This window comes from Candoia aspera, chromosome 6 (assembly GCF_035149785.1).
Source record: "Candoia aspera isolate rCanAsp1 chromosome 6, rCanAsp1.hap2, whole genome shotgun sequence".
NCBI lineage: Eukaryota > Metazoa > Chordata > Lepidosauria > Squamata > Boidae > Candoia > Candoia aspera.
The window spans coordinates 39,417,836-39,489,924 of NC_086158.1; the positions used below are offsets into that span (position 1 = coordinate 39,417,836).

The window sequence follows — 72,089 nt, forward strand, 5'->3', positions numbered from 1 at the left end:
AGCCCTCCCAAGCATAAAGAATTACATGCTTAGATATAGTAAGTTCAAAGTAAAGTAAAAAAGAGTATTACTGACTTTATTCAGTCCAGTTACATTCAACTTTGGTGGTAAAATGAAGTTTCTTCTGTTCTTTACCTATACTTGGTGATCTCTCAGCCCTACAGCTGCTAAGTGCTGCATGTAGAAAGGGGAATTCCAGGCCCACCACGTGGCGCCCAGAGATGGAGGAGAGCAGCACACAACCATGTGCTTCACTCCAGGTGAAGAAGGAGGAAGAGAGAGAAAGGAAGTGGGAGTGGCAACAAACAGCTTCCTCAGAAGCACAGAGAGTTTGCAACCTATAGCAACCATCCATATGCTAATGAGGCATGCTGGATTTGCCAGGATCTCCAACACAAAGGGCTATTCAATAAACAATTAAATTTGCTGATGAACTCACAATAGTGAAACTTGCTCTGTTGACATTTGCAAGTTCTAATCTCTAAAAAACAATGATGTAAAGAAACCAAAAGTGACTAAAGGAGACATTCCTAGGCCTTGATTTGGTTTTTCTTTCAATTGGTTGGATATGTTTTCATTTTTATTCACCACTCAGAGTTCTAGTGGTTGGATAAATTTCAGAAATAAATAAGTCTGATAAAGATGGTGAGGAGAAAATTACGGACAAAGAAAGCACTTCTTGATACAGTGCAGAAGTCAAATGCAGTCATTGGTTTAGTTAGCTTTGAAATGGGATGACCAAGCTCAAGAAAATTTAAAAAACACACAGAAAAGGTGCTATGCAGCAAATTATTTTAATATAAATCCCAGCATGTTATAGTAAAGGTCCTTTTGCTGGGTTATATGAATATGAACATACATAGCAAAATACAGTAAAATAAAATGCAAATAACAAATATCTATCATGAATATTTAAACTTGAAATTCCCTTGTCTTGTATCTTTACCTAAAAATCTCGTGTCCAGAGAAGTAATGCCTTTATTAGGCCAGCTGTCAAGTGTCAAGACTGTTGGAAACAGGTCAGGGACCAATCATCATGGAGAAAATCTATCATTGTGGTCACTAAGAGCTGACACTGTCTTAATGGCACACAATCAATCAAATGAAGTGTCAAGAAGTCCTCATTACGGAAGTTAATGGGGGAGGGAGGAGAAAAGAAGGGATGAAGATAAAAATGTTGCTATCTTAAAATCATCTTTGTACCAGCATATTAAGTTCAATGAGGTAAAGGTGGCCTTCAAGCATGCAAACTAGGTCTTATCAGGCATGCAAACTAGGTCTTACCACATTGAATACTGTTGGGGTGCAGTGAGTGTTCTGGGAATAAATAAGTGAATAGTTGTAACTTGTCTGTTTTTGATAATACAATTCCACCCGTTAGTCAAAAGTATTTCCATTCTATTGAGATTCACTGATATAGAAGTCTAAAAATGTTTTTCTTTGTAAGTTTATACTATAAAGTGCAGTTTGAATTATAGTGCATGCATGATTTATTATTATTAGTTATATTTTCTTGGTTAGATTTTTGCTGCTTTTCTCTGCGTATGATGGTTTCTTTTACTTCCTAAATGTTTCTTGTTGGCTTTTCCCTTTTATATCTTGATTTTATTTGAAGCCTCATAATTATAGTAGCAAAGAATGTTTGCATACATAAGTATGCACTGTATTATTTTAGAAGCAGTGCCTAGATGTATGGCATATTCAGCTATTGGATTTGTTGGCATTTGAATTTTATGTATTTAAAAGTATATGCAAATGAATAGCCAATTTCAATTTTCATGGGAAAACATGGAAACTGGATGAATCAATGACCTGGCCACCACATTTCATCAGACTTTAATAATATATTGACATATCATATAGACTCTGACTAAGATGCTGAACTCTGTGATTCTCTCGACCTCAAGCCATTCATCTCATGGTCACTCAAGGCTGACTATTCTGGAGGCTTTCACTCACAGATAAACAGCATCACACCACCATCCTGTCAACTCTCCTTGGTGAGTTATAGTGTGAACTACACTTTAGACTAACCTTCCTCCTGAGTCTGACAGTGAAGCAGCAGCTACTGATGCTGCTTCTGACTGTGAAATCCTGACCACTATCACTACTGTTTTGCTGTTGCTTTTCAGCCTATCTATATTATGCCAAAAGTAATTAGTTAGGGTTAGCAATTCTGCTTTTGACCATTCAAGACTAGTGTGCAACTTGGGGTCCTTCTGGACTTGCAGCTACCTCTCAAAGAGCAGATGGCAGCTGTGGCCAGGAGGACCTTTGCATGGGCTCACCTGGTGCACTAGTTGTGCCCTTTCCTTGATTGGGAGGCTTTTTCAGACAGTTACTCATGCCCTGGACACCTCACAACAGGATTATTGCAATGCACTCTACATAGGGCTGCCCTTGAAGACCACCTGGAAGCTACAGCTGGTTCAAAATGCAGTGGGGCGAGTGGTAATGGGGGCCCATATGTCACCACTGCTACATGAGCTGCATTGTTTGCCAGTCAGCTTCCAAGTACAATTCAAGGTGCTGGTTATTACCTATAAAGCACTGCATGGCACAGGGCCTGGATATCTGAGGGACCACTTATCTCCAATAGTTTCTGTTTGCCTGGTATGTTCTGGCAGAATGGGTGTGCTCCAGGTCCCCTCTATTAAATGTCAACTTGTGGGACTGAGGAAGTGTGCCTTCTCTGTTGCAGCCCCCTCCCTCTGGAACAGCATCCCCCCAGAGATAAGTCTCCTGGATTCTAGTCTGGTGCCTTAACCACTAGACCAAACTGGCTCTTACCACTTTTTTGTTTCTTAATTAAAACATATCACTTTTATATGTTTGCCTTTAGAAAATAAAACATCTCCCTAACCCTTATAAGAGGATATGAAGAAGCCACCTGTCCAGGGTCCAGTGCTTTTGTGTCTCTCTTGAGTCTGGGTCAATCTAATTGGGTACAATTTTAAAAAGAACACTTGACTGTATGAATCCCACAAAGGAAAAGTATTATTCAAAGGAAGCCTGTCCTTTATCAACAGATGGAACATTAAAAGTAAGTGACTTATAAAGAAAACAGAGTAACTTGTAACTTAGGCTTTGATTCTTGCTAAAAGACGAGCCTGAGATAGTATCTAACCTCTTAAGACCCCATGTATGTCCCACTTATAAATGCACTTATATGAATATAAAATCAGAGCCTGGGTACGCATCCAAGGTCCACAAACACCACTCCACTATCAGGTCACTGCATATCTGATTAGCACAGCCTATATACATCGACAATGGCCAAAGCAAGTGTGATCGTTATGTCAGTTCCTCTCTAGCATGAAAAGTGTGTTTGATGCCAAGTTATCCATATCACATAATCCCTTTTAAAGCAAGTGTGTTTTGTTGCATGCCAATCTATATCTCTAATGGACCAATACATTGATGGGTGCAATAGATCTAAGAACAGTACTGCAGGGTTAAAGCAGGAGCCTGGAATTAATTTTGGCTAACTGAAAGCAACTGCTACTTGAAAAGTGTATCTTGGGCCAAGCCAAAAATGACTCATTGTTTTGTGGAATAGTTTCTGCAGTATTGAAACCATCTTGCTTTTTTTCTTTTTTGATGCCAGTAAAACTCAGCTTATTTGATCCTACCTACATTTCTATTTATTTGATTTGCCTTCATGACATCCAAATTGCTGCAGAACATAACATCTGTTTATTTAATGTGTAATTCAAAATAAATTGTTATATCTATGCATTTAATTTAGAAAATAAAGTTCAGTTCCAAGGAGATAGGATCAGGGCACAAAAGCAGCAACATGTAGGCATAACAGCACCATTCTGGTTGGAAAGATAATGAATATTCACATTAATTATTGTTCTGATGAGTGCTGGGATTACAGAAGTAAATAATGAACTCTGCTGGATCAGATCAACAGATCTTGTTTGCTCTAGAGATCAATCCTATTTATTAATTTGTTTGACACACAAAGACCAGAGAAATAGCTTGTCAACATTTGAACTTCAGGACCAACCTAGAAACCAAGGAAACGGTTGTAACAATCCATAACTATATATGGATAAGGCCTAACATTTTCTAAAGGGGATTGCCATGGCAAGACTGACTTCATATACAGAGCTTGATAGAAAAAGCGAAGGCAAAATGGACAAGTTTCATAACAGTAGGTACAAAATGTGAACAAGTCTTAACTCATTGTGGGATGTGCTCTGTGCTTTTAATGGTAATAGCAACAGGTAGGAGTTTTGTGACCATCCTGATTTCTATAGATTGATCTTACAAGAGCAGATCTATGATTGCTGACTGGAATTGGTCTGAGAATTTGCTGACAAGTGGTACAATGAGCTTGAGATGCCAACTGTAATATAAAGGGAAGGTTAGTAACAGATCAGTCACAGCTTCAGGTTCAGTGTCTGAACAAACACAAAGGTGGTCCTGGCAAGGGAAATTATTATATCTTCCAGGAAGTCCAAAAATAACCATTCTTCCATTGTTGCCTTCTGTAACTTGTCTAAAGTAGCACGCTGCTCCGAACATAAGGGTTCACTTAGCCATTGTAGCAAATAGGAATGGCTAGGTTTATTCTCCATCAATTTGTCTAAACTCCTATTGTACACATCTTAATAGCTATCCCAATGATGTGTGCTGCCGAATTCGGTAAATTGTGAATTGTGTGCAAAACGACTACCGAGTTTCTATTGTGTGAAACAGGATTCTGAACTAGATAACTGGTGTAACCAGTGACGTTCCACTCCGTTTTTCCATTTCCTTCACGGTAAAAATATTGTAAAATGTAATTCTCATTGTCCCAAATATAATTTTAGTTACCCATCTCTGTATTTTTTCCAGCTCTATAACGTGGTTTTATGGATGTGTTGTTTCAGAAATTGTAAGCTGCATAGAACTGAGTAGGCAGTAGACAAATAATTACAAACAGAATCCTCTTTGAAAAAGAGTGAAACTGGATATAGTATTCTAAATTTGTTAATATAGATTATACAAAAACATAAAACTGACTTTTCAAAGTATTCATTCCATAGCAAAGATTTTTATTGTTGACTGTTGCCATATATCAGAATTTTCACTGAACATCAGAATCCCGTTGGTTAGGCAACATCATTCTAGTAAATAAAAACATGGGATCCCAAAATGTATTATACTACTAAACTTAAGTTCAAGTCGATTTGCTATTCTGTTTCCTGTGCATGTACTGGAGATACTCGATTGATTTCTTCACAAGCCACTTCTTTCCAAATCCCAATAACCTGTTACTGTTTGCAAGCCTGATCGTATTATTTACTCCTCCCCAAACGTCAAATAATTTGTGAATAAGTTGAATAGTGCTGAACTGTGTAGATTTTGGAGTACTCTTCTTTTATTCCTTCCATTGTGAAAACTGTCTGCTTATCAGTACTTTAAATTTCCTTTAGCTTCAGATTAAAAAAGGATGAAATGTGCCATATTTCATATATTCTTCCTTTGTGCAACTAAGGGTCAGACAATTTCTAAATGGAAACAAAGACACAGAGCACTGACTCCTGAGACTGGACTATTCTTCGACTATTAACTTGCTTCCTCTAGTTGAATAGGTAAACATAATAGCCCTTTCTTTCCATCAGGCTCTTTACAGTAACTATTTCCTGTGTTAATGGTGTCTCAAAGTGGATTTATGGGGTACAGAAGTCTAATTTATCATTATGAAGGATGGTTTTCAGTTAATAGTTCTCCATATCAATCTTATGATAAAAAGTAGCTGGTTTTTTTTTAAAAGAACTTCTCTCCTGCTGAGAAGTAGGAAATAGGTTTCTGAACTAGAAAATCACACACACGCAAATCGTTGCAATGGCCTAGAAGCCACAATGATTCCGATTCTATTTCCATCACTAGTCCTCCAATTTCATCATGGAAGGCTAATCACCAGTGTGTTTAGGCTAGGATTTTGAGTACCAAGAATCAAAGATGATTCCCAGGTTAGACCTCACTGATGCAGCAACTCAATGGCAATTCCTGCTAAATTAAGGATAGTTAGGAAAACGTAGATACTCAGGAAGGTTGCAATGTAACCTTTTTGATCTATTTTTCTGGGTAAAGGTTTTTGTTTAGTTTTGTTACAGAAATTAAAAAAGCATTGCACAAAGAATCGGCAATTATAACCTCATATATGGATTTATCTCAAAACTATATAATGGTGGCGCTGCGGGTTAAACCGCTGAGCTGTCGATCGGAAGGTCGGCGGTTCGAAACCACGCAGCGGGGTGAGCTCCCGTTGTTAATCCCAGCTCCTGCTCACCTAGCAGTTCGAAAACATGCAAATGTGAGTAGATCAATAGGTACCGCTTCGGCGGGAAGGTAACGGTGTTCCGAGTCGTCATGCTGGCCGCATGACCCGGAAGTGTCTATGACAACGCCGGCTCCAAGGCTTAGAAACGGAGATGAGCACCGCCCCCTAGAGTCGGATTCGACTGGACTTTACGTCAAGGGAAACCTTTACCTTTATATAATGCTCATTTGAGTTCACTGAAAGCAGGGTGACCTTGGGCCAGTCATTCTCTCTCAGCCCAACTCACCTCACAGGGTTTTTGTTGTGGGGAAAATAGGAGGAAGGAGTATTAGGTATGTTTGCCACCTTGAGTTATTTATAAAATAATAAAGGGATAGAAAAGAAACAAAACAAAAAAATAAAATGCACATGTGACACCTTGCCCATAAAACATGGTATTCCAAAGCTTTAAGAGATTTTTCAGGATGCCCTGTTCTCTCCATGCCTGGTTGTCATTACTGGCAACATGGACTGTCCAGACTCAACGGCAAACTGAAAAGTGACAACAGGAGAGTTATTGCTATCTGGTCTTGGCTGGTTGTAGGTTTCCTAGATGAATCAGGCAAGTAGCAAAAACATTGATTTTTTTAAATCTAATACGTCTTTAGAAAAATCAGATTATCTACTGGCTCAAAATCCTAAAGTGGCTGCCCAGGAAGACTTGGATTGTTTTTATATTCCCTATTCTGATGTAAGCTGCTTTGTAAACTTGCTCTGCGGTTCTGACATTTTGAAGCCATTATTGCCAATAGTCCATACCATCTTTGATGATCCTAAGAATGCAATTGCCTTTTATTACTCCCCAAAATAGTAAGAGTTTATTCATGAAAAACGCTGAGAAAATGTAGCCAAGAAATAACTTGTTCATATTATTATGACAAATCAAACAATCCAAATTGTCCTATGTATGCACAACCAAACTTTCAAGACAGAGTGTGGGCTTCATTTCAAAATATACTAGAAACCTTGTGTGTTCTGAAATCAATGTTAAGCAAAATGGCAAGTACAATCAAAAGTTGGAAGAAGCCATTTAGACCATTGAGTTCAACCAGCTGCTTAGTGCAGGCAGGCAGATTAAAGCATCCCAGAAGATGAGATCAACTTCTGCTTGAACATGTCCAATAACAGGGGCCCATCACCTCTCTGAGCAACTGAATGCACTGTTAAACTGCTCTATTTCCCCCCCCCTTAACATTCAGTCAATATATGCACTCAGTCATTATTTTGCAAAACTAAACATACCTAGCTCCTTCAATCTCTCTTCATAGGATGCCCCTTTACTTTTTAACTATTTCTATCACACTGTTGCAGACACTGGTAGATCTTAGAAGAGCCATGACAATGCTAGCCCATTTCAGTAAAGAAAACTCATTATACATTAACTATGAGGAAGTTATTTTTTCTGTTATTCCTATTCTGCTGGTTTTTTATGTTCCAAAGGTTTAGTATTTCATTTTAACTTCTTTGCCTTCAGTATTTCTTCAAATTGTAAGTCATTTGGAATTGCTCTCATGAATTGGGTGGCCATAGAAATCTATTAAACAAAGAAAATCTATTAAGACAGGACTAGTCTGGGAAAAATCGTTCTTGATAAATTCATGCTGGCTTCTCATAATTACTACACGGTTTTCAACGTGCCTAAGATGAGTCTCTTTAGATACAGAAAAAGCAGGGATAATATAATGAAATTTGATTAAGCCAGCTTGCAGATATCGAAAAAGCAGCAGAGACGGCAGCAAGAGACAATGGAAACAAAAACAGAAGGGCCTTAGAAAAAGAACCAAAGGAAATTAAATATATTTATCTACCCACTCTACAGTAGCCTGCCGTTGTAATTCTTCCACATCCATCCCCACCATGCTCTGACCATTTTATCAATAATAACCAACTCAAGATCTCCCTTTACAATTAGGTACATCACCTTTTGCCACTGGTAGTATTTTAAAAATGAAACATATAATTTACACATGTGTGCACACACACATTCATGAAAGAACTGCAGCACTGTGGAGAATTGCCCTCCATGCCATTTATCTCACACCTGCTATCTTTTAGGATTAATAGGAAAAAATTATACAAGTACTATAATTAATGATCCCTGGACTACGTTTTCAACCAGGGACTACTCATGCCAATGATTCCCATTTCTGAATGCTAAAATGCAATGCCATAATGCATGTTGGATTCAGGTTTGCAAGAAATGGCAGTTCTTTGTGAAAACATTGTACAAAAGCACTATTATATTAATACGAAAGTCTTCTAAAGTATACCTTTTTGGACTGAAAACTGCTTTTTACAAAGATGTGGAAAATGTTGACATTATAATAATGTTAACACAGGAAAATTTTAACTTACTGAATTCTATGTAAACCTAAAAGTTAAGGAACTTTTAAAAACAGTATCAATGCAAATGGAGTGCTTGATTGAAGTACTCTGAATGTGGGCCTGTTTAAGAGTAAGAAAATTTCCCTTCAAGGCAGCCCAACTTCCACAGATATTAACCTACCAGTTTCATTTGCTTTTCTTGTAATTAGTTACCATGGACTTTTATACTGCCAAGTCCACAGAAGGGAAACCCACTGCCCTCCAGATAATTAGTGCTACTCCTATTGGTCAGGGTGTTTGGGAAAGTATCTGGAGAGGCACATGTTTTCCTTTCAAATCTCTCCACATAATTTAGAACATCTACAAATGAACACAAAATTAATCTAGAAGGGTTCCTGGAGGGAACACCATGGAAGGTATCCCAGAAGGCTACTGTCATCTTAGACATTTAATAAATTAGCTGTAGATTAGAAAGAACTAAGTTTCAAACAGCACATTTAAAAAAAAAAATCTAGGCAATGTTATAGGCATTTTTTTTCATTAAACAGGTAGGCACATAAAGCAATAAACTAGCTGTAGCTGACATTAAAACTAGCTTAGACAAGTAATTTAACAAAATTTCATTATAAAGACAAGTATCTCTCATAACAAAGTGGTTTACATTTGGGAACATGCCCAAAGTAATTCTATGGAAGCCTCCCAAGTACTCTGAAAAGATAGGTAGATCCAGTTTTGGAACCTCTTTTCAACAGCTTACATTATGATATATATAACATGGTGTTGCATAGCACCAGTTAAGTATTTTGGTAATTTGACTATTTACTATTGACAGAAGACTAGTCTCCATCAACTTACTTCCTTTTTCGCTCATTATTCAGGGTACACATTTTTATTTCACTGTTTCTGTGGATGTTTTATTAAAATGTAAGTACTTCTGTCACGTTGATCGTACCAGCCAATTTGCTCCAGGTATTAAAGCAAAGGCATAAATCAACTGAGAATTTACTTACTACAGATTGGACTTCACTTTAAAGCTTTTGAGATACCATTGTAACACTAATCATTGGTTGTGCAATTTTTGTGTAGATAATGAACTTGAAAGAAGCACTCTTCCCTGAAGCTAGAGCTAAGCATATAGGATGGAATTTTTCAGAAATGCTTAAATTCTGGCCTAGCTCCACTGCTGTTAAAATCATTAGAAAAATATGCAGTTTCAAATGAATACTCACTTTCAGATTGGTATCGGGTTCTAAAAGACAAAACACTCACTGCTGCTCCCAAATCTGGATCCTTGCTCATAACACATTAGGTACAACAGTGCCAAGTATTTTTTTTTTGTGACAAGGGACCTCAGAGTAATTTGTATGTTGTACACCATGTTGACTTGCTTTATATCCCCTTCGGTGTTCATGTACTTTTGTTTTAATGTTACTCTACAATAATTGTGCAACATTCAAGGAAGAATTCAAATGCTCCATCCATTATTGAAATTCCAATGGCAAACTACATGAAATAACCAAATAAGCTTTCATGCTGAACTTTCCTTCCTATACCATCAGTTTTGGATTTTGTATCTTGTCTTCTATATCATATTAATATATATTTATGTTCCCTAGCCAGATGTCTCCAGCTCTTTGGACAACTCATTCTGTCTAGGACCAAAGGAAGTTCCAATATATCTAGAGCACATGTTGGTAAAAGCTGGTATTTTATGTGGATTTGAACAATACATCTTTTCCATCAAAGACAGAAATCCTAACATATCTTACTTATATCTACAGAAACTAGAACTAAGAAAGATTTCTCCTGGATCAAAACATAAAGTGTCAAACTTAACACTTATTTTCACTTGTTCCATCATTTTGCTGCGGTATTCCCCAGACCTACCCAACTATACTTTTTTGACTGATCCCATGTGACACTGATAAGAAATGCAGAAAAAGGAGACGTAAGTAATACACCATGCACATGTTGTATATAGTACAATGGCAGGAGAACAGCAACCCACGCTGGGCAGAAACGATGTGCATCCTCAGTGTGTATGAGAAAATCTTTTGGACACACGTTTTAAAAAGCTTGATTTAAATTACGTTCAAGTTGTATGGTAGCAGGGATTTTTCTATAAACTCCGAAAACTATCTGCCAATTACATTTGAATCGTCTGAGATTAGCATTACAAACAAAATGGCAGAACTGTTATCCAAGTAATTTTTCAACATTTTTAAGCCAATTTTTATCATCCTCTAAAATCTGTATGAGATCTGAGAAGTAATCTGTCTTGTTGGTAGTAAACTTCGTTGTGAGAAATTTTGAATTAAATGTTGATTAATGCATTTAATGCAACACTACAGGATCAGATTTAAAGTTTCTCATTAAATCATAATAAAAATGTCTTCTACTCATCAATTGTGTCTTTAAAATATATATATATATTTTATTCCTTTTCAGGTCATAAAAAAATCCTACACACATAAACCAGTACCATTTTAAGAAGGAAAATTGCATTCTATAATCCAGGATGAAAGGCTTCTAATAAAAAGACAGCTTCAACACTTTTAGCACTTGGAATAGTATGTTAGATTTTTACCATTGAACATGAGGCTTAGTTTTATTCTTACTGAATAAGCAAGAATCTTTAAATAATTTCCTGCTGTCTTAGAAGGGGCACAGTGCACCTTGAAGGTATTTTTCCAAGAAGAACTGCTACTGAAGAATGGGATTAAAAATAAGAAAAGGCCACTGGTGGTTCCAACCATACTGTGCTATCATCTTAAAAGAAAAGCAATTGATACAAAGAATTCCAACTACAAACCTGAACACCAAAACCAGTCAAGTAATTTTAAATATTTTGATGCTGCAACACACGTAAGACTTTTGGGGATAAGGGAGGGAGGAAAAAAAGGGTGGGTGACTTTTGCCACTTGAATTTCATTTTTTTTTTAAGCAGACAGCTCGTTTTCCTCAGTTATTTCCTTGAGGTTTGCATCTACTTTAACAGTGCCAAAATTAACCTTACATTCTTGTCAACCATGTTACGTGAATTCTTTTTGGAAATCAGAAGGTTTTTTTTCTCCTCGAATAAGTGTCATTTTGAATCATCCCCAATCTTCCCCAGAGTGGGTTATTCCCACCTTCAGTTACTTTTAAGGCACAGTGATTTTGGAAAAAGATCGTCTACTGAAGCTACTGCTTAGTATGTTGACTCCCTGATGTTAATATTATGTGAAGACTCCACAAAAATTAATAGATTTTTCTTCCCGGTATCTCAAGATAGAGGTTACAGTTTGCATAAATAGATGGAAGTGTTTTCTTTGTGAATGCAGCACACACTGCCTTTTAAGTAGAACAGTGATTGTCAGACATAAGCTCCCAATGCTGCATGAAATTCAGTGAGACACTGCACCAGCTGCTGGAACTTCGGTCTCTCCTCAGGATCTAGTGCCCAGCAACAAGCCATTACAGCAAATCTAAAAAAGCAAAAGCAAGCAGAAGTCAAGTAAACTTGTCACACGTACTGTAGCACAATTTGTACAAAGCACCAATTAAGATATAAAGGTTATCTTTGTATTCATTTTAACATAAAGCACTTTGGGATTTTTGCTGGGATTGGAATTGTTCTCTCAACTCACTAACTGGTATTATGGCCCTATTTACTATGGCCTTGACTATGAAAAATTGTGAAATAAGCTTTCAATCTCCCGCAGTTGCCCACTTCTGTTACAGAAAAAGAATGCAGAATGTATAGTTATTTCAAACAGTTTAAAATTAGTTCTCACTGATTAATTATGTATATTATTTTCCAACTTTATTATTCTGAGAATCACCATGCAACTCCAACAGTCTCTACTCACAACTCATCAGGGCAGTTGATTGGTTGAGCTATTCTGTATCCATCCTTTAGATAGGCAGCCATTTCAAAGGGATCAATATCTACGTATGGGGTTTGTCCTAAAGTCATTAATTCCCATAAGGTCACTCCAAAAGACCACTAGAAAAAGCATTGAATAGAATAGCTTATTAGAATTTAAAACTACTGTATCAATATTTTTATACTTAAATAAGAGATTCAGAGCTCATTTTTCTATAAAATATTTAATGTAAATTTTAAAATTTAAAATTTAAATATGGGTGAGTTGCACTGTAACCTGTCCTATTAGCCCTAATAACAAGGTTACTCAGCTACTCTTTAAAAGTGTTTCATGTTACTTCAAAAATTTAGCAAATGTATTAAGCATGATAGAAAACACACCTGCAGGATTACCACACCTGAATGCACAAATATATTTAAAATATAGTCAATTTAAAAACAGTGTGTTTTATATTGTAGGATCATATTACTAAACTATCACTTTTATCATCATCATGCTGTAGAAGGATCTACAGTTTCAAAATAACCTGGTTAAAACTTTTGCTGTAAAATGTAAAATGTTAAAATCAATATAAAAATGTGAGAAACGAGTATTGTTTAGTATTGAGTTAAGTTTGCTAATTAGAGCAATCCTAAAACTGTCCCACAGACCAGTAAAAACAATTATCGCTACAGAGTACCATCAATGAAATTCTTTCTATATCAGAGGTCTTCCAATATGGCAGTAACCAAAGCCTCCTCATTCCACTGACATGCTAATAGATTGGATTGATAAATTATGATAATTTCTAAGTGGCTTATTTTCTCACTGTATCAGTGGAAGAGAAAACAGGAGGAAAATTTTGAAAGAAAATGATAAACTCACCCTGAATGCCCTGAGCTCGCCCAGCTTTAAGAAGCAGGAATTCCACTGTCATGGCCATTTCTGTTCAACTTTGGAACTGGTCTGACAGATGTATTTAACACACAGTTCTTGCAAACAAAACAAACTTATCTCAAAACTAACAAAATTCAGTGAACTGTTTTAATAAACAATGGAAGTGAAAAATGCGCTCCATATATTACAAATCCTATTCAACATAATTAGATAGATTTGGTTTTCTATGGAAACTATTCAACAATCAAGAATATGCAAGCTAGCAAATAAACTAAAGAGCTCTATGACAGGGTAGCACTGATTAACCACTATGTACCTGCAGTGTATTTTTCTGGATTGGGAAGAGGGAACAAAAGTTTAATTCTATAAACGCTTTCACAGAATGCATGTTGCAAAACTCAATATGACAGAGTCCCAAGAAAGTGGCTTGCAGCTTTAGCTGCTTTTCTAACAGCCTTTATGGTATCAGCAAATAATTCAGCTAAATGACTTAAGCTCAACAATTACCAGAATTTCCAAATCTAATAATATGGCAATTTTCCTGTTAGAAGAATGGAAATAAGATTTAAATCTGACTTAAGTTAGATAAAATTTTAAAACTACAGTCTTTATTCCTTTATTATTCTGGGGAGTCTGGTGGTTCAATGCTTTTTGCTGCAAAATATCACCCATGAAGGCACAGCAATTCACCAACATGTTTTGCTACAAGGATTTTTGAACAGAAGACCTAGGATCTAAAATAATAATAATAAAAAAACATATATAAACAGCTCATACATCACAATCAAGTAGCCTGCACGTAGACTTAGAAAAAAGAACAAAGTAAGGAAGGTTTCAGCCATTAAATTATTGTAGCCATGCAAGGTGCAAGATCAAATACCTTATGTAATAATAATTTTAAAAAATGATTAAAGCAACCCAAATAATGCACTCCAGTGCATTTGGAATGTATCTCCTGCTTGCTTGACTTATACATGTAATTTTAAGGGCTGGTTAGAAAGACTGGTAAAGGAGTAAGAAACATTAAAAGTAAGCAAACAAAAATGATAAGCCCAAACAAAAAGGAATTGTTCTGGATCTTATTAGATAAAATCTAGGGCTAATTTATAATATATCATCTCCCTTTAGAGTTCAAGAAAGGGTACTGTCATATGCTTTGAATTTTTTGAATAAAGAAATCTAAGCAGACACATTCTGTCTTCATTTTCTTATTGCAATGAATTAGTACAGCCTCTGCATATATTCTAATATAAAAGACGGAGGCAAAGTAGTACTGTGGCTATGGTGCTGATAATGAATATGGGTAACTCATTCAAACCCCTTCCAGGTATTAATATTGTATAGGAAGGTATTTCTCAAACTAATTTCACTTTCTTAAGATCATTAGCAAAAATAACCGTATTGATCACCTTAAGAAAGATGTCTGCAAATAGAAATTGTGATATATTGTGATTCAAAGAATTATTCACGTTGTTTAAAAGATTCTAATTTGATGTCAAATGATTTATGTTAACTCACCACATCACTAGCACCAGAAAATTCATTGTTAACCAAACTTTCAAGAGCCATCCAACGCACTGGTCTGTTTTCGTTGTCTCCAAGGCAATGATAATCCATTGGAAATAAGTCTCTGGATAGAGCATTATCTGTAATCTTTACCTGAAGTGCATCATCAATGCTGCATATTGAAATATATATATGGGCAACCATTTAGGCAGGCTGGTAAAGCTTTTATAGGCAAGTCTTAAGTCATCTTTAAACACCTTCCCATACAAAGCTCATAAAATGACAATGTATAGTACAGTCAAATATTAGTAGTGCAAAAAAAAATTCATTTTATTATTGCTAAGGATTTGACACTTCTTAAAACTTAAGTGCATCCCATCCCATTTTGCTGCTACTATGGTTCATCCCAACATATAAAAATTCTATGTGAAGGAATATAGCCTAAAGTGGGCTTTTAACTGTTATCAATTACATAAAGCTGGCTAAATAAGGAATTACAGAAAGGCAACCATGATTCTTAAAACTTTTCATTACATTCAATGCCAACCCATATTTAAAATTAACAGATCTTCCATTGTGATGGATGGAATGTGGGCAAGGAATAGCTTATATAATGCAGGAGCAAGGGATATAACCTTTTGGATTTTAATCTACTACCACCATTATGATGGAAGACAGGTTCTTCCATCAAAGCAATGTGTCATCAAACTCCACACTCAACTGTTATTTTAATTTAGAACAAAAGTATGACAACGTGCTTTCTAACCCTTGAGACCTAAACAAACTAGTACCCATTAGCATAATCTCAGCCTACGTTTTATTTCTTCAACGTGTAGTGTCTGAAGAATGTTGACAGCTGTTTTTTATACATCAGTAGTGGAAAACAAGGATGATACTGGAAGTTAATTACAGAGCCTGATGGAAACAGCTACAGTATATTCCATAAAAATACATGTTTAAAAAAATTATAAAATTTGTATGGCCCCCTATCTTATGCACAATAATCCTAGGAAGCTCACCACCAAACCAATAAAATCAATTTTACCACCCATAAAAGGAAGCATCACACTTCCCACCACAATAGTTATCTGATAGCTGACTACAGGCTATGGAGGGTCATTCTCCAAGGCTCAAGTGTAGCATCATTCAGTATGTTAACTTTTGATATTGTAATGGGCCTGTCTGATGATCAGACTCTGAAATGAAGGAACAAGGTTGGCAGGTTCTGAACTTACAAATCAGGAGCCAGTGGACTCTCAAAATGTATCTGCAAATGAGGCTCAGAAAGATTAAGTCCTGCTGGAAGATGAGCATGCAGGTCTGGAGCAATCAGGTAATCAACCATCTGTTACAAAGCACAACAGAAGGCTGAGTCACCTGATCTAGTGCCTGAGGAGGAAAAGATCCTCAGCCCTCATACCCACATGATGTGAGCGGAACAGATATTCAATGAGGCTCCTTGAAAGAAAAAGGCATGACTCAGGAGAATAGGCATGCCTGAGTCAATGCTATAAAAGAAGGTCTTGGGAGTCAGATTTCTGCTGGCAGACAACTTTCCAACCATGGACCTGACTTCCTGAACATGTGCTGCTTCTGATTCCCTGACTGATCATTGGACTTGTACAAGAGTATAATTATCTCTGATTCCTGGATCTTAAAGTTGGTCTGCATGGAACTTTGGCGTCTGAAATATTCAATCAATCAATCAATCAATTTACAGTATATACCCACCCATCTCAAACCAGTGACTCTGGGTGGCTAACAATCATAAAAAACAGTCAAACAATTAAAACAATACAAAAGAAATTAAATATAAATAGCAGCCAAGAGAGATTAAAATCCGTTGGTGTCAGCACAACCATGAAATGGGGCCTTCGCACACTCAGGACTCCAGCCCGGGCACATAGCCAGGTCTTCAAGGTCTTCCAAAAAGCCATGGATTGGGATCTTTTGTTTGTTTTTCTTGAGCCCTCACATTCCTGTACTACCTCTAATGAGAAAGGATGACCTGAATACTGAGTGAACAGTAGAGGATTTAAAATAACGTTCTGCCAACATCACTGTTTCATTTATTTATCCCTTTACATTTCAAGACTTACACACAGTTTCTAGCTGCCAGGTCTTTGTGAATAACTTCTCTTCGGGCCAAATAGCTCATTCCACAGGCAATCTGAATCGCCATATGTACAAGGTCTTGTTGAGAAATTGCCTGAAATAAAAAGTGGAATTTAATTAACCTGTTAAAAAAATTAGTTATCATTTATGATCCATGACCAAACTGCAGTTCATCCTAAAAAGTAAGTGGTCACTAAAAAAGATCATCCAAAAATCTTTTTTATTGTTTGTTGAATCCAAAAAGATCCAACAGTTTTGATCTATAGCTTAAATATTTCTGTAAGTCTAGATCAAAAACCTGCTGTTTCAGTGCCAACAAAGCTCTCTCCAACACAACTAAACTCAAATATTAGACAGATGTGCCACAGGATTTTAGATTCAAATTTACCTATGATGATGTAACATTATTCTGAAGGGTTAAGGGAGACCAGAGGGCTATCAAAATAAATTAATTTGAGCCAGTATTTTAGGCAGCAAAAGCTAATATTAATCTCTATTGAGATCAGACCAGATACTAGTCTTAATCGGGAGATGGATACACAACAGAGCACACGTAGCAGAGCTCTTTCAGTTATAACAGCAAAGATGTGGGTAGGGGATCACCATGGAACAGATCATAAACTGCTCATGTGCAAGTTTTAAGTTAAACTAAAGTGAAAGAAGAGAGCCAGCCAGTTTCCATGGTATGATCTTGACCATATACCCACCATTTTAAAGAACATCAGGAATCACTTTGAAGTCCTGAACCTCAATGATAGGGAATCAGAGGAACTGTGAAATGAAATCAAAGAAGCTGTTAAGGATGACTGTGAAAAGAGACTGCCAAAGATTAAGAAACAGAAGAAAGCAAACTGGATATCAGAATAAACAGTGGTAATTGCTAAGAAGAGAAGAGAAGCCAAAGCCAAGAAAAACAAAGGTCTGATGTAAAGACATCAAAATGGAACAGACAAGGATAAACAAGGAAAGTCTTCCAAAAGATTTCTGAACTGAGAAGATGGTTCCAACCTTGAACTGGTACACTAAAGGACACCAATAGACAGATAATAACTGATTCTGAGAAGATCAAATAAAGATGGAAGGAGTATACTGAAATTCTGTACAGCAGAGGTGTCAACATCCATGAAACTTTAGAAGGTATTCCCTACTTAGAGGAACCTCTACTAATAGAAGATGAAGTTAGATCAACATTCTGGCCATTACCAAGTAGGAAGGCCACAGGAATTGATGGAATATCTACAGAAATATGGCAAAAATCAGAAGAAAATAAAAGTTCTAACCAAGCTATGCCATCAAATCTGGAGAATGATACAGTGCCCAGCAAATTGAAAGAGATCAATCTACATATCAATGCCAAAGAAAGGAGACTTAACATATATTATACAAAATTCTTAATTTCACATGTTAGCAAAATAATGCTTAGGATCATTCAATGCATATTAAAACCCTACATGAAAAGGGAGATGCCATATATTCAAGATGGCTTTAGAAAAGTTCAAGGAACATGTGATAGTACTGCTGATGCATGCTGGATAATTGAAACAGCCAATGAATACCAAAAATAAGTCAGCATTTGCTTCATTGATTATAGAAAGGTCTTCAGTTTTGTTGTTCATGTCAAGCTGTGGAATATGCTTAGAAAAATGGGAATCTCAGGACATCTCACTGTCCTCATGTGAAACGTACAGTATATACAGGTCAAGAAGCTACAGTATGAATGGAATATGGTAAAACAGACTTGCTCCAAGTTGGCAAAGGGGTTATTTATTCAACCTGTATGTCGAATATATATTGAGAGAAGCTGGACTGGAAGATGATCATGTTTTTAAAACTGGAGGAAGAAACATCAATAACCCGCACTATGCTGGTGACATTACTCTGATAACTGAAAAAGCAAATGATCTGCAAGTTCTAGTCATGAGAGTCAAGGGGCATAGTGAAAAAAATGAGACTAAGATTAAAGATAAAGAAGACCAAACTAATGATAATAGATATAGTAAGCAGCCTTAGCAATGATTATGAAGATACTGAAGTGGTGGATAGCTTCTGCTTTTTAGCATCAACTGTCAATAGTAAAGGAACCAGCAGTCAAGAAATACACTATAGACTAGCACTTGGTACAGTTACAATGAAGGCCTTGGAAAAGTTATTCAGATGCTGTGATGTAACTGTATCTGCAAAGATCAGAATAACGCACACAGATATTTTCCCTGTGACATTCTACAGAAGCGGAAGTTGGACTGAAGCAGCTTTAGACACATTATGCAAAAACGGAGCATTCTGAAGAAGTCTATAATGCTTGGAAATGGAGAAGGGAAGAGAAGAAGAAAATGACCAGCAGCAAAGTGGATGGACTCACAGTGGTGATGGGTGCACCATTAAAAGACATGAAAGACCAGGTTGGGGACATATCGTCCTGGAAAAATCTATCTATGTAGTCACTAAGAGTTGACACTGACTTGATGGCACATAATCAATCAGCAGCGCTCTTATGCATTTTTAATGAACAGTTTCAAAAGGAGTCATAATTCAGTATTTACAAACCTGTGGGCCATAGATCAAACAGCTCATACCCTTTACTCTATAGATCTTAGTTTCTGCTGGAGAATTCTTATTACTATTCTGAGTAATGAAGTAAAAAACAGTTTTTTCAAGAAGTTGTGTCTACAAAGAGAGTCCCTGTCTGTTAATTCCAGGATATGGAGGCATAGAAAGAGACTCTAAATGACTCAGTTTGATTAATTCTAATGCTGTCAATTTTCAATGAGCGGTGGAGTATCAAAGGACTTCTGGAGAATAGAACTAGTTTGGTTGTGTCATGAGTGATGATAAAGCCATTCTCTTTGCAATAAAGAGCAAGTGACTAAGCCATCACTTCAGGCCTACTTGAGATACAGAGAGGATAGCCCTATCATCTGCATAGAACTGAAGTGAAATAGGCTTGCTGGCTAGCACGGGTGTGATTAGAGAGCATTCTCTTTACAGGATTTACACCAAAAAACATATATAAAATTAAAAAGAATAGATGTCAAATCACAGCCATTTTTCCCTTTCTGGAAGGAGGCAGGGTAAAGTTGATGCCCTGCATAGCCAGTTTAGATCTGTTTAATATGTTATCATAATTGCCTCATCATTTAAAGTGAGGAGGTGCCGGCTGATAAAGAGCCTGTTTAGCCTGAATCAAATCAAAATTTGGCTTTTAAATTTAGAGTTTTCCCCAAGTATGGCTGGTATGTAATTTAGTAAATACTGAATAAGTAAGCAATAGTCTTAACCTTCTTTAAGGCTAGCTTGTTCCCTAGCTAGAACATCGTCCTGCGACATCTAGTACACCAATCTCCTGTAAAGGTGTCTAGCATAAAAGTTACTTACGGAGCTCAATAAATTGATTCGATAATAATTTGGTAGTCTTCAGGATATATTTTACTCTGCTGGCATCTAGAATGCTTGTTCCATTTGGGTAACTAGATTAAATATTGTAAATAAATATTTGTGTCTGCCAAGTCAATATATTTCTTCAATATTCTGCCAGTTTTAAATTTCATTATTTGAAGAACACTTTACTATCACCAAATTTCACTTAAAATTGGAATAGAAAGTATACTTCTCCAGGTTACCGAAAACTTTGGCTGGCGCTCATATTACCTTGAAAGTTACTCTGAAAATCAGGACTTCAACTCTTAATGAGTGCATTTGCTATTGCAGTGAAATAAGTGAAATTAGGCCACAGCGTTGTTACTTCTGTTCCTGATATTATTTCAGGAAGAAGGAAGACTTCAACTATTTGTCTGGTAGATTATAAAAAGGTTGTCTCAATCCTTGCTTTAGCATGGAGTAGAAGAAGTCTGTACCCAGTGCATGTAATCAGTGTCTAAAATGGGAAAGCAGAGACAGGTGATGTTTTTCTGGTTGCAGCCTACAGAGTAAGTGCAAAATGGCTACACAGTGATATGCACATGCACAGGATTTGAATTTGTTGGGGAGGGGGGAAGGAGACTTTTAGTTGCTACACACTTCAAACTTATTCTGTGCTTAGGTGAAAGATTATTCAGTTTACTGCATAAAGAGAGTTTAAAATACACTGCCTATTCTCCAAGATTTGCCACAAAATGTGGGCAACATCGTCAGAGGGTATTCTACATTACGTGACCTGCAAAGTCCCCAACCTTGCTACATTATTTTGATAAAAACAAGGCACTGCGAAACTCTTCCAGTTCATGTCAGGAGATCATTATGGTCTGGTCTGAGTATTTATAATATCCAGAGTGGTGACAATTTTGAATCCTAGGATAAACACCTCTTACCTGAGGGTTATTAGCTTCTACAAGTTTGCACTGTCGCAAGAAAAGCTTGAGATTCCCCCAATTCATGTAAGGCAACAACACCATTGGCTTTTCTCCTTCCTCAATACAAACATGAGTGATTGGGAGTAGATTTCTGAAAGAAATATAGTGTTGGCTTGTTTTGATGTTATGCCATTTCATTGTCAAATAATATTCTGTGACCAATCAGTACTGTTGCATAAATTGCAGAATTATCATCCCTTAATTATCCTATTTCTTTAACTTTTTGTTTCTGTTATAGTGTTTTTCCCAGTAAATTTCTAAAGAAATAAGTATACTAGGAGGTATACAGGAGAGGTAAACCATGGTATTTCATAATTACATCAAAAGGAGTAGCTGAATTAACAGAAACACACAAAGAATGATATTATTAGTTGCTTGAATACACATAGGTAATAAAAAAGAAATCATACTCAATAATAAGAACTTTACCCTCTAACCCAGAGATAACAGGCACCCATACCTAAATATATATTATAGGTCAATCTATTATCTCTTTATATATTTCTATAAATATTTATACTGGGAAAATAGAAAACTATATGGCTTTGGTCTGTCACACAAAAATTAGAAAAATATTTTCTCTGTACAGTATTAAGAATTTGAAACAGAGTATCAGAGTACATCAACATGAACAACTTTCTACAAGACTGGAATTCTCATAACAGCACATGCTTTAAAAATAGTAAAAATAGCTATTTCTCAGGTTTAAAGTTTAAGTTGTTTATAGTTTCAGCCTGTGAAACTTTTTGAATCAGATTAAGTATTTCACTGAAATGACTAATGATTTAAGTTTATTTATTTATTTATCAAATTTGTTACCACTCATCTCCTCCTACTGACTTCCTACTGATCAAAGAACAAACGTCAGAAATGACTGAATTTTTTTTACCATGTTCAGGATTGCAAAAAAGACTTATTTCATTTTAAAAATATGTCCCAACTCCTTCTAAATATTTTTTCACAGTTACATTACTGGCTGTTTTCATATATTATTATGAGAGATTTTTGGTGAAACATGCTTCCCATTACCCTCAAATGCTTCTGTCCTCTTTTCCTTTATGTTTCTCTTTAGCAATAATGAACAAGATATTCCTGAAGGCAGAAGTTGAGAATTTGGAATCTTCCATAAAGTTTAAAAATCTGCTTACTCACATAAATCTTAAATAAACCATTCAATCCTCCAGAAGAAATTAAACAATTTTTAGTGTGACTAACCTGTGATGAAGACCTCTGAGTTTACTGCTCTCCGTCAACATCATTGTTATTTGAACTTCTGAAGTTTGATCTAAAAAGCCAAACTTTTGTTAAAGCCACTTTGCATAGGTGGGAAAAAGCTTTCTTGAAATGAGTATGCAGACTTAAATAAACAAACTCGAAATACTTGAAGAATAAAGACACTGGATGAACAAGCATACCCAACTGTTCCTAACTGTTTGAGTTTGATGCAAAGTAATTTGGTAACAGTTTTTAAAAATCTGATTAGTTGGGTGCCTTTGATTCCTTCTTTTATGTAATAAGTTGGGATTCCCAAGTAATACATAAAATAAACATGCTCAAAAGCATGTATTTGTATATGATATCATTTTAAGGACATTTTTCTGGAAATTATTCCATACTTGAGTTGTTATATGAAACCTAATCATACCTACAATTTTTCCATGTAAATGACTGATCAAACAAGATTTAGATTATGTATAATACTCTACATTCAAAGGAGAAAATTTGCTTATGTAAGAAATATACCATATTGTACCTTTTTCCTCAGATACACTTCCAAAAGCATTAACTGGGAAGATAAGGAATCTGTGGAGTCCTCGGTGCTCTCTGAGCCTTGTTGTTTTCTTGCAGACATTTCATTGCCAGACTAGGCAACATCTTCAGTGCGAAGGTGTTCACACTGAAGGCGTTGCCTAGTCTGGCAATGAAACGTCTGCAAGAAAACAACAAGGCTCAGAGAGCACCAACGACTCCACAGTTAACCATGAGCTACAAATATTCGCTTCGATAGATAAGGAATCTACTTAATTGCTTCACCTTACATGAAAATAGATATGAGGGAAATAAAGTGATACGGGTATGCTGCTCTAGTAAAGCTCTGATACTATTTTTAGCACTATTACATGGAAAGGACTCTGACTGGAACGACATTATAAACATTACAGTGAAAACAACAATAGTAAAAGAGGATAAAGTAGTAGAATAAATCCAAATTATAAATTTGTGTGTGTGTGTGTGTGTATAATATGCTTCAGTGTCTTACAGCTTATGCAAATAACCTGCATTGAGATAGACAGATAAAATAAAGTCAAAGAATTAGATGTGCAAAAATAAACACACCCATGAAATGTTGAGCATTTAGTTATCTCATATAACCGCACAATTGGAATAAGTTGTAAGACACTGAACATATCCATTAGACTGAACTACTGAACTTTTTACCCAGAGAATATAGGATCCACACATGTGATACAAAAACAAGTTACAGGGATTTAAAAATGTACTTGCAACTTCACCTTAAAATGTAAGAATGAATCAATCTTCTGCGTACCCACATATGCTATAATGGACAGGTATGTATAATGTGTGCACTTATAACTACAGGTATGTAGTTATAGTAAATAACTATAACAATTCTCCTTTCTCTGGCAGACATGGATTGATTCATAAGGAATGTTCTGAGGGTATCCAAGTTATTCGAGTGTCACACAATACTATCCATTTCTCTTGTAATATTGGACAGACTGTTCTGACTGGGGGATAAAAACAGACCAACAAACAAAAGCAAAAGGTGGACACTATAACCAAGTGCACTGCATTTTGAAAGCTTTTCCTATACGAGATGTAAGTGAAATCTCAATGCAGGTTACTTGCATGGAAATTACCTATTGCCTAAGCTTCATTAAAGAACCTGCTTTATTACCTAGGTCCTTTTCAGGCATGAATAGCTGAGTCAAAAAGCTGACTTACATTCAAACTAAGCTAGAATATTCAAATCTTATCTTGTAAAACAGTTCCAGCAATTTGGATTTGATCCAAAGTATTTGAACCATGAACAACAGGTTCCTTTCCAAAGGAGAACTTTTATTCATGCAGTATAAACTCTGGATCAAACCTATTGTGTTTTCTTATCAATATGATTTCCTTGTTGTTTCTTATAAATCACCCATTTTTCCAAGAAAAGAAATCTAACCCATACTCAGTTAATTTAAAATGCATACCCACCCTGCCTCAGTTGCAACCAGAGGGGATGTGGAAGTGAGCATTCTCTGTGGGAGTTTCCCTCCCACAGAATACTGTCCCATCAAACTGCATCCTCACTCCTACTTTCCTGGGAGCTTTTAAAAACATGGCTTTTAAATGTGTATTTGGGTGAGAAAGATACCTAAGCTGAAATAAATCTGACTGCTTAGTGTTATGTTTCCATATATTATTATATTAAACTTATTTTGAATCTATATTGATAGTACTTACTATCGTTATTGCTATGTCTAATATTTTTGATAATTTTTGATTTATTGTATATTATATTATGTACTGTATGTTATGCTGTATCCCTCTTAAGGGCCATATGATTGAAATGGCACAAAAACATCTGTGATTAATTAAAAAATAAACACCTCGTAGTAAAAGGGAACAGTAAATTCTGATATCATTAGCAAAATAGGTGGCCCAGATCCCTTCCAGTCTTCTTCATTCTAGCTTTCTTCATGAGACTACACATTTGGTCTTTTAATTAGAGAAGTACAAGCTACTGTCCCTTTCAATTTATTATTCAAAGCTGTATCTTTTGTGTTTCCATTTTTCTTTCTTCCTGTTATCACTTACATGCAAACTGCCCTCCCAGTAGAATTTGGAATAGTTCCCCCCTAAAAGGATGTATTTCTAAGGTTCACTGGGAGGCACCATCTTCCAGATTCACTAACCCAACCTCTTTTCTGCTTTGTTGGATTCTAAAAATATGCTTGAAATGTGTACATGTGTATAATATAATGGAACCATCTGATCTTCTGTGAACTGAACAAGAAGTGTCCTATAGATCACTTCTTTTGATACACCTAAGAAAGAATGTTGAGGCAGAAGCATGGCTGCCCAAGAATAAAACTCAAAAACTTACCTTTTACTGTTTTGACAAACACTTGTTTTTCTTTACTAGGATCTTTCTCTTCTATTAGAGTACCATGGAAAATTCGACCGAATGTGCCTGAGAATAAGAAAAATGAAGGAAAAAAATGAAGTAAAAAATATTTGCACATACTTCAACTCAACTGGGAAGAGTAATTAAGACTAGCAATTGATCCTCCTCTTCAGGACATTCACAGCAAAAGCTTCTTTAACTGGAATCACACAGTATCTGATACCTGAACTTTGATTCATTATTGTATAATCTGGAGGGACTACAAAAAAGACTGTCAATATAAACTTTAGAAGTTGACTCAATTACAGTGAAGCCCTCATTTTCAAAACATGCAGAACTCATCAAACCCATCAACTCAACTGCAATTCAAAACACGGCCCAAAGTTGCTGGGAGTCAGGTGGCATATAAATTTAATACATTATTATAATTATTAAAACACAATTTAGTATAGACTGTGCTAAAACCTTTTAAAATCCATTTTTAAGACCAGTCAGATCACCGGATAAACTGAAAATCACCATCTTTCCTTAGTTAAATTACATTAAACCATTAAGCTGGGAAGCAAGATTCATGGCCAGATTGAAGGACTGAAGAGTTTCAAAGAGTTCAGTTTCCTAAGAACATTCCTATAATCATGGCAGATACAAATGAATGATTTTCTAAACTGTAAATATTGTATCTTTTTAAAGTGACTTGATTAGTACAAACAGAACATACCTCTATATTAATTACTTACCAAGTAATTAATACTTACTTAATTAATTATTACCAAGCATGAAATGATACTGGTTTCATGCATGCTCAAACATTTCCTCTTCCAATGACAAAATCTTGATTGGGATTATGTTCTCCCAGACCTGTTTAAAATTTTTAGAGATGCATGCCCCCCATCCTTGTAGTCCTTTTTTTTAACTTATAGTTCAAATAAGCTTTATCCTAAAACACTCTGTTTTAGCAATTACAATTAAAAAAAAGAATGACAAACTGATCTTGGAAAGCGCTGATCTAGTAGCTAACTGAAAGTAATCAGCAAAGTATATGTTAGGCTTGAAATTGGTTGATTTACTGCAGTAAGAAATATAACTGCAGAAATATTGGCTGCTTTTAGGGGTGGTTGTGCTGTATTTTATCACAGCATATCATATGACAACTTGTTGAAATATATACTGCAAGACAGAGGAAAGCTCTTTATGCAGCATTTTGAATACAAGAAAGAAGCTAGAAAAAAATTAAAGCATCTTTAACAAATTGGAAATTTTTATTTCTCATCTCTAAGGATACATGCTTGTTGGCAAGTTAGGTGTTCCAATGGAGCTTATTTCTGCCCCTATCTTCACTTAGAACATTGTAAAGCAGGTTGTATTGTTGTTTGACTTTTGTACAAATAATATATTTGGTATCTTTTTCATCCTAACTCACAGTGAACAAATAATTAAACTATAATTGAGCAGGTGCGATTTAGAATATCTAGAGGTGACTTTTCATGTTATTAGGTCCTGGAAAGCTCAGGAAAAGTATCGTGATGGTCAGAGGAGCACTACGATATGCTATACTCTTTGAAGTGCACATATATTTTTGTAGGAATCATAGAAAACTAGAAGTAATACAGTCTATGTTTTGTTGCTAGCATTCACTATGTTTCAGAGCAGTTTTGATACTGGAGTATGGTTTGATCATAACTGATGCCAGTTCTTGGCCTAACATTTTAAATTTCTGACTTAACAAGATATTCTTATATAAAATTTTGGCTCCACTAAAGTTATTTGATGTGAAAAAGTTTGGAAAAATGCGCTTCAGCACTGCAGAATTTCACAGTTTTGAAGTACAGAAGAATTTTTATATTGGCATGATATAATATTTCTGGTTTTGGCTTAATTAGTGGGAATATATTGTGGTATCCCTTATAATGAGAGGATCTGTCCTTGTAATTCTTCACTGTAAGGGAATTAATTTTATTATTGTTTCTATTAAATTCCCACCTAGATCTGATGAATTATTTCTGTTTATTATCAAGTCAGGAGTGCCTAATTACTATAATAGTAGCAAACTGTATTTCTTCTGCTATTTGTACTCATCAGAAGACACTTGAATTACATATACTGAGTCAGTTCTTTGATACTTCAAATTTTCATGTTCTTTTTCTATAGTTTATTTTGCTGGTCAAAAGACATAATAAAATTTGACTAACTTGCTTTTCCAGTTGTGCACTTTGATTGCCTCAAATACCAGACTGTTATGTCTGAATTAATTTGATTAGAAAAGCCAGGAAGTGAGCAAGTTAACAAGAAGTCACAAGCTAAAGAAGCAACATCAATGGACAATTAATGGTTTGGACCTGACATCCAAACACAGAAATTATAGCAATGGCTGTATATTATGTGACACTGAAAACATATTTTTGAGATTAAGCATTATACATATGGTGAAATATAGATATTATTTTATTATTACTTAATTTATACTGGACAGTTCCTGACTCAAAGATATTCTCTTGTATAAGCATTAAGCAAGAAGGATACAGCCTCAGAGGGTACAGCATCCTAGCTGACTTCTGACTTATTTTAGGACTAAGCAGCATCAGTCTTGATTATATGGAACCATATGTAATTCCAGGTTTGCCAGCTAGATTGGGAACTTTAAAAAGATTCCTGAAAAAGGCAGCGGGAAACCAGTTCCATAATGTTTTCAAGGGAGCTTTATGGATGCAGTCACCAGTACTGCTGCAATCAAAGGCATTTTTATGCTTACCTTCATTAACTCATCCTCTAGGACAGTTTATTCTTAATTTGATTATTTTCTCTATCAAAAAAGACCACTGTTTTTTCATCTTGTGCCAGTCACCTACTCTGTCCAATGTCTTACTTAATACAGTCTGCTTTTGGAAGGTTCTAGGACTTCCATAGACTTTTGGAGATAAGCATATTCGGAATACATTGGTTTCAGTGGGAAAACTTTGTGGTTGTTAGTTACTGTCTGTACAATGGGGAAAGGATTGGAGAAAGCACAGTGGTTATGCAATATAACAGAGAACAAGTTTAACCAAGTTATAACATGAAACTCAATTAAAAATCAATTTCTTAAATTTTGTTGGTTATTCAGGTTAACTATTTTGCTTAAAACTACCAGCATGTATTTGAATAATTTACAGAAAATGTGAAAAGAGAGAAAAATTGTAGCAAAAAGTATGAGACACTTTTTAATAATACCTTCCTGAAGAACATCTTTTAGCGTTATCCTCTCTCTGGAGATTGCTATATCCTTCACTTTAGCCTTTGCCTCCATCAAAGTTACACTTTTAAGGTCATTCTTCTCTATCCGTAGAGTAGGATAACCTGAGGAACCAGCAAACCCAAACAATACCAATATAAATATCAAATGTAAATACTTGCAGTGCAAATTTAATTAAACTATTAGAGATAAAAATAGGCTGCAAATTAAAGAAAATGGCATTTTTAGTACTGTAAGAAAAATATATGTTCCTGGACAGTATCTATTTATTTTACTTAATTTATAGGCCACACGACTCATATATTACTCTGGGAAGCATACAACTAAAAACCCAACATATAAAACTACAATGACCTGGAAGAGCAAAATACCAAAACCAAAGCAACCCCAAAACCCAGTTCAATGGCTTCCTACATGATGCATTATAAAACAATTACCTCTTGACTAATTACATTATACATGCTTACTATATTTTAATAGTCAAGAAAGCAGGTACACTGCCATCTTCTGGACTTGAAAAGGTACAGTTATATGAACGTTTTTCCTTTCTTTATACACTTTTTAAAATAATCATTTTTAAATGGTCTCTTAGAATTTATAGCAATTGTTTTCAAAAGGTAAAGGTAAAGGTTTCCCTTGACGTAAAGTCCAGTCGAATCCGACTCTAGGGGGCGGTGCTCATCTCCGTTTCTAAGCCTTGGAGCCGGCGTTGTCATAGACACTTCCGGGTCATGTGGCCAGCATGACGACTCGGAACGCCGTTACCTTCCCGCCGAAGCGGTACCTATTGATCTACTCATTCAAGGAAAATGAGCAGTATTCCACTTTATTTTCTAAGAGGTTTAAGTGATTCATCCATGAGCAAAATAATAACAGTAATTTTGAAGAGCATTCATCTAGCATATTTCAAAAATGAGCAAGTTGACACAGTGTTTCTGAGACAGCAATGTCAAAAACAAACTTATAAAACAAGTGATGTATCACAGAGATTTGGTACTGGAACTCGGATATTAACCCTGACTTGTATCATTATCTAGCTTCTGTACCACAGTAAATAGTAAATACTGTTATGTGATGTATTCTTTTTCTGTAGATCCCTTCATATTAACCTTTTAGTTAGAGGCCAAAATTTTTGACTTAAATCTAGTCAGAGATTATAATAAGAATCTCATGAGGTAGCTTTTAATGGTTTTTCTATCCTTGATAGATATATAAAATTATATGCCTAACTGCATGAATGCAAACCATGATTTATATATCACTTCAGCAAATTCAAAATATCAGTTGGAATGCTGTTCCACTTAAAATGGCTTTCTCGAGAATGGTCAAGTGCTTATATTCCCATCAATATGGTTTCAATTATGCCAATAAAAAGAACTGCCTGAACCCAGTGGCATACGCACAATGAATAATCCCAACATTTAGCTCTTTTGAGATCTGTCTGTAATGGTGTGATAAATCTGCCTTTGTAGCAGACCTTCACTGAGTTTTGCCTGGCTTTACTCCAGGTTAAAAAATAGTGTAATGAAATGGTAATATCTTCTGAAGTTTTGTCTATGAAAGTACAATAAAACTGGTTTCTCAAAATGATGGCTTGAACCCCTCATTTAAGTTAGAAAAAAGGTTTCTTATTATATGTGTAGCTCTGTTTTCTGGTAGCCCTGAAAATTTAAGGGCAAAATTGTTTTTATCTTCTTACTTCTTAGTCAGCATCAGTTTTATTTTTCAGAGCAATCAGTTTTAACATAAAGCAGTTTTCTTTCACTTTGGCTGTTTTCCAGTTGTATGAATTTCAATTCCCAGAATTCTTGAAAATGGACATGATAGTTGGGAAACTCTAGGAGACTACAGGTGCCCAGGTTGCAAAAGACTAATGCACAAAGTCTGCAAATCTATAATTAGATTAACACTTACTGGTAATTGGTGTAGCATTGTTAGGTGTGTCAGCCCTCAGATACTGCGTTGTTTGAGTTGAAGGCTGGGATAATCCTTGAGAACTACTGCTGTTACTAATGCTGTTTTGGAAAACAAATATGAGTTACTGTTTCTAAAACTCATTTTCACATCAAGTTTCAAAAATTATCTCCTTCAGTTTTCTAAGGATATAGCACAATTACAACCATTTTATTCTAAATCACTTTTTGCACTTCTATTCTAAAAGTTCCAAAATTTAATTTGCATTCCAGCATAGATATGAAAAGATTAAATCATCCTCAATCCAGCTAGGAAACAGAAAAAGCCATTCAGCAGCATTTCTGAGGAATACAATTTAAAACAAATCAAACTTTAAGCACTGTACATCTTCTTTAAAAGGGCAGACACAAGTTGTAGTGTATTGACAGTAAAAGTGTTCACATTTGTAGATTTAGATTCAATATTAGCTATGCTTTCGTTTTCAAACTAGAATAAAACTAGAGAAAAAAAAAACAAAATTCAGGAGCTTTGCTGATATGCATAACAGAAGACTGCAACGGACTTCCTGATGCCCCAAATACAGAAACAAGGTTTGACTGTGCTTATGAAGCATATAAGCTCTTTCGAATATTTAGAAATGGAAAAGTACTTTTTAAGTTTTCTACAGAACTACAAAGGCTATGAAAGGTAAACACAATAGCGTATTTCATATCTATTTTACTATTGTGCACATATCTATATTGGTCTGCTTCCTTTTATCCAGTCACTACATCTGTGTTTTAGCTTCACATGAGAAAAACTGAAAGGAGAGTACTGAAATATGCTCTATCAAGAGCTGTCTTTTAAGACTGCTCGGTTGGAACAAAATACATGGTCCACGTGTTAACTGGCAGAAGATGCCATTGCCATTTGATTGACACAAGATGCCATTTGTTGGTATATATTTTTTTCTGCCAGGAAATTTAGCTGCAAACGAACAGTATCCATGGTAATTAAGTATCAGCAGGGTGAGAAGGTCAGACTTAATTGTCCTCACGTTGGGGTGTGGAAAAGGATGATCATATAAGGAAAAGCTGCTGCATTGTCTGGGGGGGAACTTGCCTGGACTTGCTACAAGAAGTTTCAGTTTCTGTTTTGCAGCCTCTCTTCCAGTCCAGCTCAGCACGTGTGTGTGAGCTTGTAAGTGTGTAAGAAGTTTTTGTGCCCATCCAGGGCTCTGGATATGGAAACTGTTTTATGTTTTATGCTTTCTTTAAATACACTTATTTTTATATAAATGCCTGGTGTGTTTTTTCTGATCTCTTGGGCCAAATGCTTGTCCTTATAAACGGACTATATGTAGACTCTGGCCTTCACAGTTCACTCTCTCCAATTACCAATATTGTAATCAGATTCAGTGTTGCGCATGCTGTACGCTAAGGAAAAAACAACATCTTTTGGTACCCCTCACCCATGCATCAATATATGAATGCTACCATAAAGAGGGAACAGCCAGGTACTGTATACAAATCTGACTTTTTTAATATAAAAATCAGATTTATGTACAGTACTATACAGTAACAAAAGCTGCAGAGTTTATTACAGCAGGGAAAAAAAGTTACAGTACTGTACGGTACTTTTAAATCTGTTTAGTATTGTACCGTAGAACAAAGATTCCAATGATTACAGTAAAAGTTTTTAATAACCAGTAACAGTTGAAAATAACAGTAATATTTACTGAAAATACTACTACTGTAGCCACAGAAGCATTTCCATAGTCATGTTTTGGTTGAAGACATATGACTACCGCACTCTGCCCCCCACAGTACTACAAAGTAACTCCTGATTTGCTTAATAACTGTGTCGTTCACTTAACAACCCAAGGAAACCACAAGCCCCGATCCTGATTCACTTAATGACTACTGTGACTCGCTTAAAGACCATGGTAAAAACGTCATAAAAACTAGCCTGGACTCACTTAACAACTGTTATGACTTACACCCGAAAATCTGGGCTCAATTGCGGTTGTTAAGTGAGGACTACCTGTACCTCATTCAATTACTAGTGTGATAATAATTTTATCTGTTACACACTTATACCTAATTGCAGTACAGGCAAAATAATGGAAATCATAACAGAATATGAGAATAAATAGAATATTTATAAATAATATGGACATCATAGGAAAACTTACCTGTATTTATTTTTACTATTGTTTTCATGTCTTTTATTTATTGTGGATGCGTTATGCACTTTGTGAATTGACAAGAATCACATGATTGTGGCAGTATAAACATATAATTAATAAACCAATGTTGCCATTTTAAGCCTAACCTAGTACTTTATTTACTTATTTAATTTATATAGCTGCCCATCTCATGCATGCAACTCTCGGCAGCACACACAATTAAAACACAAAGCTAAACAATCAACATAATTCAAACACAACCATCACAATACAATTAAAAACAGTTAAAAAACTATAACAACAACAACCTATTGGTCTTGGCGTAACTCTCATCCTTCTGAGGGAAAATCAAAGGGACACAAGCTGGATAATTAGGGAATGGCCACCACAGGTACTTAAGAGTCATATTTGTTTTTTAAATTGGATCAGCCTTGTACAGAGTGGGAGCATTGTCTAAACTTGTTCTAGGCTTCTCTCCTTACTTTCTCTGTGCAAAGCCCAGTCAAATTTGCAACCCCCTGTGATAGAAGAAACTGAATTGTAAAATGTATGTGGTATATTTATTTCTTCCCCAACATCATCTCCAGTATCTTCAGTTACATTCACAGGTGGGTCCCACAAACTGATATATCATTTTTAAGGGATCATGGTTCTTTAACCCAAATTCAGACACCTGTAAATAAACTCTTTAAAACTGGCAAAGAAAAACCATGTCCATTTCTATGACAGGCATTTCAGAAAACAATCTTTATACTGGTCATATAAAGCACTGTACAATGTTTGTAATTTAAACATTTAAATTAATTTTGAAACTGAATGCAAACCAATTTAGCTATCAGTTGACTGAGTGAAAGCAATGGTTTCAGAAGCACAATACATTTTTTAACTCATGATTCAAGTGCCATTTGGTTGCATCAGAAAATGTTTTGCTTAGTGCACAACCACTGCTTAATATAACTAAGTTTTCCATGCTTCATCTTGGAACGTTAAGAAAATTAAATGAAACAATTCAGCATCGTCATGTTAGCCCTGCCAAAACATATTAACTATTTTTTTCATAACAAATAACCCCTTGTATATAATCTCATATGAAAACTAGAAAGAAAATGTAAAGCCATTTTTACCTGTCTTCTAATTCTATTCTTTTCATACTGTGTAGATGCAAAACAGCTAATATTATTGCTACCAGGAATATGACTGCACAGCAAACTCCTACACTGATATAAAACACACGTGTAGAAGTGGTGGGAGCTGCATTTACAGGATCAACTGAAATTGAAAGAGAATTCAACAAAGAATTACTGCAAACTAAATGAGCATAACATTTGGCAGTTTTACATTCAAGAATAAATTAATTTTTATTTTATGCATACATAAAGCTCAAAATTTCACTTGCAGAGATCTAAATTTTAAAAGTGCATTTATTTATTTTTAGAGCCAGTTTGGTCTACTGGTTAAGGCAATCTGCTAGAAAACAGGAGACTTGAGAGTTCCAGTCCCGCCTTAGGCATGAAAGCCAGCTGGGTGACCTTGGGCCAGTCACTCTCTCTCAGCCCAACTCACTTCACAGGGTTGTTGTTGTGGGGAAAACAGGAGGAAGAAGGAGTGTTTGGTGTGTTCCCGCCTTGAGTTATTTATAAATATATTAAAGGCGGGATAGAAAATTAATTAATTAATTAATTAATTCAGTTTATATCTAGTGCATATTGTTAGTAACAAAGATAAAATTATTTATGTATAAAAGTGACTGATAGCAAAATTTAATATACAGACTGTTGAATCAGTTACTATGAAAACAACATGGCAAGAACTTAATAATATGACATGGAAATAGCTTTCTTTCTACTTCATTTGTATGCCATCCATTCCTGAAGACTCTGGGTGGCTAACAGACAAAAACAGCATGAAATAAAAAGCCCCCAAAATAAGTATAAAATAATAAAGCCATCCATAATATAAAGAAAATTGACAACATCAAAATAATAAACAGAAAATATACAGACGTATTTATTTATTTCATTTATACGGCTGCTCAGCTCCAACAATGCAGCTCTGGGTGGCATACAAAACTCTATGCCTACCAGATTCTAATCTTCACTCACAACATTCCCTCCTGCTGAATTAGATGGAACAACCAGTCTTACCAGGCAAGCACAATCAAGCAGGCAGTAGCCCAGGAAAGGTGGCTTAGTATTTATTTTATGTAGTATTTATTTTATGATATTGATGATGCTCAAGCATAAACTGCTAGTTTGGTTAATATTCTTAGTGTCCCAGATAGTGTCCAAGTACTAAGTATCTTAGTATCTTTAAAAGAACAATAGGAGGGGGGAAAAGGTTGAAGGTCTGAGCAAATTTTCTTAATTCAATAGCAATTTGGGAAGAATTTAGTTTCTGATTCTTATATGAGCAGATAATTCAAAAAGAATGTACATGATCCTCCTCGTGCAAATGATAATATGAATTAAAATAAGGAGAAAAAATCCGCATTTACTTACAAATGGCTTTAGTGTTATTTTTGTTTGATATTGGTGGCTTTACTTCTAAATCAAGTTCTAAAAATAAGAGGAGAAAAATGGCATTTTAGACAAATTTTCTTATAAATTGCTTTGTATTACAAGAGAATATAAATGAGTTTACCTAAGCACCCAGAGAAACACAAACCTTTCTACATAATCTATGATCTACAGAAGAAATACCACAGCGTGCAGTACCATTACCTCCAAACGTCCAGTAACAAAGAGTACAAACCATACAGCTGATTTGAAATTATTAAAAACAAAATACCCTTGTATAAACGTAACTCTTTTACAGGGGACAGGGAGAAACATAAACTAAAATTCAATTGTGAATGTACTATGATCCCAGAAAAGAGAGAGAAATAGTTGAATCTATCTGTCCAACATATTTCAAGGGAACACAGTATTTAACTTTCTAAATTCAATTCAATTCTAAATTCATACCCTGACCTCTTTCATATACCTACAAATGGAAGTTAATTGAGAAAAAATCCTGTGAAACTCCTATAATCAATAAAGCGTATTCTTCAAATAACATTGAAACATTATATTAAAGTATATCAGTAGATATTATCTAGCATAAATCTAGTGATAAAGGGACAATTTACAATTTCACTGTAGTTATTGGGTACTATGGTCTCTCATTTCACCTTTATTTTCCTTTAGCTTTTTATACATTTTGTTCTTGAAGATCTAAATTATTTTGTTCACACACACACATAATTCTGTTGCCCTCAGTACTCTATTACTACCATAGTAACTATTTACTTTAGTGGCAGAATCTACAAACTGTACTTTAAAGTGATGAAGTTAAAAGATAAGGAGGAGCATGCATAAAGAGCTTTCCAGCTCAGATAATCTTATAAAAAGTTTGCGACTGACTCCTTTAAAATAGAATAACAGACAACCCACAATGACTTACTTTTATGACACATTTTCCTTCGTTTAAAATTTAAGACTGTGATATTTTTGGAAGTATTTACTGTCATGTTGAGTTGCATTAGCACTGTAACATCGAAGTCTAATTTGCCAGTACAAGACAGTTCCATTTGAAACACTGTAAATAGAAAAATAAAATAAATAAAATGTTTTATCTTATTTAAGCAGTATGTTGTTTTAAATACCTACACCATATTTTCTTTGCTACAATTTAAAAAGCTAGTATAACTCTTTGAATTGTCTTTCATTTATTCCCAAATTGCCATGCATTTAAATAGAAGCATTATATGCATTATCAGTCTGATTGCTTGCTGTATTTATTATTTATTACGGTGAGTGAGCAACCATAGTCTAATTAATAATGGTAAGCTCAAAGGGCTTGAAAGCAAGGCATCAAACTGTCTTGCCTGATTAGACAGCAGCAAAATCTGGCAGCATCCTTCTTTAGCCTTTCATGCTCTACAGCTACAAAAAAAGATGGCACTTTCTTGGTCAATGTTGAGCAGAAGCATCCAGAGTTCTTTGGTTTTACTCAAACAGACAATCTATTTGATCCCCTTTCCTATGGGGGAGAGAAGCTGAGGGATTCCTGGCCCCATCCTACTACGATACTAAGTATCTTGCCTGAAAAGCTCAATGAGAAAGGGAGATAACAGATTTCTTTGACTGCCACTCATCTGACATACAGGAGTAACGATGTTTGGCTTTGTAACTAAAGATCAACCAATAATTGTAGATCCTGATTTTGAATAAGATTCCTAAGAAATATACCAATGTTTATTACTCTGCTGAAATGTAAATACTCTTCTACCATTCAGAAACAAATAAAAATATCTAATTATATAAGAAGCTATCATTGAGAAAAAAATATGCCCTTCCCTACACATACTTCACATTTCTTTCAGGGAAGAAAAGAGTTGATTAGACCCATTCATAATAAATTAGGGTAATGAAATCAAAATTGCAATGTTTTAACTATTATTCATAAAGAATCAAAATCAAGTAGTTGAGGATACAAAAAAATTGAATGCAAGATGCAGTGAAAAAAAATCTAATTTGAAATAGCAACCCAAGAACAAAATTTAGGTAAATTGACATGAATGATCAGTTCATTTATAAACAGAACATATTTTATGTTAGTTAAATTACATTTTGCCCCATATGAAGCCACAAGAGTGTAATTGTGGAAACAAAATCAACTTCCTAAAAGAAGAGATGCTATAATACAATGACTGTATTATGTATTACAATTGTACACTGGACAAAATACACACAGTTCAATTACAATCTGATGTGTAGGCCAAACGAAGGCTATCTCTTTGCTTTGCTATTAAGTTTACAAACATTCTGGAACCAGAGTAGGTCATAATTTTATTTTTGCTCTCCCTGGAGCTAGTAGCCCACAGGTTGGAGCAGCATAAAAATAAATAGTTCACTGTAATTGAACATTCTATTATATGCCAGCTTTAATTGAAATGCACTCACCTGACAAAGTTCGAGGAACTTCTCCTTGTTCAGAAATATTTACCTGTGGCATATCCATAGCCAACAGATTATCTACATGAAATCCCAGTTTATATTCAATCTATAACAACATGCAGAAAGATATCAAACCAAAAATATGTTCAACACAAGATTATCTATATTTGCACTGTTATACTGTTAGCAAAAAACATTTTTGCTAGGTGCCAACACCATATCTGAGAGAGAGATCTAGATGAAAAACAGGACAGTGCTTTCTAAATCACCAAGAAGCAGGGATAACCAAAAGTGAATGAATAGAAAACCATTTTCTGGTAGAAAAATAGACATGCCCATTTCTTCGTAAATGTGTTCAATGCTTGAATATTTAATGCTTTTTGCTTTATTAAGCTGGGTACCAAAATATCAATATTGGAGTTATACTGAAATATTTAATCTTTGAATTATACTGAGATACTTGGAGCAAAAGGAAACTGATCTCCCATATTTCACTTGTTATTTACCCATAATGGATGTTATTTAAGTTGTCATCTACATAATTCACCAAAATTGAATTAAATAAATACATTTACACATACTGGTTATGTGCCTGCACAGAGTTCCATCTGGAATAATTTAAAGCTTATAAAATTCAGAAAACCCCCCCCCACTATTCCTGCATGGGATTGTGATTAGGTGTGGTTCATGCTGAAACCCTCAGTTTCAAGGACTGATACAACAGTCTGAGAGGAATAATGAGGTCCTCTGACGCTGAGCAAAACAGGATAGTAGAGTTATGTGAACTTGCAGGTGATTTTTTGAAGAACCTCTGTTACAGCTAAATAATCAGTTCTTTTGCATCATGACTCAATTATTCACACTACACAATGGTAATTATGTAGCTTACTACCTCGAATAAATGTGAATCTTAAATGAATTTTTTTCCCTTCTTTCTCAATTTTTCCCCCAAGTCAGGGCATGCAAGAAACCTAAAAATATTTCTGAGCTGGAAGACTTCTGCAAGGAGATTTGGAAAAACATTCCAGAAGGAAGAACAGCAAGACTTTTAACTGGCTGCAGGAAATGTTTGGAATCTAAACTTCTGCAATCAACTCTATATTCATGAAAACCAAATCATTACCTGACCTATCTGAACAGCAGAGCCTTCTTTCAAACTAATCACTTTCCACAAACTGTTCTATTAGGACTTAAAATGAGATGCTAATGGCCACCCTGTCCAATTTTTAATAACTGAAAAAATGTAAATGATAATGCCATTGCTCAATTTTTATGTTCCTTGTTCATATATTTTGTTTGGCTCTGATACTCAAGACAACTGGGAAGATCTCTACTGTTCCAAATTCAGTGCCATTTTAATGCATGCTGTCTCAAAAATGTCCCACGCCTTCAGTGATTTTAACTCCTTGGAGGGAATATGAATGGAAGGAAGGAAGGAAGGAAGGAAGGAAGGAAGGAAGGAAGGAAGGAAGGAAGAATCCCTTCTCACCCCTATGGGTGGTATGTGTCTTCCTCAACCTCGGGTCCTCTACCAGAGGCCTGGGAGTGTGAGGGTTCTGCGCAGTATCTTAGCTGTTCCTAGCACTGCACTCTTCTGGACAGAGAGCTCTGTTGTTGTTCCTGGGATCTGTTGGAGCCACTCTCCCAGCTTGGGGTCACAGCCCCAAGTGCCCCTACCACCACTGGGACCACTTTGGCCTTTACTTTCCACATCCTCTCTAGTTCCTCCTTCAGGCCCTAGTACTTCTCCAGCTTCTCATATTCCTTCTTCCTGATGTTGCTGTCACTTGGCACTGCTACATCTATCACCACCGCTGTCTTCTGGTCCTTGTCTATTACTATGATGTCCAGTTGATTGGCCAGTACCTGCCTGTCTGTCTGGATCTGGAAGTCCCACAGGATCTTAGCCCTGTCATTCTCCACAACCTTCTGTGGAATCTATATGGTCTAGCCCATATATATATATATATATATAGCAAGTCTTAGTAATGTATAATGGAACTTGTATTCCAAACATACATGCATAAAATTGACTCTGGTCTGTGATCTTTACCCTATCCTCTAGCAAAGGATAGTGGGAGGAGATGGGCAGGGACAAATTTCATAATAAATAAATAGATAGATAGATAGATAGATAGATAGATAGATAGATAGATAAAAGTATCCTGAGCAACACCATATCGTACCCAAACTGTCACTTCTAGTTTGAATTTTCTTATTTTTCATTCTTATTCTTATTAGTATTCTTACTGAATTTTCTTAGCCTAACTTATAATGTTGAAGGGAAGAGCTGAGGCTTATTTTTGTGCTGTTCCTAGTATTTCTACAGCCTAGCTCTGTCTTTCTTTCCAGGGTTCACTGTGACTCTGACAAAAATCTCTACCTGGTCCTCTAACTTTAACTGCAAACATAACTTTCCTTTTCCTTTACCTGAAAGTGATGAACATTAATAAAAACAAGCAGAATTTTATAATGTTTAAGTATTTTTGTGTCTTGCTTCTTTAGAGTAGGAATGCCTTTAAAATATATAGAGAAAACTTACTCTATTGTATTTAGCTGTTTCCTTTCTCCCAGGGTAAAATCTGAAATGTTTAATTATTTTATCCTCTAACAATTATATTTGATGAAGGCAAGCTAGGTTTATTTATTTTTCCTGTTTTTACAAATATTTTCAAAATACAATGGCACAAATATTCTCACCAAACAGCAGCCATTTTCAAAATTCAAAAGATCTAATCTGGAAACATGCCAGAGTTTGTTAGTTGTGTAACAATATTTGAATGCTTTTGGACAAAACTATTCATATTTTAAAATATAAATCATAAAACTAAATAAAAATATTACTAATTTCATTTTAATATTGTTCTTCCTCCAAATAAATGAGGCATTCTGCAGTATAATAAAGATTTTTGCTGCACTCAGAATATTGTTGTTTCAAGTACACGAAATATATAATCTTGCTATTTCTGATTGGCTATTCTCATTGCAGTGAAAAACATATTTAAAGTAGCATTGGGTAGATAACAAATTCACCTTGCAGTGACTGTTCACAGCATTTCCACCTTAAGACCAATCCTGCAAAGGCACACAAAGAATAATGATTCTATTTAATTCATTCAGAAAAATAGCTCTTGCTTACCTTGGACTTTGCATGCCAAGTGAAATGAAGGCTGTTTGTCTCTACTGGTACTTGTAGATTAAATGACAAAGCGAAGTGATTGATAAGGTCATTCCTCACATAATAAAGTTCTGCATCAATACCTAAATATTTTTAAAATAATAAAAGAAGGCTGAAAGCAGTTATAACAAGAGGCAAGATCAATTCAAGAAAAAGCTCACAGCTGTACTTTTTTCAGGGGAAACAAGCTAATGCTTAATGCCAATAAAAAACTACAAAAACATAAATCAAGTTGGCACTTTTTTAGAGAAATATTGTTATGATTGTAGAAAGTAATAATTCCATTGTTTGCCTTCTTCAGTCTTTTAACTTGATAAAAAAGCTCTCTTCTCCATCCTAAATGCCTGCCAACCAATTCTTTTCCAGATGTTGCCCTGATCCATATATTTCCTTCTTCGTGGCAAATACTAGGAGACTGTACTAGAAATTACATTTTTCTGTTCTATCACGTCATGTTATGTGAGCCGACTCACTCGAAAAGACAATTATGGTGGGATTTGTCAGTGGTAAAAGAAGAAGGGACCACCCTAGGACTCACTGGCTTGACACCATCAGAAGGGACACTGGAATGACTTTGATGGAACTAAAGGAAGCTGTAAGAGATAGAAGGCATGGACAGCACTGATCCACAAAGGGACCGAGAGTTGGACACGACTGAACGGACAGACTCCACAAGTATTTTCTATCACTACCTTATACACCTATATGCCCCCCCACAATAATTTAAAGTGTATGGCAGGAGAGATTAAGGGTAATGTATACCCTGAAAACAGATATTAAAAAGTCTCTTTTGAGTTGAGCTTGATGTTGGAATAACACTAGAGACACCCAGATTCATGGAAGCTTACCCAACTGATTTTAGGCCACTTATTCTCTCTCTCAGCTCAGCCTATCCCACTTCATTGCTGTTTAGGAAAAACACTTTGCTTAATGAATTGATGAATAAATAAATTTGTTGTTTCCTTATTATCTGCAGAGTTCGTTACAATGTAATACCACAGATAATGAAGCAGCAAACAATGAGACACTGGGTCTATCGGAATTGGGAAACTAAGTTCCAAAACCTACAGTAGTCCTCTTCCTCCACAAGTATTTTCTCTTTCATCTTCTGAGGTCACCTATGCAATGAATTTGCTTCTCCTTCTCCTGTTTATTTGTGGTGGACCTTGCTGAGCCACATCACAAGGCTTCAAATAATACTGCCCCAACAATAAGCACCATGTAGTTATCACAGTAAGCCATGGTTGGCAAACTACACAAACATCTAACAGTTCAGCTGAGAGGCAAAACCAGTGAACAACCCAGCATGGTGTAAGTGGAATTATCTCCATCAGCAGCCAAGCAAGTTGCTCCAAAGAAGGTGGATAGCTGCCATGTAGAAGCCATATTTAGCCTCACAACTAAGTTGACCCAGTAATATCTACAATGACTAACCAAAAAGAATGAGCAAACACATTATGTAGAAGACCTAAACCTTTAAAATATGTACTTTATGCATGTGCAAAGCCTGTCCACCATTTCGCACAGGTATAAAGAAAACAAAACAAAACAAAAACCCGCCCAAACCACAGATACTGTACCTGAAATCTGTAACCACAACCCCTAAGTTGAGGTCTGGTCTCTATTACTCCATGAAACTTCAAATAAAAAGGGTCACTTCTATAATGGAGGAAGGAACTTAACAAAGAATTTCAGAGAGCTGTTAGAAGAGACAATAAGCAGTATTAACAAGGGCATCTGGAAAGACAATTAAGATGGAAACAGACAGAAAAACAAGAAAAGCCTTCCAAAAGATCTTCAAACTCAGCATGAGGTTCCAAACTTGAATTGCTATGCTAAAGGACCTTAGAAGATATTTCCTATTTACATGAGCTACTAGAAGATAAATCAGCACTATAGTCATTACCAAGTTAGAAAGCTATAGGAATTGATGGAATGTCTGCAGAAATGTGGCATGCAACTGAAAAAGAACCTGTACACATTTTAACCAAACTATGCCAGCAAATCTCAAAAACAGCACAATGACCAAAGGATCAGAGGTCAATCTACATACCAATATCAAAAAAAGGAGACTCAACAATGTGTGCAAACTATTTTACAGTATCTTTAACTTTACATATTAGCAAAATAATGCTTAAGAGATTAAAGCTCTAAATGGAAAGTGAGATGCCAGATATTCCAGCTGGTTTTAGAAAAGGCTAAAGGGTAAGAAATATTATTGCTGATTAATTAAGCAAGCCAAAAATACCAAAAAGATGTCAATATATGGAAAATGAAAAGAATCCTTGAACATCTCACTGTCCTCATGACCAGCCTATAAACAGGAGAAGCAGCCATATGGAACATGGCAAAACAGACTGGCTTCAGGTCAACAAAGGTGACACAAAGGTTATTTATTTATTCAACCTATAATGCTGAATATATATTGAGGGAGTTTGGATTGGAAGAAGATGAGCATGGGTTTAAAACTGGAGGGGGAAAAAATAAATAACCTGCACTCTGCTGATGACACTATTCTGAGGGCTGAAAATTAAAATGATTTGGAAGCTCATATTATAAAAGTCAATGATTATAGTGAAAAAAATGGGACTAAGATTAAATATAAAGACCAAACTAATGACAGCTATAGCATCCAGTGATGGAACTTTCAATTAAGATATTGTAGTGGTAGACACTTTCTGCCTTTTAGATTCAATTATGAACACTAAAGAAACCAGCAGTCGAGAAATATGCCACTGACTAGCACTTGCTTGAGCAGCAATTAAGAACTTGAAAAATAGTACTCAGATAATATGCTGTGTTTATACCTACAAAGATCAGAGTGGTGCAGGCAATGGTTTTTCCTGTCACACTCTATGGAAGCAAAACATGGACTTTGCAAAAGCATAATAGAAAGAGTACTGACGCTTTGGAACATTAGTGTTGGAGAAGACTACTGAGAATACCATGGATAGACAAGAAAACAAACAAATTGATCACAGAACAAATCAATTCAGAGTTCTCACTTGAGGCACAAATGACCAATCTCAAATTGTCCTTTTATGGACATATTGTACAAAGATCTAGGTCTCCTGACAAGTCTATAATGCTGGGAAAGGTGGAACAAAAGAGAAGAGGATGACCATAAGAAAGGTGGACGGACTCACTCATAGTGGCCATGGTGCACCGTTGGAAACCTGAAGGGCGAGGCTGGGAATAGATCATCCTATAGAAGGTAACATGCTGTGTCCTATAGAAAGTCCATCTATGTGGTTGCTAACAGTTAACACTAATCAATCAACCAAGTATCATGACATTAGAAGTATGCTGGCTTACTTTTATGTCTTATTTTTATAAGCAGACAATGGCCTGTGACTGTATTGGCTAACAACCCAAATAATTTGCTAAGAGTATTAGATAAACTATACAATGCAATGAGGAGTCTATTTTGAAGATCAAGGTGGTTGTATCTAACATGGAAGAGAGAGTGAATGATAAGAAAATTCAAGCAAGTAGCTTGATAAAATGGTTATGAAAACGGAAACATGAATGAAGAAATTTTAAGACATACCAATATTGATAAAAAGGTAATGGAAAGTATGTGTCCTGTTCAGACCATGCACCAAACCAGTTCTCAATAAAACTCTTTATTAAGAACTATTTACAATCAATAAGTCCTTAGAAGGAGACCGGAATAATCAAGATTAAGCGATGTAGCAAGGCTACTCTAGGTATTCACTGGAAGAAGGCTGGAACCAATTGGAACACGAGTATTGGAGACAGCAGATCTCGAAATGCAATCAATCTGGAACCACACACCACCAGACGGCTGGCTCAAGGGATCTAGAGGCCAGGTTACGATCAACAAACAGGATTACACTGAACCTCAGGCACAAAATTCAAACTCAGAACCAGTCTAGACTCAGCTGGAATTACTGGACTAGACTGGATCTCTACAGAAGACAAACTGGAGCAAGGCTTGGAACTTGACACTGGGCTGGACTTGGCTGGAATCCCCAGACTGGACTGGATTTACTTGACAGCAGACCTGGAACAAGCCTTGCAACTCTGAATTTGGCTTGACTTGGCTGGAAGCCCCGGACTGGACTGGATTCGCTGTGCAGAGATTGGGAACAAGGCTGGGAACTTGAAGCTCAGCTGGACTTGGCTGGAGGCACTGTGTGTGCCACCAACTCAGATCCTGAGCAAGGTGAGCGACAATTCCCCAATTCTGCAGGGGGTTTGTGAAGAACGGTTACAGTAAGCTGCTGCATGGCGGTGGCATGGAAAACCCTTGGCTCGGTTGCGCAGCTGAGAGAAATGAGAGCTTTCAAGGCTGGATGCTAGGCGCTGGCTGCCGGGCTTGGTCAACGCCGATTCCTCAAGTGCAGTGGGTGCAAAGATTCCTCTCTCAGAAGTCAAGCTGGGCGCTGCTTCCTCTTCGAGCTCAGATGCCGCTTCTGAAGCCGGTAGGGAGTCTTCTTCTGACGCTGCAGGTCCTGAGGAGCGGTTGTCTCTGGCAGCACGCTGTCTGCGCTGCTGCCTTTTATCCTGTTCCTTGACGCGCTTGGAGTCTCTTGTAGCCAATCGGCTGCCTTTTCCTCCAAGCACTTTTCAGCACATCTCTGGCGTGCGCTGATTGGCGCATTCAAATCCCCCTCCGGATCTCACGCAATCAGCGTTGTGGAGTCTTCCCGCTCTGCTGGGTCATGCTGGAGTTTCGTTCCTCTAAATCCAGCACGGTAAGTTTCTAATTCCTCCTCTGACTCGGAAAGTAAAACCGAATCTGAGTCAGAGGCAGGCCTGGTCCTGACAGTATGTAATCTGGTGCAAGAAATGAACTTACAGGTAGACCTTGAGTTACCATGGCAACTGGAACCAGCATTTCCATTGTCAGTGATACAGCCATAAAGTGCAATGTCACATGACTGCTTCGCTTAGTGACAGCAATCCCTGCAGTCCCTATTGCTGCTGTTAAGCAAGGATTGTGGGTCATTAAGTGAGCACCTCCTCACAACTTCCTGCTGGTTTCCAACAACCAAGTCTGTGGGGAAGCCAGCAGGAAGTTGCAAGTCCCAGGTGGCTTGCAAGCAGGCCAGCAGGAAGGCAAATGGCTGCTGCCAGGTGGGAGAGGGAGGGGGTGTGCAGGTGGCCAAGGAGGCATGGCATAAGCATGGCAGGGCTTGTGGTGGCTGCTGCCGGGTGGGAGAGGGTCCATGAGTGGTTGGAGAGGGTGTGTGAATGGCCGGGGAGGCACAGCACAAGTGCTTGGGGAGGGTGCGTGAAGGTGTGTGAGTGGCCAGCAAGGTGCAAATGCAGAGGGGGTGGGGGAAGGTGCACGGGTGGGGGAGACTTACCCAAGCAATTTGCAACATTCCCTGCCGGCTTCCCCATTGACTTTGCTCATGGGAAGCCAGAAGGGAAGGTCACAAATCACAGTCATGTGACTGCACGATGCTGCAACCGTCATTAACTGCAAACTGATTGCCAAATGCCCAGATCACGATCGTGGGGGTGCTGGGATGTCCGGAACTTTGAGGACCAGTTGTAACCACCACTTGTTCAGCACTGCTGTAACTTTGAACTTCACTGAATCAGTGGTCGTTAACAAAGGTCTACCTGTATACCAAAAGAAGTGAATGAATAAATGCAGACTGATTATAAAAAATGACTAATACAAAAGATGTTGATGGGATGGGATCATATAAAAAGAATGAAAGAGGAACAAATTACAAAACAAATATATGAAGGAAGAGTGAATGAGCTGAGAGGATGGGGAAATTTGAGAAAGTAATGGTTATACTGAATTGATGAAGTACCCAAAAGGAGAGGAGGTAAGTTTAAAGAAGAAAGGCAAAATATGAATTAGAATATAGATGTGATGAAAACAAAAGTGGTTTGCAAGGAGAGAAAAGTACAGTCAGGTATAATGAATGGAGTTGGTGTAAGCCAGCCTTAACTATATTTCATTTTGTTTTCTCTTGCCTTTAATTTCACTTGCTCCTTACTCTTTTTCTGGGCTATGCATAATACATACAGCTTACCATGAAAGAAAATAGCATGATTGGCATATATATAGGTAGGCATGTAGTTAGTTAACATATGTAGTGTGTTAAGAATCTCTGGTTTCTATCTGATCTGTGAGCGTTACCGTATATTGATTTTTTCAATGAATTTCAGCATGACTGTTTAATTGGTCTTTGTAATTCTAATACTGCAATTACCTTGCAATTGGTCTTTGTAATTCTAATACTACATTGTTTCTGATTTCATGTAAGCCTAGTTGAGAAAAAGAATTACAAAGACCAACAGGACTGTGGAGTTAGCATCCACTGTCTTTATTCAGACATTTAATACCAAGTAAAGGATGGACTTTCCATGCTGTTACACTACAACTTCACTAGGTTTCAGTAGGTAGCATGGCCAATTTTTTGTGCTCCAGGAAAAAGTTCTGGAAGCCCACATGCTGCACTAAACATACTGTGGCTTGATTTAGCTTAACATGTTGTTTGAACAAAGTTGTTGTAGTCTACAATCCATGGTTTAGCATTTTTAAGTTTATTCAACAAATCAGAGAAAGTAGTTTCACAATGAATAAATCAATTTTTTATTTATATCTGAACTGAGAAACTATGAGTTGTGCTTGCTCTCTAAGGCAGATTCAAACTATTATTTATCACTTCAGTCCGTCCTACCGATTGTGCAGAGGGCATGCTGCAGACCCCATCTGTAAGACAACTCTGTTTGGCGGGGTCCAGGAAGCAGCCCTCCTCTGCAGTAGCTCCTACCCTGTGGAAAACGCTGCCCCCGGAGGTGAGACTGGCCCCATCACTCCTGGCCTTCCAGGGGAGTCTGAAGACCTGGCTCTGCCGCCTTGCTTCGGGCAGAGAGGGGAATACATGGTTAGGGCTGCTATAGACCACTCTTCCCATAGAGCTGAAGTTGAATCACCTTCCATCTTGGACTGTTTTAGATTCTCCTGCCACTTGGACTTTTTTACTTTTTTACTCTTATTTATATCTATTTATTAGAGTAATTTTATATTTGTGTATTTTATTTATTGTATGGTTGTTGTTTTAATTAATTATTGTAAACTGCCCAGAGTCCCCCGGTGGGAGGAGATGGGCGGGGACAAATTGAATAAATAAATAAATTAAATTAATAAATATCTGATGGCTAAGAGAGAGAGTTACTATACTTTGTTATGAGGTATAATCAATGTTATCAGGTCAGGGGACCAAAGAGAAGCTCAGAAATGTGACACAAGATTTTGTAATAAGATGGAAGAATTGCAAAAAGTCAGACAGATATAGCTTATTTATTTCAGTTTATAAGCTGCTTCACTCATCCAAGCAACTCAAGTGATATACAACACGTTCTCTTTCTCTCCCTCTGTCATATATGAAAAAGTTCAGATAAAAACCTATATTGATTGTAATCTAGATTATTGAATAACAGCACATCAAAATTTATGAATTCCACTTTTGATTAATTTACCTACAGTGCTGCTCAGGAAAAAGTGTTCCTCTTTTATCACCCTTATTTATAAACACAGACCAAATGATGCAGCTGCTGAAAGTCATTCTCAACTATCCCCTGTATTATAAAAAGGTGATCAAGTCTAATCCATTCAACTACCATCCAATAACTATTCTAAGCACAGTTAGTCAACTATATGCTAGGCACCCATATAACAAACCACTTGCTTCAGGAGAATATACTGCACAATAAACTGGTTTTAAACCTGGCCATTCAACTTTTGACTACTGTGTCATTCTCTACCATCTCACCAAGAAAAATCAGCCATGAGGATTTCTTTATTCTGCCTTCATCATTTTCAAGACAGAATTTGATATAATCCTAAGGAAAAAACTGTGGAAGAAACTAGCAGCAACCTCTATTCATCGCTGCTTGCTGTGATTCTGACTATCACATTGCTTCATGAGAATACCTATACAAAAGTAAAACATGATGCTCATGGTGCTCTCACTGAACCTATCACCATCATAATGGATGTCAAACAGGAATGTATTCTTGCTTCCCCATTATTCAGTGTCTATTTTAATTGCACAGTACAGGCTTTTATCAAGTAACAAGTTTCATTCTCCTCATTAACACAAAGATCCATCCCTCTTCCACTATATGCCAATGGCATCACTATTCTTTTCATGCTATATGAAGGCTCTGGGGGAGCCTAGTTAACTTCTGCCACCAATAAGTTGTAATTAATTATGCCAAATTGAAGGTTGTTCTATTTACAAAAAAGATGCTCTAACTGCCAACCTAAATGGCAAATTAATTACATACTAATAATGCAAACTAAGTGCTTTAAATATTTAGGTATTACTTTCCACTTATTCTCCACATGGAATCAACAAATCCTGAAATGTAGAGAGGGCCATAAATGAAATAATTAGATATGTATGCAACTTTGTTCCTGAAGTAGTTAAACTATTCAAGATGGAAGGTGATTCAACTTCAGCTCTATGGCATGCCACTCTGTCCTTAAAAACATACAAAACCTTTAAAAGCAGCACAGTCCAAATTTATAAGAATAATTCTCTATACTTCAATTTATCCCCAATGCCATATTAAGACTGGAACTAGGATCACCTTCCATTGATGTTCAGGTAAAAATATGCTGCTTAATTGTTTAGTTGAAACTAAACAATGGAAATGATTCACTGACCTAATTTGTTCTTACAGATAAATTTAATTCCACATGGGAAAAAAACCCCATACCAATTATTTTGGTTTCTGCAATGATTGTTCCCTGAAGCACTAACAGTGATGTATCTGGAAAACGCTATCTCTGAAGCTAAATGTATCCTTGACCTTGATTTACATGCTGACAGATCTGAAGTTCCAACTTACGTTTCAGGGAACTTTAACCATATCCCTTCCACACCATCTTTTAAAGATATTTTCCCCCTCAAATAGAAAGGCTATAATGGCTAGGTTCAATGCCCTACTCTTGGACCTGGTGGATGAGTGACTCAATTACACTTAAGTAGATCACCACTGCATAACCTCACAAGCAGTCACTGAAGCAACAGCCCACATCCTAGTACACTACCCATTATACCAGGACTAGCAACCAACATTATTACACCCATCCCTTGTTAGCAGCAAGGACTGGATTGATGGTAAAACTGTACAGTTTTTATTGGTAAGTCCATAAAAAACCTCTAAGAAAGTCACTAGGTTCTGCTCCATTGAACTGAATGTTAAGTCAATGGGCTTAAACTTGACTTTGCCTGGATTAGCCAACTGCCATTTAGGAAACTAAAATGTTCATTTTCGAATAGCAGATACTGCCTTATCAGTGTTTATTATTTTACTGTTTAGATTTATGTAAATACCTAATTCAGTTCTATTTTTTATTCTACTTGCATACATTTTTTAAAAAATGGAGTCTCAGTATAAATAAACTATGACAGAGTTAAGTGTTGTATAAATTTTAAAATATTAAAAGCTGTTTATGAAAAGCAGAATTTTGAGAAGAATTGTAGAAACTGTGTGTGCACACATGCGCATACACTGTAGATATGCATTGTCTGGAACTACAAGCACCATTTAGAGTCTTAATGCCCCTGGCTTCCTAAAATAATATTGTCATGTTTTAGCAGTTTGGTTTAGCTTGTTGTATGAACCCAGTCATTGTGATTTGTATATTATGATTTACAGCAGGGTTTTTTCTGAACCAAGGGGCACACTTGGCCTTTTAATCTTATTTCAGAGGCTAACATATACAAAGCTAGAGGGTGCAATTTTTTTTTCATATCACTGATATGAATTAAATATCACTGATATTTAAACCTAATAACAATTACTCACCATTCATGTATTTAAATATTTTCCACTTCCATTATATTAAAAATTACAATTTGGTAAAAGACATCCTGATATCTGAAAGTATAGAGCCAGGTAATTCCATGTTTTTCTGGATGTAGACATGTAAGTGCTCTACAATGCACTTCAGACTATAACTCATACTGAGATTTTGCACAAGTATCTCAAAAAGTACTTTCGGGTAGATGATTGCTACTACTACAAAAAAAAAATCATGGAACTTTTCCATCTTTTTCTCTTATTCTTTTTCTGTTAAGATAATAATAAAAATTTATTAAACATGTATGCCACCTGACTCTCAATGACTCTGGGTGGAAGAAATGGTGGAAAACATCAGAAGATACCAACTGAAGACAGTATTATTAAGTTTCACTGCAAAATTCTGTGAAAAAGAAAGGGTATAATCAGACTGAATGATAGTTATAGAGATACAAGTGGGGAATCAGTATAAAACTTACCCATCTAGTTAAAATATATTTATTCAATCATTTCAATGCTGCTTCTTTCCAAATACATATGCAAAATCAGCAATAATATGCCACCTAGAGTTACTTTGGTGACTAAGGTGCCATACAAGTTGATAAATAAATAAACAGTATTTATTTTTTTTTAAAAATGTACAGGCCACCTATCTCCCAACAACTCTGAGGGGCTTAAAATCGAAAAATAAAAAATACGAACAATGAAACATGCATTGAAAACATAGTATGTTTCCAAACTACAGGCAACATTTCTGAATAAAAAATATACAAGATCAACATTAGCTAATCGGCAGGAGGGGAGTATTTAGCCATGTTTTACCCATATATAAGCTATAAGTATGATATGCCGGAGTCAAATTTTACAAAATTATTTCTTCTGAAAGTACTGTAAAAACATAATCATGTCAATAAGAAACAGAAACTGTTTCTTATCAAAGGCATTACTTTCTACAAAATGAAATCATTATTTGCAAAATAACATTAGCCTTGGATCTGGGGAACGAGTGCTCTCGCCTTCACCGTGACTCTGCTTGGCTGGCAAAATCGAATTCTTCACCTCCAAGCTTCTTCCCACCCGGGAAAAACAACAATCCCAGCCGGCTGTCGAAGAGGACGGAATTTGGAAACTGCTCTGTGAAGCACCTTTGAAGGGCCATCAAAATGCAATGCTAGACGTAAAACGGGCACTCTCCCTCCTCTTCCAAAGCCACGTACGTGCTGTAGTTGTTTCCACCCCGAAATCCCACCCAAGGCGGCGTGCTCACGGCACAAAGATGGTTAAGGAGCACTAACGCAGCAAGGCCCAACAAGGAACGAGGAGCCAGGCAACAGGAGGGATAGCCAGGCCAAAGGAAGAGGAACGATCCCGACGCCAACCCAGGAGCAACCCCCGCCATTTACCCACCACCCTCCCACACGATCGGAGCTCTCTGGTTGCGGACGTCTCTCCCTTGTCCTAGCAAAAATATCCCCTCCAAGGAAAAGGACCCTGATCACACGTCAGAATCCTCCTCCTCTCTCTCTCACGCACACACAAGCCGGGAGCGAGTGCACATCCGCCTCTCACTCACCGATAAGGCGCAGCACCTCTTCTTGACTCATATACACACTAAGGCCGGGCCCGGTGGCAGGAACGGGTGCTTGAAACGGGCCCTTCTGGCTTTCGGAGCTCGCGGGAGGGGACAGCAGCAGCAACAGTAGCAGCAGCAGGAGAGAACCGAGGCGGCAGGCGAGCCGCGCCTCGGCGGCAGCGTCGGCGTCGTAGCTTCCATCCCGCCGGCCGCCCCGCACCATCGCTTGCTCCCGGTTCCCCACTGGGGAGGGGAACCGGGTCCCGGCCCGAGGCCTCACACTCGACAGCCGTTCATGCTCCGGCCACGCGCGCTCGCGCCCTCAGGGCCGGGTTCATGAGCTTCTTCCTCGCACGCGCGCTCACGCTCCCTTGGCCCGCCTCTCCGGCCGAGGATCCAGCGGAGCCGACGAGGAGAGGCAAGGCCCGGGTCTCTCCGCATGCGCATTTCTCTCTCCCCGTTGTCGCTTCGTCACGCCTGCGCAAAAGAAGCTATATAAAAACATGGGAAGTTCTCTCCAATCGTAATGGGAAGTGTCATCTTCCTTTTCCTCCCATCAGATTTCTAAAGTACAATAGTGTCCTCCGTGAATCTGTTATCCGGTGCTCACTTGGAACATTGGAAGAAATCATTGAACATTCTAAGTTATTGTTTAGTTTTGCTGCAGTGGCTTGCAAATTTAAGGCTCAGATTGATAGCTAGAGACAATTACGATTTACTAAACCATGATTTCGAAGATGGTTAAGTATGATGTGTGAACCCAGTCAGAGCATGATCTATCTGTTTACTCTAGCCTATACCTATTAATAAACTATTAATGGAAGCTTCCCTTTGAAAGAAAAGCAGCCCTAGGCATGACTAAGAGCCTCTGATGGCTACTAGAGGTAAATAGAAATGAAAACGGTGTTTTTATACTGTAACAGGGTTTCTCAACCTTGGCAACTTTAAGATGTGTGGACTTCCGCTCCAAAAATTCCCAAGTCATGTATTATAAACACTGTTTTATAATGGCAGCATTGCATAGTTTTCTATACCTGGCACCTTTGGTGTGATGCCTATCTGAGGCATCTTGTACCCATCAGACTCCCAGGCTGCTTGTCTGTTTTGTTTTTCTCTTACATTCTTCTTCCTAGCATTTTCCCGCTATCATGGGGTCTGCTTTTCGGATCCTGAAACGCCACTTTGTCCGATCGTCCACATTCTCAGGATCGTCCACATCCTTCTCTTACATTCTATTAATTAAAAAAATGAGTGGGGAACTAGCATACATCAAAACAAAATGTCAATCTCCTGCATCATTTTTATTCCAAGAATAGCTCTGGGCCCTGTCTATCTGTCTGGGCTAGATAGCCACATTTTGACATGCAGGAAGTTTCTATAACTTCAAGGTGGTCCGCAGGCCAAGTGGAACCAATCAGGAGGATCCCAACATGTCACTGACCACCATTGTTATTTAGTTAAAGAAACCATTGCTTAGAGCAGAGGTGCTTAACTTCTTTCTGGCTGATAGTATGTTGATTGCCACACTGTAAATAATGTAAGGCCAGACAAAAAATAGATTTGTTTTTATTCTGTTTAAACTACCATGAAGACTAAATTAAATTATTGAAAGCATGTTTAGTCTCATGTGTTTAATAATTCTCTTCTTCTATCACTTTAGGTATTATAGTTCAAGGCTAACTTTGGAACAAGTATGATCCTGTAGCCTTAATTTGTGGACCTCTGACTTAGAAGGTTGTATGAATCTATTCAATAATAGAAAACCAACAGCAGTAATCAGCAGTGGAACACCCAGTCCCTGAATCTTGATAGACAGCAGGTGTTTGTCAAGGAAAGAAGATAAATGTCTAAATAGTGCTCATCCTCCATCCTGGCTCACAGCTGTATGAGGCAAGAGCAGACTGCAAACTCTCATATCTTTTCTTCCATATCCTAGAATTCCTTACCATTTGCTGTGGTAAAGTTGGTAGGATGATTATTCATGTGATGGGTATTTTTATTTCTTCCTACTGAAGTTACTGGGAGGGAAATTCTTTACCCCCAAATAGAAATTGCATATAGTTTTAATTCTAGCCCTAATCATCACAACTCTGTATCTGGGATATTGGATTGTGACTATTGCCCCATGTGAAATGGTTCCAGCCCCAGTTCAAGAACCACCTGTTCTTGAAGAGGGTGATGCCTCTATTAACTGGAATCTGGATGGAGCAAAGTAGGACATCACCCTTCCCCAAGAAGAAGCCTTTGAATATGAAGCCATTAGTGGCCTGTTAGGACCACCTAATGAAGCAGAGCTTAACATAGCTGAGAAGCTGCACACAGAAAAAGAATATTATCTTAAATAGCTTCAATGAGCATGTCAGAGAAACACAGGTTATTGATCTTATACACTTAGCCCTCCCAAGCATAAAGAATCACATGCTTAGTTTAAAAGTAAGTAAAATAATATCTTACTCATTTTTATTCTTGGTTGTTACATCCATCTTTGGTGGAAAATGAAGTTCTTTGTATCTTCTGTTCTTTCTAAACTTAATTCACCCTAAACTCTCAGCCCTATAGCTGCCAAGAGCTGTGTGGAAGAAAAAGGGGAAGGTTTCTTTTCTTAGGCTGACCGCATGGCCCAAGATGGAGCAGGGAGGCAAAGCATGCTGCATGCTTTGCTCCCAGTGGAAGAAGGAAGAAGAAAGAGAGAGGAAGTGGGAATGGACAGCTTCCTCAATAGCACTGCGAGTTTGCATCCTAGAGCAACCATCCTTATGCTAATGAGGCATGCTGGATTTGCCAGGACTTCCAACAAAATAATGGCTTCACTTTTCTTCCTTTTATGAGGGTCAAGCTGTTTTGGAGGACATAGTGGTAGATTACAAATCCAACACTGGCATAATAACAAAAAAGGGAATGATTTTAATTTTAATTAAAGCAACAGTAAGGATTTCAGAAAATAGTTCTAAAGCCACAGAGTACATGAGGTTCAGTAAATACGGCAGGCGCAAAACTTTGGCTATCCTTTCAGTCAATACTTCGTAAAAATCTCCTTTGTCAGAAGTAATGGGTTTCAGCGGTTTCCTGTGGCCAGCTAAGAATCTTTCTATTGTTATTTTATGAATGTTTTCCAATGCCTCTTATAGAATTCTTCTAGTTTAGAAATATTCTCAGATTTCCTCCAATGGACTGCAGGTTTGTGGTCCCCATATAGGTTTTCAATAATATTCAAATTTGGGAGCTGTGAAGGCCATCCAAAGCCTATTTTTTTAATAAATATTTCATCATTTATTTGGAGGTATGCTTAGTTGTCTTGCTCAAATATCTAATATTTTTTCAGCTTCAGTTTCTTCACTGACTATGGGAGATTAGCTTGTAGGACATATTGATACTTAGTTGAATCCATTCTTCCACTTGCATAATACTTTCTTTCCCACAGGCCACCACATACCCCTAAAGCATAATAGAGCTATCTGCCCACCCCACCCCACCCCACCCCACTCCACCCCGCTTAATGGCTGGCAAATGTTTCAACCTTTTTTTCTCTAAATGTATCTTGTGTTGCTGTGGCTAAACAGTTCAGTTTTAGATTAATCTGTCCAAAGCACTTTGTTGCAAAAGTTTCAGGCTTATCAAGGTTTTTTTTTTTGCATACTTTAGATAATGACTTTCATATGAGCTTGAAGAAAAGGTTTCATTTAGACAATTCTTGCATGCAGATCACTGTTCTGTAAGTTATACTTTATTGTGGATATCCACTTCAGTGTCCGCTAGTACATTTGCAGTGATCTGTGGATTTTGTTTTGCAGATCTGATCAATTTTCAGGCAGTTCTAACAGCTTTACCTGTGTCTTACCTTTCAGAACCCACCTGCAACTGCAGTGGGTATAAATAAAATACTGTAAATAATGTTGCTTTGACTTCAACACTTCATTGTAACTTCCATTTTAAACAGGGTTTCTCACACTAAGAGTGAATTACTATATCTTCATTTCAAATGCTTAAAGCAGCAGCTTAAAGCAGCTCATTGTGGGCCTAATGAGTCAAGCACCCTTTTGGCATTATTCACACAACTGTAGTAGTAGAAGCAGCAGCACTGAATCAACTGGAAGAGAGTCTTAACATCTGTATCTGCCATGTTTATTGCTTTCTTATTATAAATCTGTAAACAATTGCACATAAATAGTACAAATACATTCAAATTTGTGTTTAACTTGTTGTGTCAGCTTCTATTCACTTAGGGATTCATTGAAAGTTCATCAGCGATGCCTACACTTTTGCGCGCAATTGTCTGTGCATGTACAGTATCTGTGGATAAAATTAGAGTAAGAAAATCTCAAGACCAAGTATAATTTCTTCAATGGTACACTGAATTCTTCAAAAGGTTGTAAATGTCAAACTGGCAAAAGTTTTAATACAATGTTATTAGAAAGTTACAAATCATTACAAGATGAAGATCGAAGTTCCACTTAGTAACATACTCTCAGAAAAGGCTACAAGTATTTGGTACAGTATTTGAAACTGCAAAGGAGTTCAGTTGTATTATATATTTTGATTTTGATTATATATATTATAGATTGATTACATATTTTGGTTTTGATACTCCAGCAGCACTGAATCTAAAAATCCTGTTTTTAGATTATAGACATTACAGCATGTTTCAAGCTGCTTACTAAGTAGTACCTACTCAAACTGACTGTTGGAATCAGTCAAAGATTAGAGACAAAGTGCAAAAGGAACAGAATTGTATTTTAAGAAAAATTGAAAAAGATAACTACTTCGCTTTGGACTCGACGTTATTATGTTCAAGCTCAGGCAAATTGGGATCGCAGTTGAGGATTTATATCTCTCGGATGAAACCTATGTATTTAGTATTATTAAACAGAGATTTTTAGACTTAGAATATAATAAACTCAGACTAGCTCAACCTCATGCCTGTTTGCCTTCTACGCTTGGTATAGAAAATCATCTGGGCAAGATGGTGCATTATTTGCATGATCTCATACCATCTCAGCGTAGGGCCTTCCTTCTGGCCAGAGTAAACGCTTTTCCTTCTGATGTACTCTTTGGAAGGTACAAATGCATTCCCATCCACGAGAGGCTCTGTCTCTGTGGCAGTCCGGATACAATTGATCACATCATTTTTGACTGCCACTTATTTGTGTCTCTTTGGCATGAATCACTCTCAAAACCTTTACAGAGTAAATACCCGTTAAATGCTGTAGATACTGTATCATCTTGCCAATATCTACTGAGTGATGCTGTATCTGCAACCACCGGAATTGTTGCCAAATTCCTAGAGGAAGTACTTGAAAGGAAATGTAATCAAATTTTTCAATGAGTATCACTCTTTCTTTGTTAGTCTCATGATATGTTAATGCCTTTTGTATTTTATTGCTTTTATAATGCCAATAAAGGTTGGATTGATATTTTAAGAGATACTGTCAAAATAGAAAAATAGTTTTTGTAAACAGGCCTGGGACAATCTAGAGATGTATTACACAAACCCATAATGTGAATTATTTGGTTTTGACTTAGCATATCCTATGAATGCAGCCATTGTGGTTTATTTGTTTGTTTTTCAAATTTATATAGCTACCCATGTCACAAACAAGCAACTCTGGTGGGCTATTGGTTTATTGTGATATGTGAAGAAGGTCTTACCTTGTTGTATGACAGTGTTTCTCAACCTTGGCAGCTATAAGATGTGTAGACTTCAACTGCCAGCATTCCCCAGCTAGCATTCCCCAACTTCTACACATTTTAAAGTTGCCAAGGTTGAGAAATGCTGATGTATTAAGTCAGTAATTGTGACATTTAGCAAGCCATGGGTGAAGCATGATTTCTGATCTGTTTGGACCCAAGTGATACAATTTTCAATGAATACAGAAATTATAGGTTAAAAAAGCAGCACAATTTACCACCTGTGACTGGATTCTAGCAATTCAGGTTTACAAGACAACACTTTTACAAGTCTATACTTCATTCCAAAAGTATACTGAATAATTAATTTTTAAATTTATATGGCTGCCCACTTGCCAAGCAATCTGTGAAGCTAAAAAGCAGCCCAAACAATATATCAATAATAAAAATCCAGCGAAGTTGAGATATACATAATATTTATAGTACTGGGCACAATAATTCCCAAGGCACTTATTGACACATACTGATGGCTCACACAACATCCTGGCCCAGGGCCAAACTGAAGTGCCAGCTCTTCAGGACCTTTCTAAAGGCCAGCAGGGTTGGAGCCATCTGGATCTTGGTAGAGGTGCTGCTGTTCCAGAGGGCAGGTACAGACACAGAAGAGGCATGCTTCCTGGGTACTTGTTTAATGGACAGGATCAGGAGCATGCCAACCCAGTCTGATCAGGGCAGAGATAATTGGAGATAGGTAGTCCTCAAATATCCTGGTCCTGTGCCATGAACAGCTTTATATGTGACAACCAGCATCTTGAATTGCACCTGAAAGTTGGCCAGTACCAGTCCAACACTCACAGTATTTATGTTACATGGGCTTACTGAGGTGTGCCATTAACTTCTTGTGCTGCTACATTCTGGACCAGCTGTAGTTTCCAAGTGGTCTTCAGCCCCATGGAGAAAATGCTTCAATAATCCAGGTGAGATGTCATAAAGGCATGAATGACCCTGAACAGGGCCTCCCAATTCAGGAATGGGCACAACTGGTGCACAACATGGGTTTGTGCAAAGGCCATCCTAGCTGTACTTGCCACCTGCTCCTCAGGCATGAGCCCTGAGCCCAGGAAGATCCCCAGATTGCACACCAATTCTGACTTGGCAGTAAAGCCCCATCCAGAACTAAAGATGGAAAATCTCCAGGATCAGATTGTTCCAAAACCTAAAGATTTTGCTGGGTTAAGCCTCAGTCTTATCTAGATCCTCACAAATTCCAGACATGGAGGTGAACTCTTGATGGCATCAGTTGGGCGACAAGGGGTTGAGATATATAACTGGGTATCACCAGCCTATTGATGATACCTAATTCCATATCACCAGATGACCTCCCCCAGTTGTTTCATGTAGATGTTAAACAGAAATGGTGAGAGAGTCAGACGTTGCATCACAACAGGACCTTGGGCTAAATCACTATTTTTTAAAAATGTATACTGTTTACTTAAAAAATACATATGTGTAGCTATACACTACAACTTACAAATGTAACAGCAATTTTAAAAATAGTTTGCAAAAATGCTGACATTTTATCTTTCCAGTATCACACCTGGCAAAATTGTTTAACAAAAACAGAAGAAATGAAACATTCATGTTAAGGCGGCTCCTGCCCACAACTGCTTATTTATTTGCAACTGTCCAGACAAATGTACACAAAATGTACTGAAAATGGTTGTGGGTGTGGAAGGGAGGGAGGAATCTATTTTCTTTTGTGAGAAGTGGGGACAAAGTGATTATTGTTATTCCAGGAGTTGTGGCAGCTGAGAGGGTGGGTTTCTGTTTGAATCTGCCTTTTAAAAAAATGTTCCTGTTGGCCAGCTGAAGGGAAAACTGACTGATTCTTGGTATTCCCTGTAAGAACAAAGATGGGCTTCAAACTAGTTTGTGAAGGACAATAATGAGGAAATGGATGAAAACTATGACATGTGGAGGTGATAAAGCCACTTAAAATTACTAGTTGGAAGAAGCAGATTTTAAAAATTTGCCTAAGTATAGCCTCCTCATCCCAGCTCAAAGATTACCTACACTTACAGTTTGTTGAGGACATATCCTCACAATGGAGCCTCCACCTCATGGCCAAACTAATGCTCAGGCAGACTGAAGCTCGTTCCACAGCCTTTATCCCCAAGCTGGTTGCCCTGACATTTCCACAAAATTCTGAAGACACTTAGATTCTTTTAGTCTCTATTTCCCATTGAGTGAACTTTTGACCAAGTTACCTAGGAAAGCTTGCACTTTCCAGACCTAATATCCAGAATCCAAATCAGCATATATAGAATCCTTGCCCTGTTGGCCAGGAACATTTTACATAAATATACTCTTTGAACCAAATCCTTAGCATCTTGGGTAAATATTAGCACCAATGGCTCAGGAGCCTTCTCAGTAACTGGCTGGCAAACAAGGAAGTGGTTGGACTGCAACTCATCCTGACCAAAGGCCATATTTCCTGGGGCTGATGGGAATTGGAGTTCAACATCTGGAGGGCTACGTTTTCTACTCCCTTGATATTTGAAGATCTATAACCAGCTCTCAATTAATAACTTTCTACAAAACAAAACATCTCTAAAAACCAAAACCCAACTTTCTCAGCAGAAAAGACAGAAATACACTTTAAAAGAATCAAGCAAGCAGGTGCACAATTGTCATGTATAAACAATGACACAGCTGCAACTCAAGGTTCAAGACTGGTAGGATGTAACTTCCATGTAGGTCTAACAAGTTGAATAATACAGGAAGACAAAAGCTCCTTCATTCCTTTCTTTCACAATTTGTGTGCCTATGTAATAAAATGTTATGTGAATATCCTTATGAATGTATAATTATCATACCTCATTTTCTCTAATATATGGTTGTGTTTTTAATTACCAATGTAGTGTTGGAAAAATTCTGCTGGTAATTTTCAGTTTAGTTTGCACCTGACATACTCCCAGTTAATCCCTATAGCCATCAAAGCAAGCCCGTACATACTCCAGTTAGTAAAAATATAGCTTCATATTTTTTTATTAAGCATCAGCATATTTTTTTATTTACCTGGCAAAACAGGTCAAAAGGCAGGCAAAAGCAGTCTGAGAGAGAAACAAGAACAGCATGCAAGAATTCTATCCATCCATCTGAAAGAGAACTTTCCAGAACCATGGGGAACAATACTATGGTAATTAGCATTTCCCCAAAAGAGTAGCCTTTGGTCATTCCAGCTTGAACTCATTTTTTATACACAACAGCAGCAGAATAGAGATATAAGCAGAACACTGGGTAATCCCTCCTTTTTCTGCACCATTAAAGAGACAATGTGGTGGATGGGGATGACATATCCAATTCATAACATAAAAACAGGCGTAAAGTTTAGGTTGCTGTAGAAATGATTCCTATATCAATGCTCATACTGTAGTGATGGAGATTCCTTCAGTCCCTTTCACCAGAGGGAACTGCCTGGGCAGTTTTATAAGAGGATGCAGAGTGGCTTACGTCAGGCTTCTTTACATGCTATGCTCAGACATTTAGGAAATTTAGCACTGAGCATATGGGCAATGGGGGAAAACACAGCCTTGAAACATTAATAAGCTAATTGTTTCTACAATTACATGGAATAAGCACACACATGTGGAGCGAGGCTGGAAAAGAGCAGAGCATCTGCACATTATTATACTCTGTGGTTAGGAGCTTACATACCATTCCTTTGTTTGCCTTATAAGGTGGGGTGGGTGGGTGATGTGGGGTATAAGGGGACTCAGCATGAAAGGGCTTTTTCTCCAGGGTTCTATATTTGGCCATTGCTCATATGCCTATTTCTGTGTGAATCTCAATGCTGGCCAGACTTCAGTGTAATCTGAATATTAATTTACCCTGCTTTTCTGAAACAGTGTCATGGTGAGTAGATAACAATGCCACTGATTGTCCCAGCTGCAAGCACAGCATTCCTTTCCAGTCATATATGATTCTGTTTTCTGTTTAGCAGATTAGAGTGTAATTTGGCAGAGAACATGAAAGACACTCCCTGATCCTTGTCCTTTCCCCAAAATAAACTTCAGAGATCTGACTGCTACTCACTTTTCAAGATTTGAAATGCTAAAAGCATCCCTAAATATATTCCACCTCTTTTCCCTATATTTCCGTATTAGAGATGACAGGATATTATAGTTGCATCCTGTCCATTTTAAGGAAGACTTTTTAAACTCACAACATGCCTGTGAAGCAATTGAAGCAGGGTGGCAGTGACTTGCATATGGCCATCATCATCATCATCATCATCATCATCATCATCATCATCACATACCATACTTTCTTTCAGAGCTTGAGGCAGCCCACAAAGCTGAATTTCTAACTGACCCAATGCTCAATACATTATACAGTACTTCAGGTAACTGGCTTACTAAGGTTAACTGATTCTTTCAGGGGACAATAAAAAAAAATCGGAAAGAAAATATTGGTTAGCCCATAAACACCCAGAGCTGCACATTGTTTCTTGTGATCATAAAACTCAGTAAGCCAAAATCTTTCTGAATTGGGCTTACCAGTGAACAAGCACCAGGCTGGTGCACAAAGCGCAAATTGTTTCCACTGGCTTCTTCTACAATTGTCTCCTCTGAATCAGTGATGCTGGTTTTTCCTTTCTATTCATGTTTTTCCTCCCTCTGGTTTGTTCTTGTCATTCCTGTTTTGGATAATGCAGCCACCAAAACAAGCTGTTCCCAAACTTCAGAATGCTGGGACCTCCCTCTTTCCACATTTTGGAAAGGAGGGAAAACTTCCTCTTCACCCAGGCCTTTTTCTAACTGAGCTAGTTAATACTTATTTTAACTGTCTTTGTAATTGTTTTAGCTTCGCATTTTATTTTTTATTGTTGAGTACAGTCTGAGTAGAAAGGTAGGATGATGATGATAACTATCTCTGAGGTGTTGTTTTTTTAAACTTTATCTGTAACTGTTCTGCAGGAGGAGTGAGCAAGAACAACCAGAACACTACATTTCACAGTGCTCACTGTGCCATCTGAACGTGACCGGTTGTTAATCCCAACATGTTAATTAAAATAATAATTAAAAACCAATTTTGGGGGGGGGGGTTGGAGTAACTTTGGAAGCAAGGGTATCTCTTCCCATATCATACTCTTATGAATTCCTGTGACTGAATTTAGTGCAGAGCCTGGGATGCAAGAAAGCCAACTACGAATGAGTATGACAGTAAGAGTTGCACTAAGGCAGCGTTTCTCAATCTTGGTAATTTTAAGATGCTGGCTGGGGAATTCTGGGAGTTGAAGTTCATCCATCTTAAAATTGCCACAGCTGGGAAATACTGCACTGGGATGTACAGACTGCATTTCACCTAGTTAATAACTTCATTGAAGTGTACCAATATCCCTTCCTACTTTTTTACTGTACTGAGAGAATAGGTTCACTCTCTGTGTTTAGACATTTATTTATTTATTGAACTTCAGTGATGCCTTTCTTTTTGGAACTCAAAGAAATGTACATAGTAGTCTCTTTTCCCCTCATTTTATCATCATCCCACAAATCTATGAGGCAGATGGGGCTGAGAGGTCATGTGGCGCAAGTCACCCTTTGAGCAATTTGCATAAATGGGGATTTGAGCAAGGGTCTGTCCTTGCCTTCAGTGTTACATAAGATGGGATGTGCTGGGTAATGACCACAATAAAGACTGTTGTTGTACATAAGATGGGCTTTCAATTACTACACAGTTTTTGTGTATTTATTTATTTATTACATTTCTTTGCCACCCATCTCTGTGTAACGACTCTATATCCCATTTGCTGTAGACTAGGGTGGGAAGCTGAAAAAACATTCCAGAAGTCAGGACAAACAACTTCTATTCTTTCGAAGAAAAGTACATCAACATGTTGATATAGTCACCAGGATTCAGGCATGATTCAACCCTACCTTTACCATCTTCCCTTATGCACAGAAATTATGGATTTCTGGTTAGCATCAGATTTTACTTATACATTTTCCACTGTTTTGCCACCACACATTCTGTCTTTATAGCCACAAAAACTTTATGAAAGTCGAAAAGACAGAGTAACTGCCCAATATGTTTTGACTGATACCACTAAAAATCATCGCCCCCACCTCAATGCAGCTCATTTGCCATACTGTAATGTGAAAATATAGAGGTTATTACACTGCCACCACCTGTTGTAAAGAATAACTGCAAATGTACAAAGAAATGGGGTTATATTTACTTGCTTGGCAATCAAAAACAAATGCTACAAAATGTTTATTGATTAAATCATATCCCACCCAGAGTTGTTGGGGGTTTACTTATCTTCTGGATCCCTGATAGCAAACTGGCTTTTCCAGATTACTTTTCCATTTCATTCCTTTCTCCCAGCAGCCATCATTCTGCAGCCAATGGGTATGCTGATTTGGCTGTAGCTGGTATTGTTTTTCATTCTAGATTGATCCCACTTAGAAAATAAATTATAGGTTCATTTATCCAAACCATTAGAAATTTGAACTCATTGGATAAAAAAATAGAGCTACTGTGATAAAATACAGAACAAATGACTCTATTTTGTAAATAGTTAAAGAATAAAGTGCAACATTTTTTTTCTTTTCTCCCTTCCTCCCTCTCTCCTTCCCACTGAGTTTATCAACAGGATAGAATAATGAAACAAATACTAAATAAAACAATGAATCAACCTCATAATTTTTTTTAAAAGGGCTTCAAAATCCCACTTGGTTATGGTTTCACATGGTTGAAATTATCACATGATAAAAATGTGATACCATTTTTCCTTGTTGTAGAAAGAAGAATCTAAGCATCATTTGGTAGAACGTCATGGCCAAACTAAGCATACTTATAATTACCAGATAACTATTGTGTAGCAGTCCAGCATGTATCTAATGCGTTATGTTCATAGGATTTATCTTCATGGCAATACTCATCATGGGAAGACTGCAAAATGTTATTCAATATAACCTAGTTGTATTGTTGTTATAAATCATATTTCTTTATATCTTCCTTGAAAATCAAAAGGTACATTTAATGGAGGATTGCTTAGTGAGATGGTGATGATTAACTTTTAATAGTGAAAACAAGATTTGCAAAGGCAGTGTTCCACACATTTTTCAAGTAAATCTTGCAGATTTTTCCTTCAGGTTAGCCAGCCAGTCAGCCTTGCTTCTTCCAGAATATTATGCTACATTCTTGCTTCCTCAGTGATCCACCATCACCTTTCCGGTAACTAGCTGGCTTTTAAAATCATGGAGTAGGCTAACTTCTTTATGATCGTTCTTCTTATGTACTTTTCCATTGTAAACCTTGGGATTCCCCACAAGCTTGCTGATACCTACATCCCTTTTATGCTTGGATGTGCCACTTTGGCATGTATATATTGGCAACATATATATCCAGAAAATGAATTTAATATAGGATGCGTCAACTTCTTTAAAATAGTTATACCCAACCTTTCTGCTGTGATCATAATGCTGGAACACTGTTCACAAATGTAAACAACTAAAAACATTCATAAAACTTAATGCTACAATTTTAAATGCCTCAGGCAAATAAGGTATTAATTGTTTAAAATTTCTCAGCATGGTATGTTACATGCCTGCTATAATAATAAGCAAATGACCATCTTGTGCAGGAGTTTCATAATCCAAGCCCCACCAGTATACCACAAGACACAATCAATAACCTTCCTTGCAAATCATAATAAAAAGGTGGGTAAGGAAACATCCTTTTAGATATTGATTTATGTTGCTAAATATGACTCCTGGCATCCAGCCATATTGACCACACTGGCTAAGAAAGTATTAAAATTTTAAATAAAATGTGAAAATATAAAATATTTTCTAAAATATAAAAATGTTTAGCAATGTATGGAGAGTGCTAGATTCCCTAGCCCTCACTTAGATGTTTTAAGATAGTAATCATTATTTACAACTCTACTTACTGACACATCCATTCCTAACTGCAATGACACCAGAATGACAAAATGTGCACTGAGACAGCAGAATGCAAGCTCTGCCCTTTTTTATTTGCATTGCAATGTTGCATGCATGTATGTAAGCCACGGAATTTGCATTGGGACTTGTGATACCTATTTAATTACTCCCCCCACCCCATCTCAGTCATGGATATCCTTGTACTGAAAGCCAGTGCAGCTGTAAGAGGTCTTATATGCTTCCAGCTTGAGGTTACTCACCAAATTCCCTTGTTGACATATCAGCTATTAACAGGTTCACACAAGATTAACTAAAGCCTGTTGTTGTTTATTTGTTTAGTCACTTCTGTCTCTTCGTGACTTCATGGCCCAGCCCACGCCAGAGCTTCCTGTCAGTCATCAACACGCCCAGCTCCCCCAGGGACAAGTCCGTCACCTCTAGAATATCATCCATCCATCTTGCCCTTGGTCGGCCCCTCTTCCTTTTCCCTTCCACTCTCCCTAGCATCAGCATCTTCTCCAGGGTGTCCTATCTTCTCATTATGTGGCCAAAGTATTTCAGTTTTGCCTTTAATATCATTCCCTCAAGTGAGCAGTCTGGCTTTATTTCCTGGAGGATGGACTGGTTTGATCTTCTTGCAGTCCAAGGCACTCTCAGAATTTTCCTCCAACACCACAGTTCAAAAGCATCTATCTTCCTTCTCTCAGCCTTCCTTATGGTCCAGCTCTTGCAGCCATATGTTACTACTGGGAATACCATTGCTTTAACTATGCAGACCTTTGTTGTCAGTGTGATGTCTCTGCTCTTAACTATCTTATCAAGATTTGTCATTGCTCTTCTCCCAAGGATTAAGCATCTTCTGATTTCCTGACTGCAGTCAGCATCTGCAGTAATCTTCGCACCTAGAAATACAAAGTCTGTCACTGCTTCTACATTTTCTCCCTCTATTTACCCATTATCAATCAAGCTGGTTGCCATAATCTTGGTTTTTCTGAGGTTTAGCTGCAAGCCAGCTTTTGCACTTCCTTCTTTTACCTTCATCATAAGGCTCCTTAGTTTCAGCCATCAAAGTGGTATCATCTGCATATCTGAGATTGTTAATCTTTCCTCCAGTGATTTTAACTCCAGCCTTGGATTCCTCAAGCCCAGCATGTCGCATGATGTGTTCTGCATACAAGTTGAATAGGTAGGGTGAGAGTATACAGCCCTGCCGTACTCCTTTCCCAATCTTAAACCAATCTGTTGTTCCGTGGTCTATTCTTACTGTTGCTACTTGGTTGTTATACAGATTCTTCAGGAGGCATACAAGATGACTTGGTATCCCCATACCACTAAGAACTTGCCACAATTTATTATGGTCCACAAAGACAAAGGCTTTAGAATAGTCAATAAAACAGAAATAGATGTTTTTCTGAAACTCCCTGACTTTTTCCATTATCCAGCGGATATTGGCAATTTGGTCCCTAGTTCCTCTGCCTTTTCTAAACCCAGCTTGTGCATCTGGCAATTCTCGCTCCATGAATTGCTGAAGTCTACCTTGAGCATTACCTTACTGGCATGTGAAATGAGTGCCACTGTTCGATAGTTTGAACATTCTTTAGTGTTCCCCTTTTTTGGTATGGGGATATAAGTTGATTTTTTCCAATCTGATGGCCATTCTTGTGTTTTCCAAATTTGCTGGCATATAGCATGCATTACCTTGACAATATCATCTTGCAAGATTTTGAACAGTTCAGCCGGGATGCCGTCATCTCCTGCTGCCTTCTTATTAGCAATGCTTCTTAAGGCCCATTCAACCTCACTCTTCAGGATGTCTGGCTCTAGCTCACTCACCACACCGTCAAAGCTATCCCCGATATTGTTATCCTTCCTATACAGGCCTTCTGTATATTCTTGCCACCTTTTCTTGATCTCTTCTTCTTCTGTTAGGTCCTTGCCATCTTTGTTTTGGTCATACCCATTTTTGCCTGGAATTTACCTCCAATGTTTCTAATTTTCTGGAAGAGGTCTCTTGTCCTTCCTATCCTATTGTCTTCTTCCACTTCCGCGCATTGCTTGTTTAAAAATAATTCCTTATCTCTTCTGGCTAACCACTGGAATTTTGCATTTAATTGGGCATATCTCCCCCTATCACTGTTGCCTTTTGCTTTCCTTCTTTCTTGGGCTACTTCTAGTGTCTCAGCAGACAGCCATTTTGCCTTCTTGGTTTTCTCTTTCTTTGGGATGTATTTTGTTGCCACCTCCTGAACAATGTTGCAAACTTCTGTCCATCGTTCTTCCGGAACTCTATCTACTAAGTCCAGTCCCTTAAATCTATTCTTCACCTTCACTGCATATTCCTTAGGAATATTAGTCAGCTCATATCTAGCTGATCTGTGGGTCTTCCCTAATCTCTTGAGTCTGATCCTAAATTGTGCAATAAGAACTTCGTAATCTGAACTACAGTCAGCTCTGGGTCTTGTTTTTACCAACTGTATAGATGTCCGCTACCTTTGGCTGCAAAGGATGTAGTCAATCTGATTTCGGTGTTCTCCATCTGGTGAAGTCCATGTATAAAGCCGTCTCTTAGGTTGTTGGAAGAGAGTGTTTGTTATGCAGAGTGAGTTGTCTTGGCAAAATTCTATCAGCCTATGTCCTGCTTCGTTTTGTTCTCCCAGGCCATGCTTACCTGTAATTCCAGGTGTCATTTGACTGCCCAACTTAGCATTCCAGTGTCCCGTGATGAAAATAACATCTCTTTTAGGCGTGTTGTCCAGTAGGTGCTGCAGATCCTCATTGAATTGCTCTACTTCAGCTTCTTCAGCATCTGTGGTTGGGGCATATATTTGGATCACTGTGATGTTAGATGGCTTGCCCTGAATTCGAACTGAGATCATTCTATCATTTTTTGGATTGTATCCAAGCACTGCTTTAGCCACTTTACTATTAATTATGAAGGCTACTCCATTTCTTCTGTGGTCCTCTTGTCCACAGTAGTAGATCTGGTGGTCATTTGATGTGAAGTGGCCCATTCCAGTCCATTTCAGGTCACTGACGCCCAAAATGTCTATCTTTAATCTTGACATCTCACCAATAACCACATCCAATTTTCCCTGGCTCATAGATCTTACATTCCAGGTTCCAATGGTGTGTTGATCCTTAGAACATCGGATTCGCCATTCACCACCAGCACCGTCAGCTGCTAGCCGTCCTTTCGGCTTTGAGCTAGCTGCGTCATCACGTCTGGGGCTAGTTGAACTCATCCTCTGTTCCTCCCCAGTAGCATTTTGACCATCTTCCAACCTGGGGGTTTCATCTTCTGATGGAATACCGACATATCTCTGGTTGTACTGATCCATTTAGTTTTCACGGCAAGAATACTGGGGTGGGTTGCCATTACCTTCCCCAGGGATCGCATTTAGTCTGACCTCTCTGTCATGACCTTCCCATCTTGGGTGGCCCTTCACGGTTTAGCTCGTGGCATCATTGAGGTGCTCAAGCTCCAGCACCACAACAAGGTAACGATCCTTTGCTGAAGACTAAACTAAAGCCTAGTTTACTCAATTCAATGTTTTGGACTGTACAACTCACTAAACCACGGATCAACAATAAGGGCTAGATTTACACAACACCCTAGGTCAAAACGTGATTGGCTAGTGTACAAACACAGTCATTCTAGGTTAGTTTTCAGAGATTTACCAAATGAAACTAAAGAGTATGTTGCAGTAATTCAGTCTGGTGCATTAACTCAGGAACATATCATCATGGCCAGGTCTTCCTAAAGATGGCTTGTTTGAAGTGCTGAAACAAGACAAAAACAAAACAATCACCAACTGGGCATCCAGGAACAAAGTCACAGACCAGTGGTATTTTATCACGGGATCATCTTCTCAGTGATTGTGCTGGGACACACTCTGCAATTATTGAGAGAACCTGCACAGAAAAAATAATATAAAGATGTAATAGGTATATATTATAATGTAATATAATTATCAAGATCAAGGCATGTCTTGATCCCACTAGGTGTCAGTGTTTTCAAAGGCTGTGGCTTAATAAAAATGACTTCAGAAAGGAATCCTGTATAAAAATGAAAAACGATTTTTGTGGCATCTTAATGACCAGCACGTTTATTATTGCATAAGTTTTTCTTCATCACAGTGTGCTTTGTCAATGCATGGAGATTTTCAGGCAAATTCTCCATCTGTGCAATCATCAATTGTTATATATTTCTCACGTTGGCAAAATTTTTATTTTAAGAGGAAAACTTTTCAGATATTTCCTTAGAAATAATTGAAGAAACTTATTTTCTCATTCCTTTAATTAATGGAGAAGTAATTTGACTTGTCTCTGAAAGAAGCTGCTTCAAGTAATCTAGAGAACCCATTAAAAGAAAAAGAAAAAGAAAAAGAATTTAATAATATCATACAATTAAATGGTATGCCCACTGATTCACTAAAATTCTGATAATCTTATCTTAAAAAGATATGATAGAAATGGGAATAGGAGAATTAATTTCTTATATATGAGTAAAAAGCCAATACTCATCTAGTCTTCGTATGTGGTCAGAATTTTGTCCAGTAAATTAATATGGCTTCTCTATTGCTGCACATGGTTTGCACATCTTTTAAGATGCAAAAGGCTGTACTTTTGAAATTATGGCAATCCAACAAGTTCCCTCACTGAAATCCATTTATGATCATTCATATGCATTTAGCCTATTTTTTCTACATTTATGCTTTGCCAATACACAGCTTTTGCATGGAAATGCATACCCAGGCATGTGTTTGTATAATCAACATGATAAACAACTGTACAGATTCCTGTACAGTTGTTATGTGATTCCAAACCATCACATATGGAGCAACCACACAATGGATAAAATGTGCAAATAGCATCTTAATGTGTTCATGTGGAAAGGTCAATAAACTTTAGGGGAAAATATGTGGGTGGAGATATAAAATAATGAATACTATGTGTAAAATTAATGAATCACATACATATGTCATTCTAGCATCCAAGTTTAAAAGAAGAATAACCAATATCTGTCAGCATTTGATATTTCTGGCTTGCATGTTATTGCTATTGTTGGAACTATTTTTCATTTGGTGTTTAATTAATGTACTATTTGTATTGTTGCTGCATACAAGCTAATATCCACTTCCACATGTGGATACTATGCCAGTTTGAAAGCAACTCCAGATCTCTCTGTTCCCATGATGTCAGAAGAATGGAGAGCTGAGGTGGTTTATTCCTGGCTCAGATAAAGTATAATTGAAACTTCTATGGAGTTTGTTTTGTTTTGTTTTTGAGACTCTGTGTTTCCATTCCTTCACTGGAAATCTCCTCTTCATCCCTCTTCTTTCATTCTGTGCTTCAGCTCTTAAGGGAAGCATAAGTTCCAATGACTTTGCAGAAGACCAGAAAAAAACAGCAGATATGAAACTGACACGTAGTTTATCAGTTTCTTGTTGCTTCAATTATGCAGAAGATTTGGCTGCAATAGCTAAGAGTTTTCTTTTCTGTAGAGTAGAGGTTAATGGGATTTTCATTGCTGCAGCTCAGGTGTGGTGGTGGTGATTTTCAGCCATAGCTTCCCTTCAAACTGCATCTGAGAATCTGAGGAATGAAAATCTTGGTGGCGGGAAGTGTCATCTTTTGAGTAATGTGGAAAAGGTGTGTGTGTGTGTAAGTAAATGGAAGCGAATGTTTTTCATATAGTTTATAGCATCCCTATAGGACAAGGTGCATACATTTCAGTAGGATAATTAGGGTCAAGGATGCACTAGCCAAATGCAAGGAAGATAAAAATCTTCATTGATTACTAAATGTAGGTGAGGTTTCCATCTAACTCCTACTAACTGAATGCATAACCTTTGGCTAGGGGTGGGTTGCAGGAGGAGAGCTGTGTTAGTGTATGATGGCAAAAAATCAGGAGGAGTCTGGTAGCACCTTTGCAGACTTAAACATTTCATTAAAAGGGTCACAAAGTGTATGACTTTTAACAAATTGTGTTAGTTGGAAAAGGTGCTACCAGACTCCTAACTAGGGGTGCACAATCTGTTTTGTCCAAGGACTTCATTTGTCTTTGAAGTGTTACTGTTACCATATTTAATATGTATTTCATAATTTCCTTTCCTGTCACATTCAAAACTGGAATTTAGCAGTAGCTTTTGGGAGGTTCTGCGTGCCACATCCACGGCTTTCAGAGAATGCATACAACCCTGAAACTTCAGG

At 37.2% G+C, this 72,089-nt stretch overlaps 1 protein-coding gene across 2 annotated transcripts; it reads right to left on the minus strand.

Moving 5' to 3' along the window:
• Nucleotides 1-11,050: 11,050 nt before the first annotated feature.
• Nucleotides 11,051-52,682, minus strand: RYK (receptor like tyrosine kinase). Of its 2 annotated transcripts, none has more exons than XM_063306801.1 (15): nucleotides 52,300-52,682; nucleotides 40,878-40,999; nucleotides 37,745-37,844; nucleotides 36,243-36,377; nucleotides 35,300-35,356; nucleotides 33,926-34,070; nucleotides 30,633-30,735; nucleotides 28,699-28,831; nucleotides 25,471-25,557; nucleotides 22,572-22,641; nucleotides 21,315-21,447; nucleotides 16,995-17,104; nucleotides 14,908-15,067; nucleotides 12,496-12,632; nucleotides 11,051-12,111 (listed from the first exon to the last, which is right to left on the minus strand). In XM_063306801.1, the coding sequence occupies exons 1-15, from the start codon at nucleotides 52,520-52,522 to the stop codon at nucleotides 12,000-12,002; spliced, it is 1,827 nt and encodes a 608-aa protein (XP_063162871.1). In that variant the 5' UTR covers nucleotides 52,523-52,682; the 3' UTR covers nucleotides 11,051-11,999. The 2 variants fall into 2 exon arrangements, with proteins under 2 accessions (XP_063162871.1, XP_063162872.1); XM_063306802.1 differs by having other exon boundaries at nucleotides 28,699-28,824; nucleotides 30,635-30,735; nucleotides 52,300-52,681.
• Between the last annotated feature and the right edge of the window lie 19,407 nt (nucleotides 52,683-72,089).

Excerpts from the sequence above, each read along its gene's own strand:
- RYK (XM_063306801.1), bottom strand. The coding sequence starts at position 52,522 with ATGGTGCGGGGCGGCCGGCGGGATGGAAGCTACGACGCCGACGCTGCC. Across the intron at positions 35,357-36,242 it reads AAGGAAAATGTGTCATAAAA|AACTTGATTTAGAAGTAAAG; the intron begins GTAAGTCATTGT and ends TCTTATTTTTAG. Across the intron at positions 25,558-28,698 it reads AAAAGATGTTCTTCAGGAAG|GCACATTCGGTCGAATTTTC; the intron begins GTATTATTAAAA and ends TCTTATTCTCAG.